Source organism: Tiliqua scincoides, chromosome 2, assembly GCF_035046505.1.
Source record: "Tiliqua scincoides isolate rTilSci1 chromosome 2, rTilSci1.hap2, whole genome shotgun sequence".
In the NCBI taxonomy this organism is placed as follows: Eukaryota; Metazoa; Chordata; class Lepidosauria; order Squamata; family Scincidae; genus Tiliqua; species Tiliqua scincoides.
Window position 1 is genome coordinate 23,768,370 of NC_089822.1, and position 72,089 is coordinate 23,840,458.

Here is a 72,089-nt window from a genome sequence, read left to right on the forward strand (position 1 = left end):
CCAATTAACACTAATCAAGTCCGCTCACACAGGAAATGCATATACATTTCAGGGAGTGCCTAGAACTATTTCCTGAGCCAATTTCAGGCTCTGGGAAGGAAGCACTCCCATTTTCTTCATTACACCCTTCCCACCCATCTCCTGCACACAAATGTGTTATGCATAGGCTGTCCCAGAGATCTTATAGCTAATGAACGGGGACATGGTGTTCGTGCCATAGTTTCCATAGTAGTTGACCACATTTCACAGCAAGAATGTTCTTGGGTCAGATGTTTACACCGCTTTCACAGCAACCTCATGTATGTGGAAATCACCTCACCATGCCTGTTCAAATTAACAGCCAATATAATTCACAGCTCCTCTGAATCACAACAGGCTGGCACCCCCATTGGACATTTTGCTCCCTCTCAGGCTTCTGTGTACACATCCCAGCCTGTCCATTCATTCACAAATCCTGAAAATAAAATGCATGATATAAGAAAATTGCTCTATTCATAGAGGTGTTTGAAAATGCTGCTATTTCCTTTACTCAGAAGTGAGACTATTGTGTTCAGTAAGACTGAGAGCCCAATTCTATCTGATTTTCCAGCACTGATGCAGCTGAGCGAATGGGTCACACGCAATCCTAACCAACTTTCCAGCACTGGCATAGCTGTGCTAGTGGGGCATGTGCTGCATCCTGCAGTTGGGGGGCAATCATGGAGGCCTCCTCAAGGTAAGGCAATGTTTGTTCCTTTACCTCCAAGTTGCATTACCCATATGACATTGCTGGAAAGTGGGTTAGGATTGTGCCCTGAGTAAGATAGGATTACAGCCTAAAGGCCCAATCCTATTCAATTTTCCAGTGATGATGCAGCTGCAATGCAGCTCCAAGGTAGGGGAACAAATGCTGGAAACAAGCACCTCTACTTATTGCCCTATCTTCACTCTGATTCTAAAACAGTGATTTTCAACCTTTTCTGTCTCACAGCACACTGACAAGGCACTAAAATTGTCAAGGCACACGATCAGTTTTTTGACAATTAACAAGGCACACCATGTTGTTGGTAGGGGGCTTACATCCCCCAATGGCCCTACTAGTAAATGACCCTCCCCCAAACTCCAACTGCACACCTGCAGACCATTTGTGGCACACCAGTGCATCTGTACCGATGCATACGGGGCGACAATGGAGGTGCAAGAAACCTGGAAGTGGGTCTTCAAAGCTATTTTCCACTGATTTGCAGCCCAATCCTATCCACACTTTCATGGGAGTAGGTGCCATTGACTCTAATGGGACTTACTTCTGAGTAGACATGCATAGGATTGGGCTGTTGGTGTCCACTGATTTATTTTTTAAATTCACTGGGGATTCCGGAATGGAACTTGAACTGTTTCCCCTTCCCAATGATTATGAAGTGGTAGGGCAGTGTAGGAGTACACTAAGTTGGACACAGAATCTGAATTGACACTGTTTGTGTTCTGTTCGCTCATGTTTTATTCCCTTTCTCTGATTTCTGTGCTCTTCATAAGAAAATGTCATACACAATACTGAACAGCCCAGAGGCTGCAATGCAAATTTGTATAGATATAAAGATAAGAGTTTTCCAGTGCTTAATTTCAAACAGCTAATAAAACTAAGCAGGGAAGTACTGTAGGCCTATGGATAACAAGTCTCTAGTATATTTAAATCAAACAGGCTTTAATATTTGTTATATAAGGAATAAGGTTATGTAAGGAAAATCATAGGGTCAAACTAAATGTGATGCAGGAGATGGCTGAATGTAGCTCTTGACATCTTTTTCTTTTGCTAAAGCAGTTGTGCAGGTATATGTGTGTGTGTGAACGTATGACATGGCCTGAAGCTATGACACCAAGAGAGAAAGGGTCTAACATTTCTCCCTTGCACCATGGCACTGATCCAATTGCCACCATTATGTGGCTATTAGTTGCGGTAGTGAGAACATAAGGCAGTCTTATCGTGCCTGTTTTCTCGTCCATGGCTAAAAGCAGCTTCAGGGGTTTGATTTGGATTGAGGCTACAATGCAAGGAAAGTGTTAGGCCCTCTCTCCCAGTCCTGAGATCCTGATCCAAACTGACCATGCTTTTTCACAAAAGAAAAAGATGTTAAGAAACACATTCACATCTTCTGTGGCCCATTTAGTGTGACCTATAATGACTAAAAAAAATGACTGTGGTCCCAATTACACAAAAAGTCCCTTCACTCAAAACCTTCTATCCCTCACTCAATGCTAAGAGCTCATCTGAAAAAAAAACTCCTGAGGGTCCTGTCACCATCTGGTGCCATGGGTGCCAACTAGAACCTTATCAACTGTGACCTGGTACCTCAAGCAGACCATCTCAAGCAGAGAGACTTGCCTCTACAGTTCAACTTCAGTGTTTGGAAGGATAGTGAAAAGCATCCTATTTAGTAGTGATTAGTGACTTTTCCCATTCAGGCTGGGTTGTCTTGGAAAATAAAACTAGTGGCGAACCCCTTCCCCATTAGTTTCGCTTATTTACCATATCAATCTGGTTTTGAACATCACCTGCCCGCCCCCCTCCCAATTCCCCTGCTTCCCCTATTTGCTTACCCTTTCCCTTTATGTGACACTCACCCAGTTGGAGAAGCACCAACAACAGCATTCCAGCAGCAGGAAATGGGAAGGCAGGAGATGATATCTTGAATTGTTAACACCTATGAATTATTGATTTTTTTTCTTCTTCTCTGTTGTTCTAAAGCTCTTAGTGCTCACTGTAATGGCAGATTGCAGGAGACCTGTGTATTTGAAGGAGTTCGTGGTCTGCCAAACTTCTTCCTATTGGTCAGTCTGTTCTGCCAAGATTGGGTTAAAATAGCAGCGTCACACTTTGTTAACTTCACACCTGTTAGTGAGGATGCCTCCCTTGCATTATAGCTGGAGATGTTCTGGGCACCAAGCCAAGGTCACATGCCTGGATGAAGCCACATCTTAGGGAACTGCATCTCTATACCCCTCCCCCATGAACTTGTATAAAAGGGGGCTTGGAAATACCATTAGACATGCATCTGGCTTTGGTTTTGTGCTACACACAAAACTGCCCACAAGAGGAGGTGCCATTTCTATTTGGAGGAATGTAAGAACATTGTACAGTATTTCATTCTGTTTATCTGGGGATTCTTGCTTGTGCAAGGCTAATAAATTCAGTTTCTTTCTTTCACTGGCCTCCTCCATTGCTTCCATATCTGAAAAGAACTTTGCCCTTCTGGTAAGACACTCATTTAGATGAGTTTTTCTTGTACTGTTCATGTGTTTTTTCTCACTTGGGGAGCATTCCCAAGCAGTGGAATTCAGATCACTAAACATCTGTGCCACTGGTTCTCAAACTTTTAGCACCGGGACCCACTTTTCAGAATGAAAATCTGTCAGGACCCACCAGAAACGATGTCATGACCAGAAGTGACATCATCAAGCAGGAAAATTTTTAACCATCTGCAATCCTACCCATACCTAGCTAGGAGTAAGTCCCATTTACTATAATTGTTAAAAGCATATACAGAGTAGCCTGTTAAAAGTACAGATGTGTATCATTTCCCCAGTGCAGTCAAATGCCATCGTAGCATCGTCTAATATATTAAAAATAAAATATTGAAATGAATGGTGACCCACCTGAAATTGGCTCACGACCCACCTAGTGGGTGCTGACCCAGTTTGAGAAACACTGATCTAATAGGTAACAGATGGGGATCCCAGATTGTTACAGAGGATCCCATGGTTTTGCTGTGTCTCCCCTCCTAACATGCTATGCTAGAGATCTCACTTGAAGTTTTATTTAATTGAGAATGTAGCTTGTTGGGTGGCACTGGCTAGAAGGACAGGACCTCAAGAGTACTGCTGTGCTTGTAGAGCTCAAAACATGAGTTTGACCAATGTCACCGTTTTAAATTTATTCAAAAATGAACAGGTAGCATTCAAAACCTTGTTACAAGAAGAACACCTGTTGCTTCAGACTCTAAAACTTCTGATTGATTTGCAGATTGTGCCTCGTTATCCACTGGAGTTCTGTGTGCATGAGCATGTCTTCTCCTTCCCATTTAGTGTACTGCCCTACCGCTGCATCATTGTTGGGAGGGGAAATATTTGAAGTAATGTTTAAATTGCATGGTGTGTTATGCCCAACCATGAGATTATGCAGTAGTGGGACGGCACACCAAATGGAGGGAGATAAGGGAGCATCTTCTCCTCTCCACGTGATTTGTTGGGCTGCTTTGATCTGCAGAGGCCCAGTGGTGAAGGTTACTCAGCACACTGGCTCAACACCCGCATAAATATACTGACCTTCACAGAGATGATCACTTAAGAATACAATAATTGCGTGTTGACTCAAGCCAGTGGTCTATCTGCCTTGATATCCTGTCAGCTGACAGTTGCCAGACATGTTAATGGAGGCAGGAATCAAGCAGGACCGGATTATGCAGAGTAGGGCAAAAGTTGACTCATTATGACATAATGAGAATGGCATAATCAGCTGGGAGTTCTCTTGTTAAAAAACATGCCCATTCTGCGCCTCATAATGCAGGGCCAACCTTCCCATGAAGAAAACTCATCAGAACATAAGCAGAGCCCTGCTGGACCCATCTAGTCCAGCTTCCTGTATCTCATAGCAGCTCACCAGCTGTCTCTAGGAGCACACAAGACCACAAGATACCTGCATCTCGCTGCCACTTCCCTGCTTATCTTGCAGCCACTTGCTGCCACTCAAAGGCTTAGATTGAATGGCAAGTTGTGGGGGGAGCAAACCAACAAGGGGCAGTGGCATAGCTATGCCAAGGGGCAGTGGCATAGTTACCATCTAGGCACAACATTTCTAACGAACCCCTGCCTCAGAAAGCCTTAGAAATGCACTTCCGTTTTTTTTGGCAGACATGCCTTTCTAAGGCCTTCAGGAGGCCCTCTGATGCCCGGGGAGGCCATGCACCTCAGAAGACCACTTTTTCACCTTGGGTTTGCCTCTGGGGTGCAGATTGGCACCCCTCAAGATGTGATACCGAGGACAATTGCCCCCCCTTTAGCTATGCCAGGAAGAAGAAGAGGGAAATAAGGGGGAAATAGGCCCTTGCCACAGCTACCCCTCCCTCTCCATCTCTCTGCCCACCCAGCTCCTTAGAAAGCAACCAATTGGGCTGGGAGGTAGAGAGACCTTCTCTTTCCTACTGCTGCATATCAGCCTTTTTCAAATGAAGAGGAAAAGCAGAGCATGCCAAGAGCCCAACATGCTTTTGAAACAGGACTGATATGGTGGAAGGAGGCTGTGATAAGAGCAGCACAAAATCCAGGAAGGGAAAGAAAAAAGTGTCCTTAGCCACACAAGGGGAGCAAGTGTGCATGTGCGAGAGAGATTTGAAAGGGTGAGGGTGGCAATTCTGAGCTGGCTTGGGCAGTGCCTGAGCCCTGACCAGAACTGTCATAATGGGAACCCAAACATAACCTGCATCTCAGAACATAATCGCTTTCCACTTTACAACAGAGATGGAAAGAAGAGCCAAAAACACATCATGGAATGAACAATGACAAATGCACTAGCCTGGCCAGGGTTTCAGGACCAAAGAGAGGTGGTAGCATACAAGCTTCCCTCAGTAAGTCTTTGTTCTGAAACAGTGGCATAGCTGGAGGGGGGGCAAGAGCGCCCAGCCTGGCAGGGACCCTCAGCGAGGCGGGCAAGTGGCCCCTCCCTTTGCAGCCATTCCTGGTGGGAGGAGCAAAACAGAGTTGTATGGCTCCGCTTTGCTCCCCCCGCCAGGAATGGCTCCAAAGGGAGAGGCCGTTTGCCCGCCCCACTGAGGGACTCCGCCAGGCTGGGTGCTCCACCTCCCCTCCAGCTACACCACCGCTTTGAAGGTCTTTTCCCTAACCACAAATGATTGGGATTTCCAAATCCCAAATGTATGTTGTTGGCTGAGACTTCTCAATGGTGAAGGAAATACACTCTGGAAATGTGCAATGCTGCACATGCATATTAAAAAATATATATCCTGTCAAATCTGACCATTGATTCATCTAAGTTAGTACTGTCCAGTCTCCCCCTCAATGACTCTCCAAAGCTGCAGGAAGAGATAATTCTCAGCATAACTACCTAGGATTCTGTTAGCTAAATGTGCCGGGGACTGAACCTGGGATCTTCCAAAGGCAAAGTATGTGCTTTATTACCAAGTTATGGTTTTCCCCTTGAACAGAACTCTTACCATTCCCTAAGGCTGGACTGTCACTTTTTGAAACTGAAATTGGAGGAAGATGCTATGATAGGTACTCATCCCATCCCACAGTAGGAGCTTCAGCAAAGACTACTGCCTTGAACAACAAGAAACTGGATAAGCAGCTCCTGCTAATCCTCAAAGATAACTGCAGGAGGAGTCTAAGCAGCAGCTCAGAAAATGGTGACATATTCAATACAAGTTGAGTCACCATAACAAATCTTCCCTAGTCATTGAATAAGAGCTAATCTAGACATCATAATTACCCTATGATCTTCATGTCCATAAGGTGATGTCTAGTCGAGTTTAGAATACCTTCCATATGTAGGATGTGTGGGTAGTTTTCTCCCTTCCACCTCTGGAATCCTCGTGTTTGAACTGGTGATGTTTTCCCTGTAAGGGCTTCTTCCATGATGACTTGTTGGTTTACCTTAAGATCATGTGTGTAATTGTCTGAATGAGTGGATGTCAGCATTCTCCCTGAGTATTATGCGGCTAACCTGGATTTCTTGTAGAGGCTATCTAGGATGTTATTTTCTATGGAAGAGGACATGATGACGTTGTAGGCACAAAGGTTATGTTTATTGGAGGCACAGGCAACTGGATTTATAGGGCAACTTCTGGAAAACTAGAAACGGATCCATGGATAAGTATGGATGAGACAGATAACAAAGGATAAGGTGGATAACAAAAGGGAAGGGCCATAGCTCAAGTCCCCAGTTCAATCCCTGGTATCTCTAGATAGGGCTGGGAAATGGCCATCTGAACCCTGGACACCTACCGCCAGTTAGAGTTGATATTACAAAGCTAGATGGACCAATGAATCTTGACTCAGTGGGTCAGCTTCCTCTTGTAACCTATGAATCGATGGACAGACGATAGAATCTATTTCTTTACTCAGCATATAGTTAGTCTGTAGAACTCCTTGCCACAGGATGTGGCATCTGGCCTAGATGCCTTTAAAAGGGGATTGTACAAATTCCTGGAGGAAAAGTCCATCATAGGTTACAAGTCACGTGTATGTGCAACCTCCTGATTTTAGAAGTGGGTTACCTCAGAACGCCAGATGCAAGGGATGGCACCAGGATCCAGGTCTCTTGTTGTCTTGTGTGCTCCCTGGGGCATTTAGTGGGCCACTGTGAGATACAGGAAGCTGGATTAGATGGGCCTATGGCCTGCTCCAGCAGGGCTGTTGTAAAGCCCTTCATACACTATATCGATCAAGCTCCATAGAACCATCACATCATGCATCAAATGAAAGCATTTAAAAGGAGATCTATCCATCTTATTTTACATAAGTGTGAAAATATCTATGGTGAATGTAACACCTTCATTAGCTCTAATCAGGGCACTATGGATGGGGGTTTCCGAACAGTCCACTCACCTGTGTGTGCTTCTTCATCACTCTGTCAGTGATCTATAAGGTAGGAAATTTACATCCATGAATATGGCTACCTGCAGTGAAGGATGCAACACATATGAACATATGAAGGTGAATTACAAAGAGTCTGACCACTGGTCCATCGAGTTCAGGGGTGTCCATAGTTTTTGGCAGGAGGGCCACATCGTCTCTCTGACACTGTGTCAGGGGCTGGGGAAGATAATAATTAATTTACATTTAAAATTTGAATAAATTTACAAGAGTATACATAAACGAATATATTAAAGATGAACTTATATGAATGAACGGTCTTGCAATAGCTCATGGCCTATAAAAGGCCTTGCACAAAGCAAGGCTGGCCTTTCCTTTGCTGCTGCTACTGCATCACAGATGTGAAACAATAAGCAGTGGAGGGAGCCCTCATCCCACAGCTCATGTGAGAGGTCAAACAGTCACCCTCACACTGAGAGCAGTTGTGTTGGGCCAGTGTGGGCTCCAACAAATTTCCGGAGGGCTAGAGGCTCACTGGAGACTGGGGGCTCCCTGAGGGCCGCATTGAGAGGTCTTGAGGGCCGCAAGTGGCCCCAGGGCCGGGGTTTGGGCACCCCTGATCTAGTTGGTACCATTTATTCCAGTGGGTAGCGACTGTCCAAGATTGTCTTCCTCCTAAGCCTAGGGGTGCTGTTTGCGTGGGAAAGACCCATGTGATAACCCCCACTAATGTGGTTGGAGTCTTCACACAAAGGCACATGCATGCACTCATATACAAGCACACACAGACAGAGTGTGGTATTGTCTCACTGGGTTACAGTTGCCGCACCATTGCATGTGTGCAAAAGGAGGCATGGTATATTTTGATTCTGCAATTAAGTATGTCACTCACAACTAGCACTTTGGCTTTAAAAACCATTCAGAGAGAGGATCAAATAGTTGTTAAAGCAGATCTTTGCCTTTCCTTCCAGGACTAAGCCTGCTTTCTAGCAAGGAGTGAAAAGCTGGTTGTGTTTGTAAACGGATGTATTTTCATATTTTTGATGTTTATGATAATGTGGCTTTGGCAGCTCAAGTGTCTCACATTAAATCTATAAGTATTCTTTATCTGCTGGACAGGCCTATGCATCAAGCCTGCAAATTTCTTGCTTCACTACTGAAAAATCAGGCAAGGTGGTTCCCTTGGGTTTTAATTTTATTTTGTACACGTTGCCATAGAAACAGCAGATCTGGATTTTAAAGGCAAATAAAAATCTCCAATTACCTACTCTTCTACAGTAAGCTTTTGAGCCTGCTCCTGCCACAGATCTCATCACTCCACGATAGTTTGTCAATGTCATGAATGGCCACATGGAGATCTCTAGCTACAAGTCTCTTAAAAGCACTCCATTTTGCTCCCACCACCCATAATTGCTCTGAAGGGGAGGGGCCACTTGCACAGTATGGTGAGGCTCCCTGCAAAACTTAGTGCTTCGCACCCACTCTAGCTACGCTACTGGTGCAGAGCTACTTCATGCATTCTGTCATCAGGTGTTGGGTATGTTCCCAGGATTGTGCTGCTCATCTTCCTCCTCTGGGCCAGACTGTACAGATTGGGTTGTTGCGTGTCTTAATGTGGGTCTCCTTATTTTAGAGCTCTTGAAGAGACACCTCCACCCTGTTTCTGGGCGTGTGTCATATAAACTTCTCCTACAGACTACAAGAAGGAAAGCTCTATTCCTTCCTAGTATAGGATCAGCAATATGTTTTGCAGTCTCTGTGTCCATTCTTTCCACCTTGTGCCTACAGTACAACCTGCATGTCTTTCAAATTGTAGGAACACTGACAGGGCTTCAGCAGCCACTTTAGAACTAGAGAAGCCACACTGAACAGTTTATATCTCTTCTGCTGCATAAAGCCACATCATTCTTTTTTTTTTTTTTGTCATTACTGGGTTTCTATCTCTTGTCACACCCGCAACATACACGTTTGTTCAGACACCTTTAGCCACTTCAAACACTTGCAGAACTCTCTGGAACACAGTGTTCAACTGACTACCTCATCCTTATTTCCTGTGTGAGAGAACATCCTTCCGTTAAAGCAACAGACAATGTTTTCTAGACCATATTTCTAATTGGGACTTGCATACTCTGTCATGGGATTTGGAGGCTGAAGGCCCAGCTCCTTTTAGGCCATAGCCAGAGACTGCATCAGGTTGCCAGGTAGCACCTGTGGCAGATCAAACTGAGCCTAAGATCTAGTTTTTAAGAAATGGATGGGGCAGGATGGGGCATAAGGAATTTGCATGGCTAACTAAGAGCAGTAAATTACTCTGATTGAAAGCTCTAAGGCCATACCTTCATAGCCCAAGGTAAAGAGGGACTGGCCTATGGCCTCTGAAAGTTACTCAATTAGAAGTTTGTCATCTTGCAACTTTTCCTATGGTGTTTTGTCTACCAAATACGCAGAGGAGGTACAGTCTCTGCACTGGAGAGATGGCACAGGAGGTAAAGCACTGAATATTGACTGTTGTGCCTGAGTCCTCGTCTGAGATGCATCCCATCATCTCAGTTGCTCAACAAGAGCACCATCATCTTCTCCATCGGTTAATAAATGGTACCTTTCTTATGAATGAACACTTCCTCACATCTCTTTTTTTTTTTCTTTTCTTCCATGACATATTCTCTCATGGGTATGATTGCCAATGTACCCAAAATCATGCTTTTTCATCTGGTTCTTTGATGTAGTCAACCTGGTTTAAAATGGTCTAATGGTTTAAAAAAAACCTGATGTGTTTTTTGTCTTCATATCCTTGGCACTGAAGCAAACTGCTTTCTGCGGTTGGCACTTTTATTGTGAAAGGCTCTAAAAGGTTGAATGAACCACTGAATACATTTCATGCCAAGAAGTAAAACTTCAAGCAGGTCTACTGGTTGAGGTGCTCATAATTAACTATTAACTTTGGAAAACTCCGTGATAAATATTTGCTTTTACTGTGTTGTAATAACACTCTGCATGTCTCCTTTGACCTAAGAAGATTTCAACAAAGTACTAAGCAATTAAGGTGAACTATGGGTGAGTTAACCACAGCCAAAACACCTTTCCTCTTGGTTGGAAAATAGCATCTAACACAGAATAGTCTAACTGTGGCTGGTGAGTCATATGCAACACCGCAACCACTGAAGAAAGTTAATAGAATATGGAAATAAAAGAAGCTACTTGGTATATATGTACATTATCAGTAGTAGGGTCTGGCATTCAATCCTTGATGGATGAATGCCCAGAACAACAAATGGAAGACTTGATTATATCCCCTAGGAGATTTTCTGGAGAGGCTCTATTCCAGTTCCACTACCATAAGATACACTGACACATCCCAAGGCCTTTTCTGTGGCTCTGCCCAACCTATGGAATTCTCTCCATAGGCAGATATGCAGTATTGTTCCTCATTTGTGATATTTCATTGTCAGGTTGAGACCTTCTACAAAGCTGTTTCATGTATCTTTTGTTGCATATCTGTTGTTAGGGCTCCGTTGCTAGCATGGACTGAACATCATATGTATTTTGACCCTTAGATTAAAAACCTGAGGGCAAGGCCTCCTCTTTTCTTCCATTTTATATACATTGCTATAAGTACTCTAGAAAATAGTTTGTTAATTAAAACTGTAGACCTAAACTCACTTACCAGAGATTAAATCCCAGTGAATTTGGGACGACCTGAGTAAATATGCATAGGATTGCGTCCTATGCACACTTTCCTAGAAGTAAGTCCCATTGAGTTCAATGGGACTTACTTCCAGGTAAGTGTGCATAGAATTGCAGTCGTGCAGCACAATCCTATGCACTTGTGAGTAGACAGGCATAGGATTGCACCATAAAAGAAGGCATTTAACTATGCTTTCTGTTGGAGGAAATTAAAAATAGTTTCCTCTTTGGGGGGGAAGCAGAGTAGCTTAAGCAGCAGACCCCCCCTTTTGGGTATCACCCCAGGGAACCTCCCTCACCCGGCTGACTGCTAATCAATAAAAAAGACAAAGAGGCAATGGCTTGTTAAAGTTGCAAAAAAGAAGTTATTTACTTACAGTTCCATTGAGTGTATATTTATAGCATCTGATTAGAATCAGAGGTTCAGCTAACACTTAGAGATAGCAAGGCCCAGAGCTGCCTCGCCCTGCATGCCTTGTGCTCAAGATGGCCTGGGCATCAGAGCCCTGGTGTGTGCATCTTAACAGGTCGGTGGTCAGAGGACAAGGAGGAAGTGCTCAGAGGAGAAGGGAAGGATAAAGGGTTAGGGCAACACCCCACAAGGATCACAGAGAGAACAGGTAGAAAGGTCAGAGTCACTGGGCCATAGCTTGACCCCTTCTGGACAGGATCCTGCCCCCTCTGGACAGCGGACAGAGTTGCACCAACTCCAACACTTTCCATAGTCAAAATTATTGGCAGAGGATCTAACATGAATGGGGGGGGGGAATACCTTTGGCATGAAAAGCTGCATGTTATATCTTCCCTCAGTGTATTAGCAAAGCTGAAGGTGCAGTAATGCCATGGCACCACAAGATTCCACTTATCAGAAATAATCCACCCTCCTCCATGCTTTCAACAAAAATAAACCAGACGTGAAACAGGAGGGGGCAACTTACTGTTTGAATTCTTGAAACACATCTCAACTGGTTTCCATAGCAATGGGGCTATTTGAGATACATTTAAGCACACACACAGCATCCACAAAGAGGAGGAGGAAAGGGAAGGAGGGTAAGAGAGAGAGAGAGAGAGAGAGAGAGGAAAAGTCCCCACTTTGCTTTAAGCATAACTCTATGTGAAACGGGATTTTGTAAAATCAGCACCTTGTTACTCAACTGTTAGGCTCCATTGGAAATTCTGAAATAAAATACAGGGTTCTCTTTTTTTGTTGCTGAAAAATCAGTTTCAGTTTGCAGAGTGATGGAATCGTGATTACTTCTCACATACTGTAATTTGGAAAAAAGAAACTGATATGCTCAATAATAATGCTGCTGTAAGATTCTGTTACTACTTTATGCAAATGGTTTATTCTGATTCTGGTAGTAAATCTGGTTTGGCCCTTGCTGCTTTCTCCTGACTCCTCCATGCTTTCCTTTTTCGATTTCTAGCATTAAACTTCTCTGAAATTAGCATCTTGCAAAGGAGACACTTGCATGATTACCCTTAGGGCATAACTGCATATTATCAGAAACCCAGGGGTGCTTCCATAAATGACTTCCCTGGGTCCTGTTCTTCCCTTCTCTCTCTGTTCACTGCAGGGACAGCCCAACCAGGTCCAATGCCTAATGCCACCCCAACCTGCTGCCACCACCATGCATCCCCCTCCAGAACACCCAGGAAAAAAGGAAGACACCTTACTCCAGGGGTGCTCACACTTTTTTGGCTCAAGAGCTACTTTGAAACCCAGCAAGGCCCGGAGATCTACCAGAGTTTTTTTTTACAATGTTCGCGCCATCATAACATATAACATTTATGTGTACAATGTATGTTGGTGTGCCTTGAGCCCCACTGAGTATAACAGGACTTACTCCTGAGTAGACATGCCTAGGATTAGGCTGTGAGGCTGCAATCCTAGCCACACTTACCTGGGAGTAAGCCCCATTGAGTACAATGGGCCTTACTCCCGGCATTTCCTCCCAGAGGCACCTGAAGGGGGGGGGGGGTTGGCACTCCGCGATCTACTCATTTTGCCTCGCGATCTACCGGTAGATCACGATCCACCTATTGAGCACCCCTGCCTTACTCCTTCCTAGGGAATCCTTTTCAACAAAACAAGAAGTGTGGGTCATGCTGGGAACTTCCACTGTGCCCCACACTTTCTGTTTTACGTACCACTGTTTTGTGGTTTTATTTTACCACAAAGAAGGAGAGAGGTGAGCAGGGAAGTAGACAGACCACACAGGCAGTGGCAATCCACTTCACTCACCTCACCCCCTCTTCATGTGGTCTCTTCCAGTAGGAATCATGCAAGGAAGGAGTGGGGTGATGGGACAGGAAAGTGGATTGCCTCTGCCTGCATATTTTGTGCCAGGGGGCGTAGCCCATGGCAGTCCCTATCCCTACCCTTTAAGTTTAAAGGCACCATGTGAGGAAGGAGTGTAGTGAGCACGTAGAGAAGCATATTGGTGCAGCTCTGTCTGCAATGGGTGGGAAGGAGTTGACGGCAGACTCCGGGTGTCACCTGCCACTCTGCATAAGCTGCATTGTTTGCATTATGGATGAGCAAGCCCTGGTTCACTCAATTTTCTGAGAGCATTATGGACTTTATTGATTACCAACATTTATATACCACCTTTCCACCAATGTTCTCAAGGAGGTTAAAATAACAGCACTCCATCTAATAGACAAGGCAGGACAGGAAACACGGGATGGGGAAGAAGAAAGAGGGAAATGTATGAAGCCAGGTACCAATTCCTAGATAAAGTTTGTTTGCTATTCATACTTTTAAGCCACTTTCCCACCCATTATGAACTATCATAGTGTCTGACAATTAAAGCACAAAAATGATAAAGATATTAGAATAGCAGAACCACTTGAAATAAATGAAGCAATCTAAAGACAGCAGGCACAGCAGTAAGGATCATAAGCTGATACACATGGCCAGGCAATCACACAACAAATCCAGATCAACAGTCTGGCAAAATAAAAAGGTCTCAATAATGCTACTAGGAAATCTGTGCAGCTATAATGCTATAGTTGCTATAATGACCACGTGGAATGGCCATTGATAATGGCCATTCATTATGCTGAATGAGTACTTGACGCTGCATGTGTGCACTTTAAATACTGAAATAGCAGTCACAAGAGATCATTAGGACTGGAACTGCAGCATGTAGGGAAGGTAGTTAACCCCTTATCCTCACACTGCAGTCCCTCTCCCAAAATGCACCTTCCCAGCCACTGTTAGCTCCAGGATGGAAGTTCCCACAGGCTCTAATGGGAGCTTTCTGGGACTAACAGAACCTGGGGGTAGGCAAATATCCATCTCAACTACAGTATGAGAGGAAAGGATTAAATTCTCCCTTCTCCTGCACCTTCATTCCCATCTGATCTATTCCACCACCACCACCCTCCAGTGCTATTTTAAGTTTCAAAAAACACATAGGGCCAAACTAGTCTATTAATGTAATGTGTGGTTTGACCCTGGAGGGAGGCAGTTCTGAGAAGTGAGGATACAGATGAGTTGGTTCTGAACAGACCAAAACAGTGGATCTTGCTGTCTCAGCCAGATCCAGTTGGATGGGATCATTGAACAATGTGTTTCCCAAATCCTGCCAGCAGCTGCCAGGGATTTAGAGAAGGAACAGGGAAAGACACAACGTAAAGACATGGGAAGAATGAATGCCCTTTTCCGCATCTGCCCTTTTCAGTGACAATCCCAGGTAGTTGTCCTCATGTACTTCGGTAACATGTAGTTCTGCCCATTGAGCTAGCAGCAAAAGCACTATCAGCTTAACCATGAGGTGAGGTGAACCGGATTGCATCAGTGACAGATTGTGCTGGGTCCAAGGGAGCAGAAGATTCAGGGTGCACTTCAGTCCAAGTCTGCCGCTGTCTCCCTCAGTCTGCCACTGACTCAAGCTGCAATGATCCACTTCCTGTTTGTTTGAGTGAGAAGCAGATCTTCCCACTCCTTACCTACTCCCCATAAAGTTTCCTTAAAGCTGGAAGTGCTGGACTTCTGGCTTTATTTACAGGTTAGTGCATGCCATCCCTTTAGATATAACAGGAACCACGCAAGAAGCATGGTAAGGAGCTTCTATGTTTTCTGCAGCACTGTGGCAAAGGCAGTTGCTGCAGGGTCAGCATGGGGCTGCCAAGAGATGTAACAAGGGCAGAGCCTGAGGGACACCTGCCCTGGGTGCTACATTCCTCCACCAGCACCTCTTCCTCTGTGACTTTTGAGTTCTCCCGAGAAGGAGGAGGTGCTGGCAGTGACTGCTTTGTGATGTGGCTGTTGCCCTGGTCCGTTCTCAAGTAGAGGCTCCCACTTGAAGGGCGTGCCCCTTCAGGAGAAGAAATGGGGCAGCTGCCAGATCACAAAGAGGCCTGTGCCAGCACCTCCTCCTCCTCTGGGTGAACTAGAAAGTGAGGTACAACATCACATGATGATGTGCTGGGACCGTTAACTATGCCTATGGGGCTGCTGCAGGTTGCACTGTTACTGAAAACAAATATGTTATCTCTTCTTTTCTGGCCATCATCACACTTCTCCTACTACTGATTAGGTACACCACCCTTCATTATTAGAGCCAATGTGGGTGCATTTGTCATTAGAGAGTTGTCCTTTGATCCCTGAACAGCAATGAAATTATCGTGTGACTCAGGACAAATCACTCTCACTCAACCTAACCTATACCAGGAGTGTCAAACTTGTTTCATACAGCGGGCCGAATAGCATTCATGGTGACTGCTGAGGGCTGGAGGTGATGTCATTAGGCAGGAACTGATGTCTTTAAACAGGTCATAACTGAAATAAGCACTTTTTTCTTACTTAGGAACTCATTAGCTGCAAATGACAGAAGAGAAAATATGCAAATTTTGATCATATTTCAAGGTATAGGAAAGCCCAATTATCATGCTGGCCATCCTTTCAGCAATGCCACCTCTGCTGAGAGCTCAAGGGCCAGATAAAAATCTTCAGCAGGTCACATCTGGCTCTCGGGCCTTATGTTTGACACCCCTGACCTAGACATTTGCAAGCATTCTGTGAACTTCAAAACATGCTGCTCAGAGCTCCTTGAATACAAATACTGTGCATAGTATGAAATCTGGTCTCACGTTCACTTTCTTTTTTTTCTCACGCACCTATTTGTTTTGCAATCCTGTACAAAGATATATTTTCTTAGTTCCCCCCTTGACTTTTTTTCCTCCCTCCACAAATTTGGTGTAGATCTGCACTGTGTCAAGTGTGTGGTGAAGCAATCAAGTAATTGGGTAATCTATAACTCAACCTATATTTACGATGCTACTACTAAGCTGCTAAAACTGGTTAAGATTGGGAAGACTGCAAAACAAACAAACAAAAGAAGAGGACGTTTGGTCACACTGCCTGTAAATGAAAAGCATGCAATGTCTGACATGTTAAATTGTGAACCAAACCAATTTGTTTCCGCATTTTCTGGACGCACCAGGGGCCAGATAAAATTGCTTTGTTGGCCTGATCTGTCACTAGCTGGCCACCCTGATCTAAAAGTGCTGAAGAACACTTAGCCTTGTTCAACAGAATGATAGAGGAGACATCCATTTCAACCACGCTTCTTCACTAATATTGGCTTCACTGAAAAAGACAATATTGTTACAGTGAAGAATCACCACTTCCTAGAAAGACAGGTGGCTGGCCTCCTCACAAAATCCGTAGTGCTGTTCAGATGTCGGTGGGGGGTTCTTTTTAGCTCAGAGAACTTTTATTTATCAACCATAAGGTAAAAAATAAAAAAAATTGAATCTCTTGGCTCAGAGAGCTCCACCTGAGTGCACATAGCTACAGATTTGCTTACAAACTGAGGACTTGCAGAATATTTTTTGTTGTTTAACTGGAACAATAGCCAACGAATTAATAATACCCTCTAAGGTTATTAAAATAGCCTCTATTTATGAAATGAAACTTTACAGAGCAGAACAGAATAAGCTGGCTGCCATTCCCCCTCAGCGTGCAGTCACACCAGCACACTATTACGACTGGGTAGCTAATAGTTCTGTCATTAAATGCACCCTCCCCACTTCCGCAGGGGCTGCATTTCCTCTGCCATGCCTCAATGTGAAATCTGTTCCCTGCCCTCATCTAAACACTTAGGAGAGGTAAGGTGCAGCTGATGCAGCTGAATTGGTGTTTTGCATGTGTAGGTAACATGGATTCAGGACTCAGTGCCACACAGCCCAATCCTACATAAATCACTGTGTAGTAATGCAACACAGCCAGCTATGTAGCATTCTGCATAGGATTTTTGTTGGTGGAGGTCTCCACAGGGTAAGGGGACACTTGTGCCAGTGATATAGCTTGTGCAAGTCCATGTTGATCCATGAGGTGGATCAGGGAAAGGGCTCAGGATCTGGCATGCAAATCACAATCTCTAAGGGAAAAAAGTCCACTAATTAGGAAGCAGTAATTGGAGATGGCAGTAGTTGATCTTGTCCTGCTGCTTCTTTTCTCTTCTCCTTCAGCTCACAGTTGGAACACCATATGCCATTTTGCAGCTCAACACATATTTAGGATGCCATCACAAAGGTTTGGAACGTGGCTGGAAATAGGAGGACTGTTAACAAGTGGGGTTTAATGTAGAACAGGAGACCTCCATACAGAGCCTGTTCAGGTTATTCCCACAAGTCGCACACATCCAAAAACAGACATACTTATGGTGCATGTATGTTCTTCTGACCCTCCTCTCTCTCCCAGGTGAGGTCGCTGACTGGGGGAGTAGGCAATTAGTCCAAAGGGTTCTTCTGTAAGCAGTTGGAATATGACTTTAATGTCACATTTGGAGGTCATGTTCATGTGAATTGCCCTCCCCACTGCAATTAAGTGGCAGCACCCAATTGAGAAGAGAGGGGGCAGGATGTATGTGCACCATGTGGGAAATGATCACCAGCAGCCAGCCATTGTAGGTCTAAATATGGGTGTTTCTGGATTTCCTCTTAAAAATTCCCTTATGGCCATCACCACTGTTGCCAGCATCTGTGCTTTACACTGCCAAGCTTCTTTGTTGAAGGCTGTAAGTGGCTGACAGCTAATTATCTGAAAATCTATACTGTAAGCACAGAAGTGGAATACCCTTCACTTTCTCTTCCTCCAAGCTCTGCTTCAGAAAGTGAAGGCAGGTCCTTCTCGAGCAATCATCTAACTGCCAGTGCATTCGGTCATTTTTGTACAATTTTGTACGGTTAGTACCAACCATGGCTTGGCATGATGTTTGTATTGACCGTTTGTTTGGAAGAGTAATAATCTACTAAAAGGCTGGAGCACAAAGGACTTCAGAAGACTCCTACTGCTGCATCCAGAGTGGGCTATGCTCCCCTTTGCAAAGTGATTCGTTAAGCAGCTCCACCAGCTTCCCCTGCGTCATTCCTAAAGCCTGTTTCCTGATCACCTTGGCCTCTCTGTAGCAACTTGGCTCAGCTCTTATGTGTATATTTGCTTGGGTCTCATTACCACTTCCTCTTATCCTCCACACCCACACTTTCGTCTAACAAATGTGCGAAGGTGACCCTTGTTTTACCCTCTAAATAGCATGAACAAAAGATCTAACACTCGACCCATGAATTTATTGCTCTACTTTTTTCCTAGTAACTTGCTGAGTTCAGCCTTTGCCCTGTTTAACTCTTTTGTATGCTATGCCATATAAAGCACTTTACTTACCCCTCCAGTTTAGCAATTTCCTGTAGCGACCTATCTGGCAGTCCTTCTTTTGAAAAATCCTGGTCTATGCATATGATTAACAGTATATGATATTGTTTAGTAGTACATCAAAACATGCATTTATTCAAAGAGTGAGTTCTGGACTGTTGTAGAGAAGTGGTTCTCAAACTAGTGGGTCATGATCCACCCGTATGGGAAGCCTGGCCTGATCCCTGGCCTTTTAAGGGGTGGGGAAGGAGGGAAAGCAGCTACATGATCCCCAGGAACATGTTGCTGCTTTGATCCAAAGGGCTTTTTTCAACTTACCCCTTTCTGTGCTGGCCTCTAGGGGGTGTGGGGATCCCCATGGAGCCTTCTACAGGTCTCCTTGTACCCAAAACAATGAAAAAATAAGACTGCGACCCACTTCCAGAAGAAGTCTTCTTTCTTGAAGAAAGGGTCTTCTTTCAGTTCTACTGGAATCAAAAGGGTCATGGTAGTCTGGAGGGGCAGAGTTGGATGGGGAAATCAGATTGCTAAATAGCCTGAGAAACTGCTCAGATTTTATTTTTCTAATCATTGAACAGGAATGATTATGTGTCAGGAATGGAAGGAAATCAAATATCTGTAGACAGAATAATAAACCTGTTACTGAGCATCAGATGGATCAAACAATACCCTGGGATAGCATATTGCGACTTCCATGATTGAACAGCTGTAGGCAAAGCATTCAGTCTCCAAAGAAATAATTTAAGTAAATGCAAGAAATTGACTGAGATACCAGCAAAGGTATTATGGTTAATGAGTCTAAACAAACAAATTAACTTGCATATATAATTTGCTGTGAATATGCATTGGAATTTGTAAGTTTTCAGAGCTTTTAAGAAGATGAAAAACCAAGCTTCAAATGTGAGAGCAAGAGGAAAACGTTCTCCATAGGAACACCATATTCAAACTTAATGGCACCATTTGCTGAGCAGGATCTTATGGAAAAGAGAGGCTTGCCAAAATATAAACTTTTGTAACTGCAAGGGTGATTAGAAATGTGGATTCCCCCTCCACCCATCCCATAACACAGAATCAGTGTTGGCTTGGCTTGGCATGGCTGTAGTCCAGCGGTCTCTAAACTTTTCAGCCGAAGGGCCGCATCAAATATCCGGCACAGTGTCAAGGGCCAGAAAAAATAATTAAATATAAAATTTAAATATAAATACATTAGAGATGAAACTTAGATGAATGAAAAAATGAATGGACTCAAATGTCCAGGACTTCTCCAAGCATGAACACAGACCAAGAAATAAAGCACACACTTAAACAGACCCCCATTCCCCCACCCCACAAGCACAACTCTGGTTGTGTTTGGTCAACTGGGCCAGAGACTCTCAGGGGATCAGAGGTTGGCCACGGGCCGGATAGAGGCTCACCGCAGGCCACATCTGGCCCCTGGGCCAGGGTTTGGAGACCCCTGCTATAGACCATCCAATTCCCACTACAAACGATGCCCAGTCACACTTTAGCTTCAGTTCACATTGTTGTTTAAATTTTCCAATTTCTAGTGCTTGACAAACTACCTCTGGAGATTCAGATCAATAATTATATTAGAGAATGCTTGTTAGAGAAATGCTTGGAAAAAAAATTGCCCAGGAAGGATAGGCCATTTTTGCCCCCCTCCCGACTAGGGCTGATCTACCCCCGCCCCTCTCTCTCATGCTCTGTTACATCCCTCCACCAGCCCACAGAAACCTCAGTTTCTCCAGCGAGCACAAGCCATTGACTGGTGTTAGTAGGATGGCATAAGCCTTTGTACTGGCACCACGAGCTGCCACAATGTTTCTTATGGCACATTTTCAAGAGCATCGTTGTGTGCCTTGCTGGCAGAGGCCAGCATAGGATTGCACCATAGTATTGAAATCAGAAACACAACAGTAATGTTCATCTGTTATCTTTATTTTCTTTGTTTTAGCTGATTGTGATGAAAACTTTTCACCTACAATTTAAGGGTTATTTTTTAGAAAGCAAAAAAAAAGAATATTTATGCTAGCCTGCAGAAAGCTGGCATGTTTGCCACCAGCACAGGTGTTGTTCTCGCTTGGCCTCAATAGTGGATGATGAACAATCTAAAATGTGCATACTAACCATAAATATGCATATGTACATACATATGCAAATGAGAACTGCCCAGGGGCTTATAGGCTGGTGTTTTTCTTTCGCACTTAGAAACCTCCTAGTTCCAGGTCTGATGTAAGACTCTTCGATGGAATCAGAATTTCTCAAGATGGGACACACTGGAGACACATAACACCTTTAAGGAAGAATCTTCCATTCTTAGAGGTTATTTTCAACTTTCATTATTTTGCACCATGTGACACCATGCCACATTGCAATGCTCAACAAATTTAGAGGTCTGGCTGGAGCTGGAGGAAGCAGCTCAAAAACACTTTTAACTGAAAGTGTGAATATGCCCAAAGGGTGGTTACACACATTCTGTAGAGGCAAGCAGGGAACAGCTGTCAATCACACCTCCCTGAAAAATGTAGCTGTATAATGCAACTGTTTGCAAATATGTGTTCATCACATTCCTGTAGCCATTGTGTTGACTTAGAATATCTTGAGGCATACACCTAAAAATGATAAGACCAATTCTCCTTTCCAAGGAGAAACTGAAAGGAGCATTTGTTCACTATTCTTCATATAATGAGTTCTGGAATAAGGTGACATGTCTTCAACAAACCTTCCTACAAATAATGTTGTAGTACTATTGAAATGTTAGTCCAGACATGCATTAAAGGAAGGAGTGGTATTGTGCCCCCCAGGGTGCTGACCCCTGTCTGCCCCCTACCCACATTCAGTGTAGTACCTGAAAGAGCCGATATGCACACAGCTGTCTATATGTAGATGGAACAGATGGGGACCTTCTATATGCTTGTTCAAAGGTTCCCTGATTTTACACACACACACACGCACACAAACACACACAGCTTGCATTCACATGTGTCAAACATGTATGGTTAGTGGTGCAGGAGCAATTCCACTCCCCCCCCATGCATGTTACAACTATCATCTGTATAATATGAGCAAAGGTATTTATTCCTTTATCTTCCAGTCTGAACAGTAACACATATCAAGTGGCAATAGAATCAGACGAATCCTTTTTGAGCATTTAGTAAGAACTGATCAATAGTTTTTGTGACCCCAAACTTGCTTGATCAAATGTCATCATGATAACTTCATGGAGATGCTCTAAGAGGATTTCCTGCCTAAGGCAGGGGGTTGGACTAGATGACCTATGAGGTCCCTTCCAACTCTATGATTCTATGAACATACTTAGTGTTGCCAAACTGGGGTGCATGAACCCTCTGTCTTTAACAGAGCCATTGATTCAGTACTTTGATACTTCAATATAGGAACCACATAGGTAATACCAAGCTCTGTGGTAGGCACATCACCAGTGTGTGATTGTAAACCCCAGTGTCACAGCAACCTATGTGGGCAGAAGACTTTTGTTCCCAGTGTGGGAGCAACCATTGGTAAAATATCTAAAAGCCCAAACCTATCCAACTTCCCAGCTCTGGTATAGCCACAATGCAGCCCTGTGGTAAGGGAAGACATGTTCCCATACCTTGAGAAGGCCCTCTACCACAGAATGCAGCACACACCCCACTGACACAGCTGCAGCAGCACAGGAAAATTGGATAGTTTTGGACCCTAAGGTGCTAAGCTGAAAGTTTCAAGAAAAAAGTTGTTTTTTAGGATGAGCTGGAAAGACGTCACCACATCGACCCTTGTTTCCGTCACTGTCTGCAAAATCCTGGCCCAAATGTTCCAAAAGCCATCTTGGTAAGCATTAATGGCAGCCTAGTCACAAACAGTATCAATGCCCATTGGGCTATTCACATATTGATTTATTTATTTAATAAATTTTATCCCAACTTTCCCCCACTGCCTTTCAGCAGGTGGCTTTCATCGATACAAAAACAATCCAGCAATAAAATGGCCAAAAAATGTCAGAAGTAGAAGCACAAAAGACCTAAAAGCATCAGCAATAGATAAAAAATATAAAATATAGAGACATAAAAATGTAGCAGCACAGAAAAACAAAAGCAGGAATAAATGATAATAAAACAATAAAATGCAGCCATCAAAGGTGGCAATAAAAGTAGACATGAAACATTAAACAACATAGGGCACAATCCTAACCCCTTATGTCAGTACTTTCCAGCACTGGCATAGAAGTGCCAATGGGACGTATGCTGCGTCCTGCAGTTGGGTGTCACTCACGGAGGCCTCCTCAAAGGGATGTTTGTTCCCTTACCTCAGAGCTGCATTGCCCTTATGTCAGTGCTGGAAAGCACTGACATAAAGGGTTAGGATTGTGCCCATAGACATACTGCAATACCAAAATCCCCACCACTAACTAGCACTACACAAAAACTAAGGGCGCAGTCATAACCCCATTTCCAGCACTGACATAAGGGCAATGCAGTTCCAAGGTAAGGGGACAAACATTCCCTTACACTGAGGAGGCCTCCATGAGTGCCACCCAACTGCAGGATGCAGCACATGGCCCTCTGGCACTGCTCTGCCAGTGCTAGAACGTTGGTTAGGATTTGGGCATAATCCATATAAAGATGTTTTTAGCCCCTGCCAGAATGATTCAAAGAAGGGAGCAGTTCATCACTCTTTATGAGGGGAGCTCCATAACTGTGGTGCCACAGCTGAGAAGGCCCTACTCCTCCCTCCATCACCCTCAGTTCTGATGGAGGTTTCATACACAAGAAGACCCTCTCTGACAGTCTTTTTATGATGATCTATTCTGTTGGATGTGCGTGGTGTCTGTACATGTGTTTACCCTTGCACCTCCGAAATGAGCACGGCAGACAAAGGCTTGGGATAAAGGGTCACTTTATTAATACAATCAGGAAATCTGCAGCAGGGCATAAACAATCTAAAACATCCCCCACATGCTGGGGGGGGGGTAGCTGTCTACCTCCCCCGGGCTACACAGGCATTACATCCTGGCTCTAAGCTCCCTCAGTCACTGCCCGAAAGAGCTTATGAAAACCAACCCCTTGGGGTCGAGGCAGTTGGACGAACAGATACCCCAGAGGCCACACCAACTGTTGTCCTCTGGCCAATTCAGCCTGGAGACTTGCCCACCAGCCTCAGCAATTGTGCCTACTGCTGCGTGTGTACTGTAATGTGTGAATAACTGTATACACAGGCAGATTCTTGTATTGTCGGCAACCTTCAGTCTCGAAAGACTATGGTATCGCGCTCTGAATGGTGGTTCTGGAACAGCGTCTAGTGTGGCTGAAAAGGCCGATTCGGGAGTGACAATCCCTTCCACACTGGGAGCAAGTGCAGTCTGTCCCTGGCCTGTCTCCTTGGCTATGGGCCTTCCTTCTTTGCCTCTTTGCCTCAGACTGTTGGCCAAGTGTCTCTTCAAACTGGGAAAGGCCATGTTGCACAGCCTGCCTCCAAGCGGGCCGCTCAGAGGCCAGGGTTTCCCACTTGTTGAGGTCCACTCCTAAGGCCTTCAGATCCCTCTTGAAGATGTCCTTGTATCGCAGCTGTGGTCTACCTGTAGGGCACTTTCCTTGCACGAGTTCTCCATAGAGGAGATCCTTTGGGATCCGGCCATCATCCATTCTCACGACATGACCGAGCCAACGCAGGCGTCTCTGTTTCAGTAGTGCAATGTAATGTGTGAACAGCCCTAAAAACAGGTGTGGGTATGTGAGGAGAACTTCTCCTGCTTCCTGTACTAGGATCAATGCAGTCACACTCAGCAGTTGTAAGTTCTTATTTTTTCATGGCTAACCACGATAGACTGATTCATACTCAACACAAACAGAGCTTTCCTTAAGGCTTTTGTGTGCAAGGATTCTTTTTGTAAGCAGGATCAATGTATGAAAGAGGAGCCAAAATAAATATAAATTTTCATATCTGGCAGCTAAGCAAGTTTTCTTCAGCAGATTCCTGCCAGGAACATCTGCCCTGAGCCAGCATTGAGATGGCTAAGATTATTGTCACCCTTTCTAACGGGATTCTTGTTTCCTTTCCTTTCACACACAACTGTGGGGCAACTTATCAGGCCATCTAGAAGAACACAAGAGCTGTGTGGAGGGAAGTCAGGGGAAGCCTTGTCACTCAGCATGTCCCTCACTCTGAGAAGGGAGGAAATTCATTTCCATGTGCTGTGAAAAAGCATTGAAACTGAACAATAGCCACCCCACAGCTGGCTTTTAGAGCTATGATGTCAACAAGACCTCAGGCATACTTTTTTAAGTCAGGCAAGATTAAGCAAAACAGAGTGCGCTGGGTTAAAAACGTCTGTCAAATAACAGAATCGGTCAATAATTGAAGTGAGAAGCAACAGAGACCAACACTCAGGGTCAGCCCATGACCTCGTTAGGTCAGAGGTGTGAGGTAGTTGTGAAACCTGGTGATGCACCAACCTCTGCTCCTCCCACATCCAGGACAGGAGAAAGAAGGGGGCAGCAAAGGGAGTGTCATGCAGAGACAGTCCTGGCTTTCCCCCATCCAGGGGCACCTCTGCTGCCCCCCCTGCCCCTGACCTGGAAGTCATTGCAGTGACATCATTATCACCGCAATTCCTTCTGCGCAGCTGCCTCCTTCATTGAAACAAAGGGAGAAGGAAGGAGGCAGCCTAGGCTCCAACAGAGCCTTTTGCGCCGCTTCTAAGTGGCACGAAAGGCTCCATCAGAGCGCTTTGGGAGCACTGGAAGCGGCACCCTGGACAGAGGTGAGCTCTGCTTCCAGGAGGCGGGTGGTGCTCTCCTCCTGGGCGACACTTCCAGCAGCCCCAAAGTGCTCTGATGGAGCCATAAAAATGATACATGTGTCCTGAAAAATCAGAGGAGGCGCATGCCGCTTCCCGCTGCTCTGAGTGCCACCCCTCCCCTCCCCTTTCTTTAAAAGGAAGGAGAAGGGGTGGACTCAGATGTGACCAGGAACCACAGCGAGAATGATTGCAGGAGCGGTTCCCTGCTGATTGGAGGACCGCCCCCTCTTTAAAGAAAGGAGAGGGGAGGAGTGACGCTCTGAGCGGCCCTCAGAGCAATGTGGAATCATGCCAACAGCGGCTGTGCTCCTGCAGCCACTCTTGACGCAGTTCTTGGTGTACCCTGGGGGCAAGGGGAGTGGATTGCAGCACCGCCCCTCCCAGTGCAGCACCCAGGGTATTTGCACCCCTTGCACCCCTGGGTATGCCACTGGTGTCGTGGTCATGAGAGTGGTGGGCTAGACTAGAGCACTGGAGACTTTCCTTTCCTCCACACAACCTCTTTTGCTCCACCCTTCCACTGCCATTTTTTTCAATCCAAGGAATGAGAGGAGGAACAGTGAAGGGAAATAGGCAGATAGAGATAAATCCCCCTCCAATCTGCTGCCTGAGCCAACTGCCTCAGTTGGCCTCATGGATGGGCTGGCCCTGCCAAGGTTTCTGCCTTTTTTTTTTCAGGGTCAGCCCTAACATGGAGGCAACTAGGCCAGTACAAAAGAGAAATGGAGGCCGGTCAAGCAGAGGAAGAATGTATTTTAGGGCGCAATCCAAAAGCACCCTTGGGCCAGTGCAAGTTTCTTGCATTGGCCAGTTGTCATTGCAAAAGTACTTGTAAAGCACTCAAGGAAATGCACTGGCCTCCCTGTGCCGATGTAGGCCCTGGGCTCTGTAAGTTTGTGCCACACGTTCCAGGTTGGCGTGGGGGGTCTGAGAGTGTGTGGGAAGGGTGGGAAGGAGGCATTTGAAGGAGTGGGGAGGTCAGGCAGGACCATGGGCAGGTGGCGGGTAGGAGGCGGGGCCAGGATCTGGCACTTTTGCTGGATCCTGGTCCCATTTCCGGGCAGCCCAGGACAGCTCTGGGTTGCTTGGATTTGCACCACCGATTTAGCTGGCGCAGATCTGTGTAGACCCATTGGGGCTGCTGCGGCCCTACCTGGGGTAAGGGGAATTTTTCCCTTTGCCTCGAGCTGAGCCACAGCCAGCCCCAAACTTGCATTGGATAGAGCACAGGCCCGCTGGCCTGCCTGTTCCAGCACAAGTTAGGATTGTGCTGCCCTTTTACATGTACTTAGGGCGCAATCCAGAGGCGCCCTTGGGCTGACGCAAGGCAGCAAAATACCTGTGCTTGGCCCAGTCTTCTTTTGACATGTATTATTCAAGAACATAGCTCATTAACAAATAACAGATACCTATATACATTGTAAATGGCACCTGTTGTTGTCTCCTTTCAAATAGCATTATGTGCATCATGAATTTTTCAGAAACTTCTTTAATCTTGTCCTCACAGTGTGCCTTTTTGTTCTAGCGTTAACTGCCTCCAGACGCCATTACCCTTAGTAGAAAAGATTGTTGATCTTTTGCTGTTTTTCCAAGAGAAATACACCAGTCCATGTGTTTCCTTTATATCACCTTAACTTTTCCCCAATAATGCCTTTCAATGCTTTGGAGTTGTTCTGAAGTATGTGTGAGAATCATTCAAAAAAAGATCAAGCTTGCTTTTCAGCAGTTAACATGATTGAGCTGCAATCTTCCTGTGTTCTTTAGCCCCAAGCCACATTTCTTTGTCTTATGTAAGATGCCCAGATGGTAGAAATCAAGAATGGTCCATGTCTCTAATAGTCTAAAATAGAAGATGTCACTCTCTCCGGAAGAGAACCTCTGGATGGTGAGACATAATTAGACTGTCATTCAGTGATGTTATACGTATTACACAGGCCTACACACATTTTGTTGACGTAAAAGTTAGACCTATTCTTGGTTATATGTGGGGTGCTGAATCCAAAAATGGCATCAGGTTTGCCTGATTGGCTCTAGTTTTGGGGATACAGCATATCCACCGTATATGCCAATTCAAGCAGCCTCCTTGCGAGGAAGCCATGGTATCCTCATGAGGAAGCTGCTTGAATCAGCATATTTGGTGGTTATGCTGTGGCCCCAAAACTAGAGCCAATTGGAGTAAGACTGATGCCATTTTTGGATTCAGAACCCCCAAAATATCTTAAATTAATTCAAACATCCTTGGGAACTAAAACAAATATTGTGTCTGTGTCTGTGTGTAAGGCCAGGCAGTACCAAAGGATTTCTTGTTCTTCGGAGAGAACATGGGAGGCTTAAGGGGTCTTTGTAATTTATCTTGTATTTATAAAGCAGACCACAGTAGAACCTATTAGACTCTTACAGCTGGTAACACAACCCTTGGTCCTGCATCAGATTCCTGAACCAAATGGGTGAGAGAACCCAAAGACTAGCTTCTAGTCTAGCTGAATGTACAACTCAAAGTTCTTCTCTCTGTTTTCCAATGCTGTGACGCATGGATACTATTTGTTTGGACACAATTTGATGTCTTTTGCCATCAGGAAAAAGCTGGATTATATCGAAACTACTACAAAATTCAAAAAGTAACCTCTCCATTCCTGCCATTCCTCCTTTCCAGACATCGAATTTATGGAATTGGCTGCTTTGGGGACCAAATGCTGCTGCTGGGTAGGGTAGGAGATATTCACTTACAAACAACGGAGGGAGCCCCCTCCAGCAGCACACTGTGCTCCTGTGCCAAATTGGGGGTGGAGGGAGCTCACTGCCATTTGGCAATTTCAAAGTACTACTTCCGACTTGAAACCGCTCAGTTAAAAACAATTATATAGTTTGGTTCTAAGCTGAAGTTCATTTTGGGAGAACTTAAAACCATTACAGAAGAGGTGTTCATGCACCTACATTCATACACTCAATGAATGCACGATGGGAAAGTGAGCTTGCATGTGTTGATCATGTCTCTTGATGGTGTCGAATCCCCCTAGTTGCACCCCTGGGGGCTATATATTTCAGCTTATGTGAGAAAAAAAAAAAGTCTTGTGAAAGCAATGAGAAAGCAGACATGTGTGTTTTATTTTTATTTGTGTTCAAAAAACAGAGGTAAAGGCTACTTTCACATTTCTGTAATGCAACTGTTAAAGAAGCAATAGAGAAATCTGACCTGGAAGTCTTGCTGTGATTTCTTAAGTCTCTTTTAGCATGTACTGGAAGCTGTACTTGTCCAACAGACTGATGCTATATTAAAAGCAGCAGGGTATAATCCAAAGGATAAAGTGAAAATGAGAGAAAATTAGAAACAATTAGGTTTCAGCTGATCGCCTTCCCTCTGGGAAATTAACAATAAGTCCTTCCACTGGGATCTTGTTGAAGTTTTATTCTCTAGCAATAAGCTTCTTCCTTGCTCTTCAACGCCACAGCACAGAACATTTCATTCTGGCTTAAGACAAAGAGTTTCCAAACAAGCCCTTACATGTTTAAGAGGATGCCCACAATGTTTTCATTCAGGACCTTCAGCTGATTCATTTTTCACTGGAAATGCAATGAATTCTTCCCTTAGTGTTTTTCTTGTGGGTGCTTTTTTATTTATTTTTGAGTGAATGTTTGCAACTTGCTGCTTATAACAACAGCCCACTTTCTAGACCTGGTGGTTCATTCATTAACATCATAATTTTGAATTATCTTTATTATGGTAGCATAGTTTTTAAAATACACACTTAGAGGCAAAGCAAGAGATAAGACGATTGAGACCTTTACACTGTTGTCAATGATTTCCAAGTCAATGATGAAATGAACTACAATACTCTTTCACGTAAATCAGTAACCAAAAGAACCATTTGAAAGGTACAATTGGAAACAAGTTTATGGGTGGAATACATCCGGACAGCCTACCATCCCACAGTGCATCAACAAACAGTATTTATTCAGGAGAGTTCAGGAGATCTGTTGCATTCCTGGAAGGCTCTGGTGGAGTTTTAAGGATGATCTCATCATGACAATGCACATTCCTATTTCCTAGTGCCAAAGTGGCTACTACATGTGCTGACATGCCCTTATCCAAATACACTGGAAGACCAAGATTCCGCCAAGCAGATACCCTGGGCGGCCCTCATAATGTTCCCACAGAAAACAGTCAATTGCACCTTATTTTGAATCCATACCAGTTTAGGTCACCTCAACTTGACCCTAAGCTTTGAAAAACATGAAATTTCCCCTATAATTCTCTATACTGCACGTAATATGGAATCAGAAAGATTCCAGAATACTCCAAGTTCTGTCATGATTCTAGGTTCCCTTGCCACATGTGGTAGTGGTAAAACAGGTACAATTGGGTCCCCTAGAGGACCTGAGATGATCCCTTGGCCACTTGATAGTCTATTTCTATCACTGCGTCCTCCACTTCCTCACCACTACCATCAGGCCTCACTGAAAGTAGTGGAAGGAAAGGCCTCTAAAAGGCTTCACTGTAAATATTTGGAATCGCAAGCTGTATCTATCAAAGTAGGATGGCAGAGAAGTAGTTCTCCTTAGTGATATGTGACCTTCTCTGTGTCCCAGTGACACAGAGAACTGTTTGGGGACCCATGGATTGAAGGGGAGCAACTTGTGTTATCAGCGTTGTACCATATATAGTGACTTGTGAGACAGAAAAGGCAGGTGATAGTGCTGGGGGCTGAGCCATACACGTTTCTAGATTGTGGGGGAGGGGTGCTATACAAGCCAACTACAACAGTATACAACTGGCATAATTTCAGCATTATGAATTACTCAGCTCTACATCTACACAAGACAACAGTTTTTCTTAAACATGATTTAACCTCTCTTTTTTTTTGTCCATGATCAAGTAAGCAACCAGTGCAACTTTATGTGCTCCTTGGTGATTCCAATCCACCTTAGTATCACTTTAGTTGTGAATACAGTATGACATTGCTAGAGGTGTGGCACAGGCTCTGTATGGGTGGCATTCTCTATGCAGGTGCACACATTTGGTGGCAAAGAAAGCAGAGTGGGATGGTAGGCATCCTTGCACTCCCCTTGCCTTTCCTTATATACACACTTGTAACACCCCAGTTCTCACAGTAACGCTCACTGCTGAAGCCAAACCACACAATTGCACTTTGCTGAAGGCTCTACACCAGCCATTTTCAAGCACTGTGGCGTGGCACACTGGTGCGCCATGAGTAGTCCACAGGTGTGCTAAAGGAAATTGGGAGGTCATTTATTAGTAGGGCCAATGGGGAATCTGAGCCCCCCACTGGCAGCATGGTGTGCCTTGTCAATTGCCAAAAACCTGATGGTGTGCCTTGACAATTTTTGTGCCTTGTCAGTGTGCCATGAGATGAAAATCGCTGCTCTACACAGTTGGCTATATGCTGCATTCAGCTGTGTTCCTGGGGCTTGTGCCCCCAAGGCAATCCCTTGAACTGCTGCCTCTTGACCTGGAAGTAATTGCGGTGATGTGATATCATCACCGCAATTGCATCCTGAACACTCCAAGCGGCTGTGGTCGCTCAGGAGAACCTGTCCCCCTTGCAGCCACTCAGTGCGGTTGTACATCACTCGGCGTGGCCGCCTGAATAGCTGTGGCAGGAGGGCATTGGATGGCAGCACCACCCCAAAAACGTGCCACTGACCCCCTCTAGGTACACTAGTGGCTGCTTTTGTAAACTATGCAATAGCACAGTTTACAATGAATGAAAAGCCTAAATGGGATGTTTGTTCTTTTGACTAAAGCTGTACTTGAAAAACATTCACTGCCTGCAATATGTTATTGACTGTCCAAAAGATCCCACAGCAGCTGTTGAATGTGAAATGATTGGCTGTGGGCTGCATGGTGCCTTTTTGTGTTATTCATTTATTGACACAATTTCTAGGCCACTTTTCATCAGATAGCCAAAGCGGCTTAGAACCTTTAGTAATAAATGATAAATAGAGCACAGCAGCCCCCCTGTACTGCCTTCCCACCTGTCATGAGATGTTATCGTGATCAGATGATAGGGATGGGGATTTTCAGCTGCTCTTGAACTACAACAAAGTTCAGAAAGGAGGAAAATGGGTTTTGTCAGACCTTCAGAATTTCGTTTACAAAGAAAAGTACTTGACAAAAATTCCTGAAACCACACCTTCAGCTGCCACAATTTTCAAAACTACTAAAACACCATCCCATTTTTCGGATGTGAACATAAATGTTTTCCAAAGTGCCTCCCGTCAACGTTTACCTGGCAAAGTGTGATCAGGTTACCTCATAACAAGCCTTGATCCAGAAAGTGTACTTTGTTCTTTATTATCGCAGTGGGACTTTCCCACTCGCCGCAGGAGCAATGGAATCTCAAGGGTTGTCTGTTTATTGATTTTTGAGGTAGCACACATAATTTCAGAATGAACTAACAAATGCTTCAGCCATCTACATGCAAGAAAAGGCTGTCTGTATAGATCAAAGCTTTTCATGCATTTTCTGCCATTCTGTCTAATAACTGATTTCCAGATGAAAGATATTAAAGGACTCTGACATATCTATGCAAGCATCTTATAACCATTTTCTTCTGCTCTTATTGTTGAAGAAACCATATTAATGGCCCAATCCTAGGAGTCCATTGCACTGGCATACCACCAGCGTATGGTGATGCCATACCACCAGGTCTACCAGTGCAACAAGGAACCCACTGGCATAGCAGCCTCTCTGCCTGTCCACACAGCACTGCCACCAGTGCAGCAACTGGGAAGTAACATGCTGCCAACAGAGTGGTGCGAAATGACTTGCAGCAAGGTTTTTTGGGGGGAGGGCTGGGGATCAGGGAAGATCTCAGGGTGTTGTGCAGAGAGGCGGTTGCATCAATGGGGCCCTCATTGTGTTGGTATTCCTGGCAGTATGCCACCACAACAGGCCTAAAGGATTGGGCTGGAAGTGCCTTCCTTCTTACTTCTCTTGCCTAACCTCTCCCCTGGGATGGTGCACTAGATTCAGCAGTCACCATGCCGGTGGCCCTGCATCCCTTGCACTTGCCCCAGATAGGATTGGGCCATGCTAATGACATTTAGCAATTCAGGCCATGCTAACTGTATTATTCAAAAAAGAAAAGGAACCCAATCCTGTGTATGTGTGCCCAGAAGTCCTAGTGTCTTCAGTAGGCCTTCTTTCCAATACGTATGGACCACTTCACATAGGATGCTGAGAGCTTCAGCCCTTGTCACATTTATTTGGGATTAATTCCTATTGAACGCAATAGGACTGACTTCCAAGTAAATGTGCTTAGGGCTCTGCTGTACATTTCACTGATCTAGCCACTGGAATAGAAGTAGCCCAACAGTGTCTAGGACTGCAGCTTTAATTATTTTGTACAACACGACTTTGGTGATGTCATAACAGTAGTGTAACTAAAGGGAGCAGCGTGGTAAGTAACGCAGGCGCCACAATGTGCAATGTGCATTGCCCCTCCCACTTGCCATTGGAGCCATTCTGGGCAGTGACAGCAGTGTGCTCCTGTGCAATGACATCGCTGCCCAAAATGGTTCTGATGGTGAGTGGGAGGGGATGCTTACACGAGTGTTGCAGCACTTTCAGTACTTACTACAGCACCCCCATAGCTATGCCACTGGGAGAACTCATATATATGTGGCGCACAGATCAATGCTATTTCTGAATAAGTTCCCCACTTTCTCTTGTAAAACAAAGAGATAACATAATTTGAGAGATCAAAACTTGGTGCCCTCTTTCCCTACAGCCCTCTGGGGCAAGAAGGAGAAGACCTATTGATTTTTTTCTTTCCATTTTCTCCCTTATTGTCCTTTTGTCCTTATTGATTTAGCCCTGTATTGATCGTGCCCTTCCACTTCATCCTTCCTTGGCTTATGACTAGGTTGTTAAAATAAGTCGTTACAATTTCTACAGGCTCTATGTTTCATAAATCTTTGGATTCTCATTATGACCATTCCTTCCATTGAGAGAACATTCCAGCTTCCAAATAATTAGTACATTAGATCCAGAACTGGCCTATCAGTTTTTTACCTCTGAACACTCAACTCTGCTCCAAAAGTTTACATCGGTGTCAGTTTATCTACCTACAGGTGCACCTGGCTGCAACATTAGTGTGTATTGGTGTGTTCCATAATTTCAGGCAGAGAAAGAATTGCACTATAATGGCCCAGTCCCATTTAGATGCCATGCTAACATCCTATAGAAGCTGGCACAACACATTCATATCCTAAGCCTGCCCTGGCAATGCCATGCTGATGGAGCACCAATGCTGGTACATCAAGGGCCAAATGCCAAGCCTGTCCTGGCAAATCAATGCAGGGATGGCCATTCCCAATAACACCTCCAGCATCCATGGAAACACTAACATAACCTGTTATCCATGGAGCGGCATCCCATTGGCAGCATTGCTCTGATAGTGGTGTGTCATCACTGTCACATTGGGGCATCATCCATGTAATATTGGTGTGCCATATCCATGAAGTCAGCATATCACCTGTGTGACATCCATGTGCCATTGCTGTGAAGATAACACATAATAATAATAATAATAATAATAACTAGGTATTTATATACCACCTTTCTGGTCATCAGATTATTCAAGGCGGTTTACATAGGCAGGCGTTTCTAAATCCCTCAAGGGGATTTTTACAATCATAGAGGTTCTCCCTTTCAAGAACCAACATTTCAGAATGGATCTTCCTGATTTGGTCTCACTTCTGGCCTCCAGTTCTCCCAGCAGGCTGACAAGCAGCTCCATCTCTCACATGGAGGGCAGCCAAGATGCTTCTTGCTCACACCAAGAGCAGGCGGAATCACTCAGCTCGGCTTGTCAGCTGCTTCAAGGTCTCATCGTTCTCAGTTCAGGGAACTGCTGGTGTCCTCAAACTGGTGACCTTCTGATGTTATCTTCCGGCTAATGGAGGCTCTACCCTCTAGACCAGACCTCCTGACCTGACATCATCTGATTGTCATTGGTGTGAAGTCCAAAGAGCTGATCACTGCATCCATCCAATCAGCACCAACACAAGCAGGCAGAGAAGTACTGCAAGGGTGAAGTGAGCAGGGGGCAGGGTTCACCATCTTTCATGGAGTCTGCAAAGCCACAGGAATGAGTAGATCAGCAACCTCACTAAGCAACAGCTGGGCTCACACCAGTCACTTCAAGCAGGCTGAAAGCTTATCTTGGGATCTACATGGTGTCATCACCTGTGAGATAGCTGCCTGTGGGGACCAAGGTGAAACACAGAGGGCGTAACAGGGACTTGACAGCAGCATCAGCCACATCTGTTTTATGGCTTAAGATGCATACTTGGTGTTTGTGAGGGAAACTGGTGCCACCAGGGTGTACATGTACATGAAGTACATTTTGGCATTTGTCAAAAGACAGCAGACACTCTTTGCTCTCAGCTGCTGCAAAGGGAAGGGACACTCAGGCAACACAGTTCATAGCAGAGACACATGATAATCATCAGTGGGCAGGAGGTGGGGAGTAGAGATATGAGACACAGATGCAGCATCAATACATTGCAGTATGGAATCCCCCCTCCCCCATTTGCTCACCTGTGTGGAGTGCATTGTGCTAACTTCCCCTATTGGGGTGGTAAGACAGAGGTTCCAGCTGGGGGTTTGTGTGTGGAGTTCTCCTGGAGCAGAAAATGTGCAATTAGAATTCTGAGGAGACAAGTATCAAACTATCTTGCCACATACAATGTCAGGGACAAGAAGTTGATTGTGCCAAGTGACTTTTCACTACGGTTCCCATCACCAAGTAAAGCGCATGCCATGTGTCTTTTCAGAGTTGTAGTTTCTCTGGCAGGGGCTTCCATACTAGTATTGGTGTGCTGTGATTGGTCTGTATCCTAAGCTCTGTCATAGGAGAGTAGGCGGGACAGGGGTAGAATTTTCTAGTGTTTTCCCCTTCCCCATTGTACTTTATGGGGCTACTCCTACATACAGCTGCTCTGTCATTGGTGAAGTGTTTTTCTGGAATCAGGGGCATGTCTCTTTATGAAGGGGATTAGGATTTGGTGTACATCAACTCCACCTTGTCCCTTCCACATGACTCCTATGCCCCAATGTTTTGATCCCTCCACTGGCTGAGTAGTGCTGGAGTCCAAGCGACATCAGGACAGTGTTGTTCCAAGATTGCATTGGCATATGTGATGTGTCCACCTGCAGGCAGGCTGCTACACTGTTGGGGATGTTGTTGTGTGCTGGCATATGTGGAGATACACTGTCGTGTTTCAAGGAGAGAATTGGGCCTTGTCCCCATCCCCCCCAATAACCTTGAGGGTCTGCCAAGGAACTCAGAGCTGTATATGTGGAGATCTCAGGCAGTCTCTCAGGCCTATTTCATTTCAGAGATTAAGCCAGATCAGGTGACTTGAGACCATTCCCAGAACTTATTTTTGTTCCCACATCATCATCCTTCTGTCTTGTTCGTGCAACACCTACGCAACATCCTCCATGCTTAAGCCACCAGAGAAACATACACTAATTAGATTTCACAACTAGAGCTGGATAAAAATATTTTATATGCTAAGGAAATGGGTTTCTGTTTTTTTAATGTGGGCATGAAGCTGATGCCTGAGGAGCAAGACCCAAGTGACTAGCCAACTGCTATTATCCAACTCCACAATCCCAGGAGAACTTCTTGAAGAGGTTCATGGAACAGAAGCAGCTGGTCAAAGTTGTGGAGTACATCCAACCACGTGGGGCCTGTAGAATGGCATTCTGCCTGCAAATACTATGCAGAAATGCAGTTTTGCTCCAACTTCACTTCTGATTGTGGTTTGAAAATATGTCCTGTTTCACAAACAGGTATACTTTATGAAAAGCAATATTTCATTCTCTGAGACTAACACACAGCATTGATTTTCTACCCCTAAGCGCTAGATATACAAATAAAGCATTCAATTGAATTCTGTGTCTTCCAGAGAATTTCCAACTGAATATTGAAAGCACTATTTCAGATGTAAGCAGATTCCATTAGCACTGTGATCACTGACCTGGGCTTGCCCCCCAAAAGAAAAATGTAGGTCAACCATGTGTCATGTGGTGAAAAAGTACTCAGAGCAACCTATTTCTCAGATACCCTTGAAGCGACAGTTTATAGATTATACAAAAAGCCAATATTAAATTGTCCTCTCAATGTACTACAAACAATTCAGCCAGACAACAATTCTGGAGAGCAGTGCAACACACACACACCCCAAGATCAATTATTGCCATGGATGCAAGATGCAGTGTGTTTAAACACAGCTGCCATTTGTATTGCTTTGTACTTGACATAAGGATAAATAGAGCAGAATGGCTGATCTGGGCAACCAAAGGATTTGCTCCGTATGCATTCAGTGCATAGCCATTTAAGCTACACATGAGGGATGTACTGCTACTGTTATTAACCCAGACCTATTTAATTCTGAGTTTGGCAATATTCTGGTAGCAAGCAATGGAAATGTCTTTTTAAAAAATGTTGAGTTACTATTAGTAGTCAGTGCTAAGGAGACAATGATTTTTGGTGTTTCTATTTTTAATTGTTTTTTGTGACATCTGAAGTTTGGAAAAAGAGAGGAAGATAAATTCAATGGTTCACCTTCCTCCAAGCTTATTATGAGCTGAGCTCATAACTCCAGTTTATACCAGTTTGTAATAGGTTCATTACTCGTCAGATCGTCCTGCTAGAGCATTGCCCTTTCTTAAGCAAGTTTGTCTTCACAAAAGTCTGGGGAAACTGATAACAAGGTGACTGATTGGTAACAGCAGAATCCTTGTAGCCCTCATTCCTAAAGATGTTCTTAAGCTTGTATTTTCTCTGGGATGAATGGGAAGTGTAGTTTCCAATGCTTCCCCAGTCAGTTTATTCCCAAATTAGCATGGGAAAAGGGTAGAAGAGCAGGAGGGGAGGCTATGTGGTCTTATGGCACAAAACTATCCTTCAACAGTGCCAGCGGACAGCATGCTCTGCTGTCACAGGCTGTCACAAATGTGCCATAAAGCAGGTTGCAACATTGCAAAAGTTAGTAGCGGAGGCAGGAAGGCCTGTGCCACAGTGCAGGTGCAGGGCAGGCCTCAACACATGCTGGAGCAGGAGCTCACCCCAACATCCCACCTGGACGTGAAGGCATACCCTTAACAATGTTCTGTCCACCACTCTGCTTGCCGTCCCAGCCCTGGACAGGGCTTAAGATGTTTGTGGGGTTGACTGGTTGGTTGGCAACCTTCAGTCTCGAAAGACTATGGTATAAGCCTACAGCAGCCGGTATTCCCAGGTGGTCTCCCATCCAAGTACTAACCAGGTCTGACCCTGCTTAGCTTACAAGATCAGACAAGATCAAGCATCTGCAGGGCAATTCTCTAGCTACATCTTCAGAGCTCCTCCAATTTACTGCTGTGCTTTCTGCATGTGAAGATGGGGGCCACATGGAGCTGCTATTGCCCTGGAAACACTTCCAGTGCAGCTATGGTTATATTCAGTCGGGCAGTGTGATATGCAGAACCTTGAGAGCCCGTTGCAACAGAGCCTCAGCAATAAGGTTAAGGAATGATCTCTAGTTTGGGAGCCCACAGAATTCCAGAGCCAACCCTTATCAGAAGAAAAGAATTCTTCAAATAAGAGCCATCTGGATGGCCATATTACTAGAAAAGACTCATAGAAGAGAATGCCACGTAACGGGCAGTTTGAGAGGAGTAGGAGTCCTTTTCAGAGTTTGAAGGGGAAAGAACACTAGGTGCTTGCTAGAGAAAAATCAGTAATAACCTGCATACAATGCCATGGATGCCTGGCTGAAGGGTTAAATCCCTGCAGGTTCTCATTTGGAGCCTCTCTCAGAAACAAGGCAACCTGCTGATTTTATCTTTGGCACTGCCTCTTTTAAGACTCTCTCTGTGAAAAGCTCTTGTAATACAACAGATGGATAAGCACCAAGGAAGCAGAGCTATTATTAGTCAAGTAGTCATCACAAAATTACTAACCACATTCCTGTGAATTTCTAAAATGTGGAGAAAATAACTTGCTGCACCCACCGGTACATTCAAGGCCCATCACAATGGGCTAACTTCCATCTCTCACACTGAAAAAAAAGAGCTGGATACTGGGATTTTGTCTTCTCCTGGCTGAGCAGGCAGGGGATCCATTGTGAATCTTTTGGACATCACATTGGTGCTGTGCCCCTATGTGGCAAGTTGTGCCCAGGAATACATTTGGCCATCTGCACCTAGTTAGATGGTTACAACCTCTCCTAGGAACGAGGGCTTAGAAACAGTCATTCGTGTTTTTAGAACCTCAAAGATCAACTGTCATAATGCATTCCAGAAGGGCTGTCCTTGAAAAGCAGTCAGAAAGTTCATTTTGTGCAGAATGCAGCGGCCCAGGGCCATTGAGAGGAATTTCATCAGGGGGTACAAAAGTTTCTTTTGGGCCCCTTCCCAAAGGGGGAGGGGGCAATGGGGGAAGGCAGAATGGGGAGCAAAATAGGGCAGGGGGAGGGTGCTGACAGCCAGAATAGTCTTCGGAGCCCAGGGTTCTGGATGTGGAGCCCAGGTCTACCCAATTATGCAGCACTGGCAGCTAGATAAAGTAACATGGAAAACCAAACACATAAGAACATAAGAACAGCCCCACTGGATCAGGCCATAGGCCCATCTAGTCCAGCTTCCTGTATCTCACAGTGGCCCACCAAATGCCCCAGGGAGCACACCAGATAACAAGAGACCTCATCCTGGTGCCCTCCCCTACATCTGGCATTCTGACTTAACCCCTTTCTAAAATCAGGAGGTTGCACATACACATCATGGCTTGTACCCCATAATGGATTTTTCCTCCAGAAACTTGTCCAATCCCCTTTTAAAGGCATCTAGGCTAGGTGCCAGCACCACATCCTGTGGCAAGGAGTTCCACAGACCGACCACACTCTGAGTAAAGAAATATTTTCTTTTGTCTGTCCTAACCCGCCCAACACTCAATTTTAGTGGATGTCCCCTGGTTCTGGTATTATGTGAGAGTGTAAAGAGCATCTCCCTATCCACTCTGTCCATTCCCTGCATAATTTTGTATGTCTCAATCATGTCCCCCCTCAAGCGCCTCTTTTCTAGGCTGAAGAGGCCCAAACGCCGTAGGCTTTCCTCATAAGGAAGGTGCCCCAGCCCCATAATCATCTTAGTCGCTCTCTTTTGCACCTTTTCCATTTCCACTATGTCTTTTTTGAGATGCGGCGACCAGAACTGGACACAATACTCCAGGTGTGGCCTTACCATAGATTTGTACAACGGCATTATAATACTAGCCGTTTTGTTCTCAATACCCTTCCTAATGATCCCAAGCATAGAATTGGCCTTCTTCACTGCCACCGCACATTGGGTCGACACTTTCATCGACCTGTCCACCACCACCCCAAGATCTCTCTCCTGATCTGTCACAAACAGCTCAGAACCCATCAGCCTATATGTGAAGTTTTGATTTTTTGCCCCAATGTGCATGACTTTACACTTACTGACATTGAAGCGCATCTGCCATTTTGCTGCCCATTCTGCCAGTCTGGAGAGATCCTTCTGGAGCTCCTCACAATCACTTCTGGTCTTCACGACTCGGAAAGGTTTGGTGTCGTCTGCAAACTTAGCCACCTCACTGCTCACCCCTTGTCTCCAGGTCATTTATGAAGAGGTTGAAAAGCACCGGTCCCAGGACAGATCCTTGGGGCACACCGCTTTTCACCTCTCTTCATTGTGAAAATTGCCCATTGACACCCACTCTCTGCTTCCTGGCCTCCAACCAGTTCTCAATCCAGGAGAGGACCTGTCCTCTAATTCCCTGACTGTGGAGTTTTTTCAGTAGCCTTTGGTGAGGGACCGTGTCAAACGCCTTCTGAAAGTCCAGATATATAATGTCCACGGGTTCTCCCGCATCCACATGCCTGTTGACCTTTTCAAAGAATTCTATAAGGTTCGTGAGGCAAGACTTACCCTTACAGAAGCCATGCTGACTCTCCCTCAGCAAGGCCTGTTCATCTATGTGTTTTGAGATCCTATCTTTGATGAGGCATTCCACCATCTTAACCGGTATGGATGTTAGGCTGACCGGCCTATAGTTTCCCGGGTCCCCCCTCTTTCCCTTTTTAAAAATAGGCGTGACATTTGCTATCCTCCAATCTTCTGGCACCATGGCCGTTTTGAGGGACAAGTTGCATACCTTAGTCAAGAGATCTGCAACTTCATTCTTCAATTCCTTAATAACCCTTGAGTGGATGCCATCAGGGCCCGGTGACTTATTCATCTTTAATTTATCAACACACTCCTAAATCTCTTTAAAATCTTTGAAATTTAGAAAATCTTTGCTGAAAATTAGCATCAGTGTATTTAGGCTCACTCTGTAGCCTTGCAGCTGTGCCCCTATACACTCCTTCATGGTTATCAGATCCACAAGCCAAAGAGCTACTGTAGCAGGCCAGTTTACTCCCTGATTTGACACTGTGTTAAGGAGGGTCATGGATGCATTTCTGGGCCCAGTGTGTATGGCTTGCACCAGCAGTTGCCACTGAATGCCCATGGTTGTGCTCCCAGCATCATGCACAGGCAGTGAGCTTGGGTGGGATAGGAAAATGTAAGATCCCAGGAACTTTCCTTTGACTCCTGGGCCCCCTTTCTGACCCTGGGCCTGAGTACAAATTACCCCCTTTACCCCCCTCTCCTAGGCCCTGCAGCAGCCCACTGACTACTAGAATTAGCGAGTGCATTTATTACATGAAACCCGTCCTAACTCAACTGCATTTGCTGCCTGCTAGCTTCCAAGCAGAAATCAAGGTGCTGGAATTGGCCCAGAACTGCCCAATCCTAACTAATGTTCAAGTGCTAATGCAACCATGCCAATGGGACATGCATTTCCATCCTGCAGTGGGGGGGGGGGGCATCACAGAGGCCTCGTCAAGGTAAGGGGGTTCAAGGCTGCATTGGCACTGGAAAGTTGGTTCGGATTGGGCTGTAAGTCGCTTGACAGCCTAGGGCTTTCATAATTTATGGCCCAATCCAACCCTGGGCCAGCACCGATCTCTGAGCACTGAGCCACAAGCCGCCTGGGAGACACCTGTCGCAAAAGTGCTGTAAGGTCAACATAAACGTTTGTTTGAATCCCCTCCAGCCACTTAGAAAGGACTATGTATGTCCTGTACACGTACACACTCCTCTGGAGTGTACATCACAACCCCCAGCTATTTGCTCCATCACACCTAAAACTGAAGGGGTGCAAGAATTATATAAAGAAGTCATATGACCATGGAAGGTGCCACCCCGGTAATATGCAAAAGTGCAAGAGCAATGGACCTGCCTGGTGACATACTCTTTACCTCAATTACTCCTGATGGATTGCACATCCTTCTACTTCAGCAGGGAAAGCCTGAAGCATGGGAGAAGGCACTGTGTACTTCCTCTTCAACTCCACCTCCTCCTGCATGGAGGTAGGTAGGTCAGCTTCCTTTCCCAGAGGCTGGGGAACTTTTCCCAAAGCTGGGCAGTTTCCTTGTGGATGTCCCTTTTGGCCTTGCTCAAAGACCTCACAAAACACTGAAACATTGCCCATAAAACTGACCCACAGCAGCCTCAAAAATGTTTGGGATGTTATTTATTTATTTTATTTATGTGCATAAGTTGTCCTAACAATTCAATGAAAACTCAAATTTTGTCAAAAATTTGATGGTGGAGGGAGAAGAAAAATAAAGCTGCCACAACAACAACAACAACAACAACAACAGTATTTATATACCGCTTTTCAACAAAAAGTTCACAAAGCGGTTTACAGAAAAAATCAAATATCTAATGGCCACAGCTTCTCCCTGCTCTTCCAGGGCTTATGAAGCAACAAGTAGGCAAGAAGAACAGATCCGGAGCACTGGCATGCCTGGGAGGGAGTAAGGGTTGCAAATGCCCCAGGTAGCACACTGGAGGGGGTGGCGCATACACTCCCATGCCCCCCAGCAGTGCCTATCTTTTCTGCCTATTTTTTTAAGAGATAGCAGTAGAACAGTGGGTGACTGCTTTGAGCATCATCTGTCTCTATCCTAAAAAAAAAAAAAAAAAAAGAGCTCCCCTTTGTGGCAAGACTTCTCTACTCCACGATCCCCTCTTTTCCTCTTCCTCTCTGACTGCCAAGGAAGGGGTTGGCAGCAACAGGAGGTGGAGGGGGGAGGGGAGAGGGCACCCGGTGCTTCACTTGCTCCCCAGCAGAGCAGAATAGGAGGAGAAGCTGCTGCTGCCACTGCTGCTGCTGCTTTTGAGGGCTCCCAGGAAGCATTGGGAAGAAGGGGGCGGCCCTAGATTGGTAGGGAATGGGGAGACGGCATTTCATGCCATGGCCCAGGGCAGCCAGTCCCGCAAGTGATCCAGAGTTTACTCCTTCCCCTTCCCTTACTGGAACGCCATCTGAGGCCTTTCACCCTCCTCCATGCCATTTCCCAGAATGTGCCATTCCTGTTCATTTTGAACAGAAGGGGTATAGGCCACCACTGTGTGTGTACACACACACACACACACACACACTCCCCAGAATTGGCTACCTAGTTTTTTCTCAACTGGATTAAAATTCAATAAGAAAAAAACTCCAAATGTTGCTGACCTGGAATCATACTATCTTCTGGTCACTGTAAGAAGCAGTGTTTGCACTGGCCAAAAACATACTATTTATTTTAATGTGTTTCCATTTCCTCCTCTGATGGTTGAATATTTTTGAGTAGTTTCGGTATTTTGTGATAAACAGGTCACAGATTCAAAACAATTAGTCATTTACTCTGCCTATATCATGTTCAGTCCTTTCTGTTAATTGCAGACTGCTCTTTGCATCTAAAAAAAATAAGCTACTAGCCATAAGTTATTGCAGAACCTGGCTGACCTTCGTATGTTTTTTTTTCCTTGAATGAAGTAAGTATGAGGTCACGACCATTTTTGGAAAGCTTTTTCCTGACACAATTGCCTAGAATGGAAACAAATACAAATTTGAAAAGATTGCAACATTAGAGGAGGTGTGCAATACCCAGAGATTATATTTTCACACCCTTCACAGGTGGAAATCTGGTTTAGTTCTTGCAAAGGGCGGATGAGGTATCACATCAGGCTGTAACCTTTCCAGCCTCATCTGTTGTTCACGAGAACCAGGAGAGAAACATATTTCTTTATTACATTTATACCTCACCTTCACTCCATGGTGGAACTCAATGGAGTTCCAACAACAACAACAACAACAGTATTTATATACCGCTTTTCAACAAAAAGTTCACAAAGCGGTTTACAAAAAAAGTCAAATATCTAATGGCTCCCTGTCCCAAAAGGGCTCACAATCTAAAAAGATGCAAAAAGAACACCAGCAGACAGCCACTAGAAAAGACAGTGCTGGGGTGAGGTGGGCCAGTTGCTCTCCCCCTGCTAAATAAAAGAGGAGCACCCACTTGAAAAAGTGCCTCTTAACCAGTTAGCAGGGGTTCCACTCATTGGAGTTCTACTCAAGTAGACATCAGACTGCCGGACAGTCACCCATCCAGTCACTGACTATAATTCAACCTGTGTACTATCCACAAGGTGCCTGCAACTTGTTGTATCTTGTGCCATGAGACCATATCCTGGGAGAACAAGTACATAAGTGCATATACCTTATTTTCACTCCCTGTCCTGCACTGGTTTTTGAGCCAAGTATGAAGATCAGACCACATGTTCTTTTAGTCCTGAGGGATTTTTGCCCAACAAGTTCTCCCCCCCCCCCCAAATAAAGTACTCATAGGAATCTGGAAATGTAATTAGAGGATCACAGAAGAGTTGTTTAACCCTTTGCCTCACAACTGTTCACTCAAAATTGCAATGCTACCCCAAAAGCTTTTTTCCCTGTAGGGGAAAAAAAAAAAACAGGGCAGAACTGTACAAGGATTGAAGTCCTGGCCTGTACCCACCCATATCTCAAAGTCTCTCTCTGACAAAGTTGCTGACCAGGGATTTGTAATCGTGAATTTATGAATGGAAGGAAGGACTGTGCTAATCTAACTTGGTTCAAGTATATTAAGATACTATGGGCCATTTTGGATGACACTTTATCACACAAACCAGTTCCATAGGTTAATTGCTGTGCATGCTTTCTGAGAGCTCATGGTCCTTTACACTGGGGGAACTAGGGGCTTTTCCCATAAATTTATCCAAACCATTTATAAATTTGGATGGATAACCACCCCTCCACATGTCCTAATAGATTGGAAGTGTGCACAAAGGGGTGGTTAAGAAAAGCTTCCAATTCTCCCAGGCGCACGCGGAGGGGCCAGGAGCATGTGTACCCCATGAGCACACACAGCAATTACCATGTGGGACTGGTTTCAATGATAAAGTATCGCTCCAACCCACCCCATGTAAGATACATGCATATGCTTTTTAATTATTATGCTACTGTTTTTCTAAATGTTCATCCCTCGGTCTCTCACTCGGTGATTTATTTTGTTAGTGTGTTTTAGGAAATTATATTTCACCTTTCTATCTCAGAAGGAACACACAAGATTACGCACTCCACTTTTAAAGCGCTAACAGCACAATCTTATACATGTTCTCTCAGAAATAAGTTCCACTGTGTTCAGTGGGGCTTACTCCCCAGGTAAGTATGTTCAGGATTGCAGCCTTAAGGGTAAATATAATATAAGGCATATTATACACAAAGCAACTACAAAGAGCTGAAAATATTCAGCAACAATAAAGTCACAAATAAAAGCCAGCAATGTGTGTTCCTATATGTTAAAAACCTTTTTGAATTTTTTTTTTTTAAAGTTTTGCACACACACCCTTCCCTGGCTAAGAGCCATTAGCATGGGAGTCAAATGGGCCACTAAAGGAAGTGACAGTGGGTTCCAGGGTTCTCTCCTGGTCCAAGCCAAATGTACTGACGAGACACAGAAAAGCTTCCCTCACAAATCTTAGCAGGTAGACAGGCTAATATGGGAGAATATTGTCCAAGTAACGTGATCCCAAGTCACGTATGGTTTTAATATTAGAAACGGTATTTTGAGTTGTGCCCTGAAGCGAAATGGCAGCCAGTTTGCAATAGCAAAGTGACGTGGTCCCACAAGGCAGCCCCCAGTAGCAACTGGGCTGCCAAAGCATCCAAAGACTTTTTGAAGCAGGGCACTTTTTGAGAATCCAAATGTGATCCAAGTCCAAACTTGATCAGAACATTCTTGCACGTGTCACCGCTGGTTGTCAATTCAATGTTAGCAACTGTGCAAGAATTTCAAATCCATAAGGATGGAATTAAGCAGATTGATGAGGATTAGCCCAATTCCAAGCGAACAGGTCAACCATGTTCGCTGCACCCACTGAGTCTACACTAACGAGGTTGTCACAGAGGATTAAGCACATTTCACAATTAAGTTTATATTAATAATACACCAAAGTATAAAAAAATCAGTCGGAAAAAACAAATCAAATACTTAAGGTCTTCTTATTTCCAATCCTATTCCTATTCTATTCCCTACCACTGATAAATCTGGGGACATACATATCCAAAGATCCAAAGGTTGGCAGCAAAATTTCATACAAAGTAACATGCATTTCAGGGTTCTTTCCCAGTTGGAACAGCTGAGAATTTTCAGTAGAAACCAAATGAGTTTCTACATATGTGAAACTTCACAAGGGATTTCTGCACATCCCTACAATGAGGCAGTTATAGATTGACAGAATGATTTAGGGCCTGATTCAGAGCCCTGTACACCAGCGGCTGACCACCAGCGCGCACTGACACAACCATGCCATAAGGCATGCTTGTAAGCCCTTACTGCACGCCCAGCACTGGAGCTAGCCTACTGTGAGCCCACACTGGACCAGCTCCTGTGCTGAGCCTGTGTTCCACCGCCCAGCAGTCACCCAGACTGCCTGGCAGCAGAGAAGTGAGTGGGGGTATAGGCGGGCGGAAAGGAGGTGTTCTGAGGCGGGGAGAGGGCGGGGAGGAGGTGTGGGGGGGCAGGGAGAGAAGGGTTCAGGACCAGTGGCAGCGGGACCAGTGGAGTTCTGCTTCACCAGATCCTGAGTCTCATGTGGAGACGCGTGGTCTGACAAGGGACTCCAATTCTACGGCAGCTCCAGAGCTGCAATAGAATTGAGTAGCCCCATTGCAGGGCTGCTTCCCTTTCTTGGGGGAAAGGGATGAAAGTCCTCTTTCCCCGAGGAGTTGCTGGCAGCTGCCTGGTTGCACACTGGATATTGTGGAAGCCATTTTGGCACCGCAGCAGCCCCGCACGCCAGCCAGCTCAAGATTGGGTTGTTTTTCTCGTTGATGCATTCATTTGATTTTTGCTTGTTTTTCTCATTTGACTTGTTGTGAAACTCTTTGAGAGCGTATGTGGGGGAAAGCAGTATACAGATACAGTGACTGTGCCAACCACAAGATAGGAATAAAAATATGGAATCATGCATTTTTGCAAAAGTTACTTAGACAGTGTCCACAACTGGAAAGTGGGGAGATACTCTACATGAGTCATCACAGGGTTGCAAGAGCAGAAATGTACACCAGAATTCAGGACATCATGCACAGAAATGTATCACGTGTACATGCTGAATGGGCTACATTTACAATAGCAAAAATTTCCTTGGAGGGCTGTTTTCATATGAAAATGATCACCCTGTACATTTACCAAACAAAAGCTAAAGAAGGAAGGGAACCATTCACACTAGGGAAGAATATGTTCTGGGAATTCCCCAACCAGACCACTTTTATGGTAATAAGAATGTGGTGTTGCAGGGACATGTTGCTAATATTTTCAAAAGGAACTGGCACAAACATTTCCAAAAGACATGGGTGGCTGAAGGCAGCTTTGTTTGCGGAGAAGCAAAATGAAGAGCTGGATGTACTTGCGTTCTTTCAAATGGAACTCACGAGTTAATCAAATGAAATCCAAAGTAACTGAACTAAGAATGCAGTATTATCATATATAGCTATCAAACGTTCATTTGCTGCTGGTAGACTGAACATATTTTCTCATTTGCAGAAATGGAAGAAAATAACAAATTGTGATACTGAGAAAAAGGTCTCTGAGCCTGTGTGCCATGGTGTGGTTGAGCAAGCATGCAATAGCAAAGCATGACTACACAAATTAATGGCGGATAGGTCCATCTGTGGCTTTTAGCCTTGCTAAGTCAGAATTGACCTCCCCTGTTTGGAGGGAGTTTACCTGATTACCAGTTGCTGGGGACCAGAGCCATCTATCTGCCCCATCATGTCCTGCTTGCTCTCGGGGCATCTGAGTAGTCACAGTTGAAGTCAGAGTACCAAAATAGATGGAATTTGCTGAAATCAGTAAGGAATTTCTTGGGTTGTTATGAAAGGCCTAGAACAAAGAGCAATAGCTTCTCCCCAATGGGATGAGGAAGGAAGCAGAATGAGGAGGATGGAAATCTCACACTACTGAGTGATGTTCCCATCCTGATGTGGCCCAACCATTAAGCAAGGTTATGCAGGATGTGCATTAGAAGCAGATTGGGAAGGGGCAAGATTACAGTGGCTTTGGGGTATGCCACCACCCTGAGTCTGCTGCTGCCACTGCGAGGACCTACCTCCGGCCTGCTACAGATGCAACCTGCACTGATCTGCTTTCTGCCTGCTAAAAGCAAGTGGAAAGTGGACCACTCCCTCCTTACCTTGTTTCTGGTGCAATTTCTTCCAATGCAGAAGACACCATGTAAACAAAGGAGCCCCTTCATTTGCATGGTCCCTTTCAGTCAAACTGAAAGTCCAGGACTTTTGCAACTGAAGCAATCATACGAAAAGTGTGGTGAATGGCTAGTATTATTTTTTAATGCTGCAGAGACAACCCAGGCAGCGATCTGAGTCACACAGCCCCTGTCCCTGCCTACATGGACTTTATTGCAACAGTAAAAGAAAATCTGATATAATTCTGGAAAGAAAGTCAGGGTAGAGAAGAGCAAGAAAAAGTTGCTTTTTAAGCCTTGGGGATAAGGTATCTCTGACAGGGATGACTGAACTGTTTCCAACGATGGATGAATGCCATCCACAGTCAGGAAATTCCCTTATCCTTCCCTTCATTATGGGAAGGAATTTTAATAAGGGTTCCCCGGCTCCCTGCTCCTATCTCCCCCATCATATGCAGAAGTCACTTCTTTGGATGCAAAGCATGTTTCTTCAGAGCTTCTGGGAGATATATTAGCCATTAGCCTTTCCTATTTGGAGATAACAGCTGGGAGAGTTCTGGTCATGTTCACAGGCACTTAGTTTTCTTCGACCTGCATGTGGATTAGGTGTCCAGTAACATTCCTTTAGTGAAGACAGTGTGGATGAATTTTGCTTGATGTTCCGAGTCTGACAGCCTGATCCTATCAAAGATTGGGCTGCCTGCCAGAGTGCTTTACAGCAGCGGAAGGCAATTCTGCTGTCACAAAATGGCTGCCAACAGTGTGCAGAGCACTCCATTGGTGGCCATTTTATGTGCACTGCTGCAACAGGCAGTAGTGTTGCAATGCCACCACCATTTGCCACCACACCTGCCACAGCAGGTAAGGCAGCATTGGGGGCAGGAAGGGGGGAAAACTGGGCAGAGAGGGGGAGGACTGGGGGTGGAGAGGTGGGGTGGGGGTGGATCTGGTGGCGATGGTGCATGCCTTATCCTATCCCCACTTTTGCAAGCATCCCTGCCCCCTTTGTCTCTTTGGACTTCTGCCAGCTATAGCGCTGGCACAGGACCAAGGAGACTCATTGTGGAGCGGAAGGCTTGCAAAGGGGTAAGAGGAAATAATTTCACCTTCCCCCAAGCCTCCCAGTCCCGTCCCGTCCCATCCTGTCCCGTCCCCCCACTGGATATAATGCATGCCTTTTTGGTGCAGTTGCATTGTCAGGGAGGAAGGATAGAATTGGGTTATAACTGACATACAGAATTAGAGGAAGAATTTTCCTTCAAGTCAGGTTGGGTACTTTGGAGACTGAAGGAGAAGGCACCTTGTTATGTAGAACAGGGTATGATTCACTTACTTGAGGTAAATGGAGTTGGTCTTCAGATAATGTACCACCCACTTTCTTTCTCCTGCTTTACTTGTGACATACTGCAATTTCACAAGTTGATAAATGAGGAAGGTAGGATTAGGCATGTTGACCTTCCTCCAACTCTGTGATTCAGTGAGATGATTAAATATCTACATCATATAACATCTTAAGACCTTTAGAAGAGCCAACTAACTCTTGGAGTTACATTTGGCCAATACCCATCTGGCAGAGATAATGACTGGCATGGTATCAACATTGTAGGCCTTTCAGTAAGCTAATATAAATGATCTATTGTGATAAGAAGACGCATGAATGAGGTATGTTCTCTTTTATTGGATTTTAAAATAAATCTGTTCCAAAAAGCTATAGTCCATAGATTTTAGCAGAAAGTCTAGATATGGTTTGCTTAATTTGTGACCAGCCAAAAAAAAACCCCAATGACTATATATTGTGGATCAGAAGGAGCTCAGGAGACCTCTTAGTTTTGCTGACTAGCTGGGTATACAAAAATGGGGAGGGGGGTGTCAAGCCCCTGTAACACCATGTGACTGGTGGCCTGCATTCAGCTTGGTGGATCACAATTTGCACAGACCTTGACTGTGATCCAAAGGAGACATTTAAATGCAACTGGGAAATACAGATACTTACAGTTTAACCCTATCTATGCATGTCTGCTCAACGCTAAGTCCCACGCATTCAGTGGGGCTTACTCCCAGGAAACTGTCTTTGGGGTTGTAGCCCTAGCTCTTTGAAGAAGAGGAGACACTGCTTTAAAAAACAACCATGAACTGAGCATAACTGTTTGGAAGTTAAATCTGCCATGGTCTAAATTTTAAAAAAGAAAGAAAAAAAAAGAAAAGCTCAAGCTACATTCCCAAGAAAACAACCTATAGGCATTTATCTATAGATTGCATGGATCGGATTCCTATACTACTTTGCTTACCAAGGCTATTAAAACTTTCACACAATGTTACGCCAAGGATAAAAATACCCTTTGGATATACGTATGTTACAGAGCAGTTTCCAAAAACACGTTTCAAAAAATGTGGCAAAGTAAGCACTTGTGCTGTTTTCAAATGCGGCCATGTTCATAGAAGTGTTGGGTTTTTTCCCAACATGAAATTAGCTCCAAGTAGAAAGAAATGTTCCTTGTAGACCAACCCTGTAATGAGGTGGATTTTACATGCCAACATAATTTATTTTTATGTGTTCTTGTCAGGTGCTTTGTGGAAATTCTCCCAGCAGGGGCCTGGGGATTGGTAGTTGGGTAGGATTCATAGACTCAGTAACAGGCTCCAGCATTCCAACAACAGAGAAAAGAAATGGCAAGAGAACAATAGGTCCATGCAAAGGCAACTGAGGACAAGAATGAGACTCGCTGAAAAATAGGTCAGGTAGATTATGGTAGCACAGCCTGGCATACCGGCTAGAGTCACTGACAGAATGTCTCAAACTTGTTTTAATCTGGACCTGGTTCTCAGAATCAGCAGATGACACAGTAAACTTTTGACAAGACTTGACCCCTTCAGATTACAGATGATACAGATAGAACAGTCTCGCTCTTGAAAAAAAGAAATTCTTAGAACCCAATCCTATGTTCCCCCTCAGTGGTGTAGCTAATGATCGTGTAGCCCACTGCCAAGCTCAAAATGTTGCCCCAGAAGTGATATCACAACAGGAAGTGATGTCATGCCTGGGCTTTTTAAAAAGTGAAAATTGGGAGGAACCCACCTCTTCTCTCCAGCAGCTTGCCACTGCCTACTTGCTCTGCTGCCTCTTCCCCCCCAGTCAGTGGCATAGCTAAGGCATCTATCTGCTATCTGGGTCAAAGAAGATTTGTAGCCCCCTCAGACAAAATCAAATTAATTAAGTATATAAATAAAAAGTGTGCCCCTGATTGGTTTGAGACACTGTGCTGGGGTGAAGAGGGACAATTCTCTCCCTGCTAAATATAAGAGGGGTACCACTTGAAAAATGCCTTTTTACCCAGTTAGCAGAGGTAACTGGATTATGATACATGGAAATAAGAGCTGACTCCTATTAACACCTTATCAGTTTCATGATGTATCATGATAGCATGTCATTGCAACATGTCAATAACATAATAACATATCATTGGCTCTCACAACAATCAGTCTCATAGGTCGGTTTTGAGTTAAGAAAATCCACTTTTTGTTCCGTAGGGCAGTTGTGTTTTCATTTTCTGGTTAATTGGCCATACCTTTTGATAGAATACAGATATTCCAATGTTGTTTGTTTCATTGCATTCTGCATCAAATTACCTTTCCAATGATATATAACATGATGATATTATTCATACATACCAAGATTCTCACAATTTTGGTCAGAGGTGTCAAGCTCAGCTTGTTGCCCCTCTAAAGCTTGATGGCCAGGGAAAATGCTACCCCCTGAACCTCGTTAGGTACACCATTGTTCCACCTGTCCTCACCAGTGCAGCTGTGCCAAAAAGACATGCGCTGCATCCTGGGGAGGGCGGATCAGGAGGCTTGGGAAATTTAAGGAAAAGTATTTTCCCTCACCTCTGGGTAAGCCTTCCAGTTGCTAATGGGTCTCTTCTCCTAGAAGAGAAAGGGGTGTATCAGGAGGCAAGGAGGGAGATAGAACACTGGTGTAGGTCATGCATGCCAGAATGCACCCTCCTCTACCTCTGTCATGCTCCCCTCTTTCCCCCCTTTCTGCCTTTCCCCTGTCCACACTGCTACCTTATCTGTTACAACGGGCATGGCAGGGTCTGTTTGAGGAGTTTCAGTGCTGCTCCCTGTTGTGTCAGTACTCGCAAAATGGGTGCAGATGGAGCTCTGTGCGTCCTGACAGCAGTAATTTTATGACTGTGGAAGTGTCTTCCACTGTCATACAAATCAGCCCAAGCCTGTATAGAAAATGAGGTACGTCTAAAGTCCCCTCTCTCTGATGTGTGACCTGTTTAACTTTGATTACTGAATCACACAGGTGTTTGCACAATAACAGGTTTCCTAAATAAGGATGTATACAGTTTGGGTTGTTCTAAACGGCAGTGCACAGTTGATTTACTATCCCTGAATATAGCACACCACTCAGTTTTCAATGGGTGCAGGAAATTTTTTTATTATTATTTATGAGAAAACATTCTGGCCTGTGTGTCCCACAAGGTCCAATCCAGACAGAGCTTTACCACCTCATCTGCTAGTTGTGAAAACTTGGTTCTGAGCAGAAAGGGCTCCCTGCCAATCAGAGCCTACAACCAGCAGATAAAGTTGGCAAATGGTCAATATGTATCCTATCTTCCAAACTTGCCAACTGATAGATGATGATGGTGATGATTTTTCATCACAGTCTATGCTGGGCTGGTTATAGTCTGCAATTCAGGATCTAGTCAAGATTCAGGGAATCACAGAAATAACTTCTTAGAATTCTTGTTGTTTCAAGCAATATTGTTTTCTGCAGCTGAGCTGGTGTAATTTGTTCAAACCCAAGAATGTCATTTCTTCAAACTTGTAGGCACTGCTCCAAGGGCTCCAATGACCAATTGGCACAAAATTGACCTTCTTCTCCCGGAGATGCCCAAGTTCTGTTCTCAGGTCTTGTGATCTTCTCATGTTTTTATCTTCAATCCTACTGTTATCAGGGATTGCAATATCAATAATCTAAACTCAATTTTTTTGTCAACTACTGTTATATCTGGTGTATTATGTTCTAGATGTTTATCTGTCTATAATCTGAAGTTCCCAAAGGAGCTTTGCTTGGTTGTTCTTAGTGATTTTATCAGGTTTATGATGCCAGGAATTTTGGTGTGAAGGTAAATTGTACTGTTTGTGAAGATTCCAGTGACCTATAGCTGCAACTCTGTCATTACTTTCTTTGTAGTCAATTTGGGCAATCTTACTACAGGCACTGACTAGATGCAAGACTGTTTCATCTTACAACATCAACATTTGCTGTCGTCACCGGTCTTTTCTTTGATATTATTTGTTGCAAGTGATGAGGGTGATGGTGATGATGGTGAATTCTACTGCTTTCCCAGGAAAATGCATGATGTGGTCAAACTACATGCTCCATTAGTTTGACTCTATGTACTTTTAAAAAATGAAATAGCAGGTGTGAGCATGATCAGAATTAGGAGCAAAGCACACGGAAAGAGGGGATTTAGTCCTTGTCTGCCATGCTATAGTCCAAATCATACCTGTGAAGCTGCATGTTAGACAGAGAAGGGAAGCTGTTATGAGTGTCAGTGGAAGTTTCCTTTCTGGAGCTTTGAGGGGCTTTGAGGGCAGCGATTTTGATGGAATCATGAGGCAGCAAGAAAGGGTTAAATACCCTCTCCCTATGTGCCACAGTCTTGCTCCTGATCTCCCCATGTAGTCATGGGAGTCTCCTTGTCACCTCACAGCGGGAAGCTCCACCTCAAAGGGGTTGTGGAGCAACATACTGGAAGGAGGGAGAACGGGAATATCAAACAGTCCAGAAACAGGGTGTGCTGCTCTGACTGCCCTTATCACGATGCCTAATAAGAACAGGGCAGAGTTTCCAGCCCTGGGAGTTTCTTCACCTTTGATCCTGTTCCTTCTTGGCTGGCTCTGGAAGACATTAGCCTTTGTGAAGGCACTTTATTCCAGTTGGACTAGAGGCCTATGGAGATACAAGAATGCCCAACCTACCTGCCACTCTATAATCCCTTGTTATAATTGCCACTTTTGAATGATCACATCACCGCCGAATGTCCAGATTGCCAGGAGGAGGCCCACACAGAGCTGGGCATGGAACCCAGTTTGCCACATTCCACAGGGAATGGTGAAGCTGCCTGCCTGGACTTGTGGAGTCCCCGTGCCACACAGCAGGGCAGGAGACTCTATGAGCCTGGACAGATGACTCTGCCATTTCCCATGCAGTGCGTGGTGACTAGGACAGGAAGCTTTGTCTCCCAAGTCAAGCCCTGCACAGGCTTGACTTTGGCTGGCAGGCCAGATCCAGCCCAGAGGCCACAGGTTGCTGGTCCTTGCTCTAAAAATATCAGGATAAGCATCTGTTTCAGCTCCTTGGATCACTATGTTTAAATATTCAGTAGTGCCAGCCCACCATTAATGAGTTTAGCCATACAGTTTGTCAGCCAACACTAATAGCTCCAACCATGTTTCATGAAGAAATGATTCCAGACACTGCTTTAGTGCTCCACTGAAAGTGCCTTAAAATCATTTCCCCTTGGAATCAGCCATCTCCAGAAAATAACAAAGCATCTCATTTCAATCTTCCAAGCAAAGTAATAGCCTGCATAGCATTCTAATCTTACTTAACCCAGCCTCTGGGTGAGTTTTTACAAATGCTATCGAACATTCTGCCTTTGTTATTACTCCACATAAATCAATGCAACAGTTCAAAATGACAACTTGGAACTTCCCCCTCCCGCAACAACAACAACAAAGAGAAACCTAAAGGGTGTAAAGTATGTGTGACGCATTTCCCACTAAAGTAAAACCTTTAGCTTTGTAACAATTCCGAAGGGTTCTATCAGATCAGACTCAGAAGCAATCTTTGAGAACTCACAACCCAAAGCCACAGAGTTCCCCTTTCTAGGAAAGTTTTTTAAAGGGAATTTCAACTCCGTTTGTTAAGGTTAGTGACGTAGCTGGGAAGATAGCAGCTGGGGGACTTGATGGAACAGTATCTTCTAGCCCGATCACACAAGACCCAGAGTAAATGACATTTAGTACCCCTGCGAAATGCTTCCTTCTGCTGGCTGTTCTGTTCATTTATTTATTTATTGCAATATTTATATACCACTATTATCATAGACAGGCTGATCATAAACCCCATTTTTTCAATGAGTCTCTCTCATAGAAACAGCCTGGAAGTTGGACTATCGCCTTGCCCCAAAAAACCAAGCTAAGTCTTAGATGGGAGATGAACAGGAGACCAGAAGCCAAAGTCTGAAGTCGCTTTTTCTGCAGAGGAGTCAGCTGGCAAGATAACACTTGAGGCTTCATTTGCAACTGTTTGTAAGTGCAAACAGCTGGCAAGCTAGAATGATGACTGCATTATGAAGGGAAACATCTAAAGAAATGGATGGTATAGCAAAAGCTTGAAGGGAATTTCAAGGAGATACATCCGAGAATGTTCAAGGGAAGCCAAACAACTTTCAGTGAGATAAGAGAAATTCCTCTGGAACCTTCTGCACATTGCTAAATGGCCAGCTCAGATTTTAGGAACTCCAGAGCATCTTCCTCTCCCTCCTCCTCCTCCTCCTCCTGAGGCACTCCACCAAATGGTGCCCCCTCTCCTGGCAGTATCCCGGTTACTGCCTCCCCCACTGCTCCTCTTCTGGTTTCTCCTTGAAAGGAAGAGGGGAACAGAATGAGAGTCCCCTTCTTTTTCAAGGAGGAGCAGGAGGAGGAAGAGCAACAGAAGGGGCACCTTTGTCAGTCTAAGGCAGTGGTATTCAAACTGGGGCGTCGTGATGCCCCAGCCTGTGGGTCCTGGCCTCTGCCCCCTTAAGGGGGCAGGGGCAGCCAGGAGACAGGGGCAAGGCAGCAGCGCGGAGGTGCGGGGAGTCCTGCGCAACCTTCGGCAGGGTTCCCCAGGTCAGGGAAAGGGAGAGTGGGGCGATCTGCTCTGCCTCCGCAAAAGTGGAAGCGGAGCACGATTGCCCCACTCTCCCTTTCCGTGACGTGGGGTGCCCTGCAGGCGCTCGCGCAGGGCTCCCCGCACACAGGGATGGCTGCTGCAGGGACTGGAGCTGCCTCCCCCCTGCCCCTGCTGCCTCCCCCCTGCCCCCGCAAAGACTTACTGCGGGTTTCAAACTCCCGGAGAGTTTGAAAACCGCAGGTCTAAGGTGATAGCCTCAGTCAGCTTTGTGTGTGGGCAAGCCCAGTGGGGACTCCCTTGAACATCACACTGACTCAAAACATCCAAGCTTCACATACCATCATGCAGGTGACAAGTGAATTCATGCCTTACCTGCTGGGGAATGCCAGCTGCTGTAGCATAGCTGCTCCCAATCCACTCTGGCAAAGTTTAAGGAATTGGAATGTGGGTGAGGCCAGCACTGTGCTTGCTTCTCGCTCTGGCATCCCTCCTGCTTGAAGACCAGCATTTTCCAAGTAGCAATCCAAGAACAGGCAGAATCCCCATTTAATAGCATGGATAGCTGAACATTAGCAGCTGCTTCAGCACTAGCCCAAGACCTGAAGTACTGTGCTAAATGCTGCTGCCCCTTCCCTGGTGATGTGCCAGCCATTGCTCCCTTCTTTCACTCTCTGGTTAGGTCATGGTCTAGTGCACCACTCTTCTCTCTGCCACACTTTCTATTCCACTCTACCCTCTTCTTTGCTTTCCATTCCAAGGAGTGAGGGGAAAAGAAAAAGGCTCAGTGAAGCAAGTGGATAGATGGTGGTGGCCCCCCTACCTACTTAGCGTCTGAGAAACTTGCAAACCTATGCACACTTTCCTGGGGGTAAGCCCCACTGATCATAATGAGACTTACTTCTGAGTAGACAGGCATAGGCTGGTGCTCTAACAGCCCAATCCTATCCAACTATCCAGCAACTTTTGCAGCCATGCCAACAGGGTGCATGCAGCATCCTATGTTGGGGGGAGGGGGACAGTCACGAAGGCCTCCTTAATGTATGGGAACATTTGTTCATTGCATAGAGTTCATTGCAAAACCTTTGTTCTGTTTTTGTGAGTCTTTTAAATTAGACCCATATCATGTCTAAAAGACTTCAGGCAAAAATTCTTCACTTCCCTGAGCAGTGCTTTATTTCTAGCTATGCTGGTAATACATAATAATGAATGTTTCGCAAAGGGCAACATAAGCAACCGTTGACATAGAGGTCATCTTTGTATTCTGCAGTTGGTGGTTTGTTCCCTTATTACCAGCAAGCTTGTGGCTAAGAGGAAAGAGGAGCTTGTCATCCCTTGACATTAAAGAGTATCCCCCCCCATTGCACTTAAGCTGGAACACTGGGCTTCAGCCAGTGCATTGGGACCCACTACTGAGACTCAGTTCTATCTAAACTGGGTTATGCTGACTCGGAGCAGGGTGTGGCGGGCGTACCTTACGGCATATTTGCGACACCCAGCACTTGCGCTGGAGGTCAGTGCTGGTGCTGACCCAGCTCAGGATTGGGCCCTGAATCCTGAATGTCTTTTTTCTTAATCAGTACATTTGAAGGCACCTAAATGGATTAATATATTACATATGCTTACTGACATGATATGAACGTATGATGGTGCCATTGTGTTGAGCCAGGCCATTGGTCCAACTCGCTGACTATTGTCTCCATATGGCCTGGCAGCAGCTTTCTGGGGTTTCAGAGAAGGGTATTTCCCTTTATAAGCCATTACCTTAAATTCTGCAGAGCACTGAAAAGCAGGAACACCCATATACCCCTCCCCCAAGGAAAAAAAAAGCTGTGCTGTATATATATATAAAATCAGGAAGAAGCAGGGTTTTATGTTCCAGAATACTAACATCTTTGTGTATATTACCATCTGTGTAGCATCCCCATTAAATTGCAAGACAAAAAAGACTTTTGTGTCACATTGTGAAAACGAATCTGGTAGGATAGTTCTTCCTTTGCCCAAAGGTCTGTTTTAAGCTAACAACAACAAAACAAAAAAAAATTAAGCAAGAAATTCAAAGATTGGTGCCCTTAGAGAGATAGTATATTTCAGATATATCTATACCAGCCATTTTCAACTTTTTTTCAGCGCACGGCACACCGACAAGGCACTAAAATTGTCAAGGCACACTACCAGTTTTTTATTTACATTAAATCACTACATTACAATTAATTGTTAATATAATTAATATAATTATATTATTACATGGCAAAGAAACTCACAAGAAGCTTGGAGAGGAAAGGATATGTGATTGTGAAAAGGATGAAAAACAACTACAGGATTCAGCTGGAGTGGGGGGAAGAGAGAACTTGAAGCAAGTGATTCTGAACCTTTGGAAAGTGTGGAGGAGTGAAGGGAGGGACAGTAAGAGAGGTGCTGACTACAATTATGAGATTTGGGGGCCAATGTGCCTGTGGGAGCAAGTGGGGTGGGGAGAAGTGCCAATTGCCTGCTACTGTATTTAAGGGGGGGGGGGGAAGTGTGACCATAAGCAATCCTAGGCATGTCTACTCAGAAGTAAGTCCCATTATAGTCAATGGGGCTTACCCCCAGGTAAGTATGGAGAGGATTGGGGCCCAATGCCCTTCCCCTAAAAGGCAAAAGACAATGCAGGAAGGGTCGCTTTGGGGAGTTGCAGGCAAACTGTGGCAAAGAAAAGGGACTATCCAGGACCCTTTGAGCCAGCCAGTTCTTAGGCTGGTGGCCTCAGCAGACTCACTCACTTCATACCTGCTTGGCTGCTCCTGACTCCCTTGTTCTCACTCACTCCACCATCAGGACCTCCTCCAAGCTTCTCTGGTCGTCCAATCAGCACGCAGAGGAGGCAAGGACTTAATACCCAATCCTAAGCATGTCTACTCAGAAGTAAGCCCCATAATAGTCAATGGGGCTTGCTCCCAGGGAAATCAGGATCGGGTTGCAGCCTCCGTCTCAGCAGGAGGGACTAGCCCCTTCGCTAGCTGGCTGCCTGCTCCTTTTCCTTCTGCTGTGCCTAAGGCTCAAAGCAGCCGCTTCCCCCTGCGTGCGTGGCTGCTGCCTGTCTGCTCTCGGGGCACACCTGAGGCAGCCTCATGGCACACTAGTGTGATGCGGCACAGCTATTGAAAAACGCTGGTCTATACCATTAAGAAGGGCTTCAGCATGAAGAGCCTACATTATAACCATGAAAGGAAACTAGCAATTACTGAAACAGTTGCGACTTTGCTAGGACAGTGTAAAACAGGCGTGTCAAACATATGACCTGGGGGCTGGATGTGGCCCGCAGAAGCTTTTTAAATGACCCTCAGGCTTTCAGCTGCTGAGGAGTTACCGCTGAAAGGGCAGCCCACATGAAAATTGGGCTTTCCCGCATCTTGAAATATGATCAAGATTCGTATATTTTCTCTTTTGTTATTTGCAGCTAATGAGTTCCTAAGTGAGAAAAAAAGTGTTTATTTTTGGTTATGACCTGTTTAATGACATCACTTCTTGCCTAATGACATCACTTCTGGCCCTCAGCAGCCTTCATGAATGCTACGTGTGCCTCCGTATGAAATGATTTTGACACCCCTGGTGTAATACGTCTATTAACTGAAGGCAGAACTATCCTAGGACTGAAGTGAAATCAAGGGGGCATGTTTTGCAAACATTTTTCCCCCATATGAAATGTGCCCCTTTTTGGTGATTTGGGGGAGTGGGGACTGTAAATTAACAGTGGCAAAAATATTCACAGAGCAACAGCCACATGCATTCAGAATGAGATACAGGAAGTTGTGTAATGTCCTCACTCTGAATTGGTGCACAAGGCCACATAGCCATATCTAACTGGTTACATTGCATCAGCTGACATCACTCTATTATGTATGTAGAAATTAAAATCTAAGGTGTCAGATCCTATGACTACTTACCAAAAGTGAAAGATTGGGATTTTTAAAATGTTTTCTTTTAAAATGTAGCACCTATGGCATCAATTGCCATTTCAAACAGTGAAAATATAATAAATATATGACATTCTCTCAAGTACAACCACGGCAAGACTTTGGCAGCATTGCTTGATTTTTGTAAAAGTTAAGGGCAAACTGATCACACAGTCTTCTCAGAGAGAGTCAGGGTAGAGTGCATCAAAGGAAGCAACAGAATCAGGACCAAAGTATTTATTTCCTGTTTCATTTAGTCCTTGGCAGGTTCCGTCTCTCCTCTCTTGTATTGATTTATAATGAGTTATTTTTGTTGTTTTATTGCTTTTATTGATTTTTTTTTAAACCTGTGAGCCACTTCAAGTCCTTCAGGAGTGAGGCAGGATATAAATCTTTTAAAACAAACACATGAAATAAAAATAAAGTTGAGATTATGGGTGCAGCCAGATAGAATTTTGTGCTTTTATTACCAGCTTTTGGGCTAAGCCAGAGTTGTTGCAACACTTGCAAGCAATGAACAAAGGGGGCATATTGAGAAAAGACCTCTTTTGGCAGACTTATCATAGAAGATACTTGGCAGCCAAAGCACTTCAATGCCCTGTTCCCTTTCATCTTCTCAGCCTCCTACCAAAGCGTGCATGATTCATACCTTGTTGGCACATGGGACGAATTTCCTACTTAGCACTCCTTAAATTGGCAGGGCAGGTTCCCCACCCCAAAGGGGTGCTTCCACTCTTCCCTCCTAGCCACTGACTTCTCATTTACATCTGTGAGTTATAGACTGGGAGCTTTAAATAATAATCACCTGAAAGCCCCAACCAGACTTCCTGTTAAACTTCTGGGCCTTATTGAAGGCTATTGTGGAGTTTGTCATCAAGCATGGAGATGAGGTCCCTTTTCATTCATCAGCCTTGGCTGGGTCAGTTCAAGTGTGATGACAATGATGGCCCTTCCTTCTGGCAATATGGGTATGAAGCAAGTAACTGCATCTTCTGCTTTAATGTTGCAGCCTCGGGAGCAGTTCTTCCACAGTACAGATATCTTGAAGAGGTGTGGCTTGCACAGGTGATGTCATTGGGTCAGTTTGGAGGATATATTCGCTGGTCCACCATAATCATGTGGGGGAGAAATATGGATGCATAACCTCCCTTTCCCCCATATGCTGTTCTGTTGTGTAATCAAGTGGGGAAAGTTTATCCAAACTGCTCCTCAATGTGTGGATGAAATACTCTTTCCATTTGCATACTGAGGAGTGTTCAAATAAACCCTGCCCCCGCATGCAATCAGGTAGTTGAACAGCATATCAAGTTGGGGGCTTCAATGGATGTACTGGGCAAATCAGCCTCTTGTAGCTTACATGTGGTTTCCACTATTTCATATAGACCTCTGTAGCATAATAGTTATGGAAGTTATTTCGACATCTCAACCACCCTATAAGATAAGTTGGTATGAGGGTTTGACATGACAGTGGCAGATCTCTGTCAGGATCACCATCAAATCCTAAAAGGTGGAGTTTTGGTGAGGAAATGGCACCCTTTATGTTCCCAGTAAATAGCTTTTCTGTCTGTTAGATTTTTATCCCCTCCTTCAAATAACTCAGAGTAGCATACGTAATGGTTTCCACCTTTAATCCAGATGAGGTGAGTTAACCTGAAAAGTGGCGATTGGTTAAAGATAACTCAGCTTTGTGGCTAAATGGGAATTTGAGTCCAGGTCTCTTTGGTTTACATTTGTTGGCAACCTTCAGTCTCGAAAGACTATGGTATCGCGCTCTGAATGGTGGACCTCTCCAGTGCGCGAGGCCTGGGTAAAGTGGGTATGGAGGATACAGCAAATCCCCCCTCTCCACATCACTGGAATGGTCCAATGGAAAGGCAGAAGCCAATAATAATAATAATAATAATAATAATAATAATAATAAAACTTTATTTTTATCCCGCCCTTCTCCCAAAAAGGGACCCAGGGTGGCTAACAACATATAAAACAGATTAAAACATAATTTCACAAACAGATAAAAACATATTAAAAACACATTAGCAAAACCCATAAAAACAGTAGTCAGAAGAGTCAGAATAAAGAGCATAAAACAGCAGTTCTTAGAGGAATCGGGCCTGTAAAAAAGCAACTAAAAGATATATAAAAGATGTTAAAAAGGCCATAACGTCAGAAGGCTTGGTTAAACAACAAGGTCTTCAGGCCTCGCCGAAAGGTCTCAAGAGAGGGAGCCATTCTCAAGTCAAGGGGAAGGGAGTTCCACAACGTTGGTGCCACTATTGAGAAGGCCCTATTTCTTGCCGCCGCCCCACGTACCTCCTTAGGCGGCGGCACTTGTAAAAAGGCCTTCTCTGATGACCTGAGAGGATGAGCTGGATTGTACGGGAGTAGGCGATTTCTAAGATAACCTGGCCCAGAGCAGTATAGGGCTTTAAAGGTCAAAACCAGCATCTTGAATTGGGCCCGGAAACGAATGGGCAGCCAATGTAGCCCCCGGAGAAGCGGGCTGACAGAGTAAAACTGCCTAGCTCCAGTGACCACACGGGCCGCCACATTCTGCACTAATTGCAGTTTCTGAACCATCTTCAGGGGCAGCCCCACATAAAGCGCATTACAATAATCTAACCTCAATGTCACCGTAGCATGGATCACCGTGGCCAGGTCTGCATGATCCAAGTACGGACGCAGCTGGCGCACCAGCCGAAGCTGAGCAAAGGCCCCCCTAGCCACAGCTGCCACCTGGGAATCCAGGAGCAGCTGCGAGTCCAGGTGGACCCCCAAGCTGCGGACCTGCTCCTTACAGTACGGTTTGTTCCAGCGGCATCGCCAGAGCGTGACTGTGTACAGCCGCGAACTGCCTGCACAATCCTTACAACACAATGCTAACTACAAAAAAAGAAAAAGAAACACAGAACACCCCACTGACACAGCCGTACCAATGGATCATGCACAGCAGTCACAGAAGTATCCTCGAGGTAAGTTCCTTTACCCTGGGAGAAGCCCCTGCTGCCCCAGGGGGGGTCTCCTCAGATCTGTGCCAGCATATTTTGCTGATGAGGAACCAAAGAGTAAGGAAAAGGGGCAGGTCTCACCCCAGGAGTGGTGAGGTCCAATGCGGGGCTCTCATATGGGCCCCCCTACCCATGGCCCTCTCATTCACCACAGTGAGCCAGAAACTTTTGGCGCTTCACATGAAGCGCGGCACCCAGAAATTGACGGCAGTGACGTGATGAACAGCTTCCGGGAGGCCCTTTTCAGGTTGAACACTCCCAGGAATGGGCATGTAAGCCCACAGAAGCCAATGCTCTGCTCACTGCACCGCTCTCTCAGGTACTGAGATGCCAGCTGCTGCAGCAGGCAAGTCACCCACCACCCCAGTAAGGTGTCACCCAAAGAGTGGGCCCAAATTTAAAAACATGGGGCAAATCACCCTAAGGCCGGTCATGGAGAAGGAGCAGGGGAAGGAATGGTGTTATAGATGTGAAGGTATACTTCACATATAGTTTAATGGGTTCTGAGCTGTCTGTGACAGATCAGGAGAGATCTTGGGGTGGTGGTGGACAGGTCGATGAAAGTGTCGACCCAGTGTGCGGCAGCAGTGAAGAAGGCCAATTCTATGCTTGGGATCATTAGAAAAGGTATTGAGAACAAAATGGCTAATGTTATAATGCCTTTGTATAAATCGATGGTAAGACCACACCTGGAGTATTGTGTCCAGTTCTGGTCGCCGCATCTCAAAAAAGACATAGTGGAAATGGAAAAGGTGCAGTGACTAAGATGATTACTGGGCTGGGGCACCTTCCTTATGAGGAAAGGCTATGGTGTTTCAGCCTAGAAAAGAGACGCCTGAGGGGGGAAATGATTGAGACATACAAAATTATGCACGGGAAGGATAAAGTGGATAGAGAGATGCTCTTTACACTCTCACATAACACCAGAATCAGGGGACATCCACTAAAATTGAGTGTTGGGAGAGTTAGGACAGACAAAAGAAAATATTACTTTACTAAGCATGTGGTTGGTCTGTGGAACTCCTTGCCACAGGGTGTCGTGATGGCATCTGGCTGGGACACCTTTAAAAGGGGATTGGACATGTTTCTGGAGGAAAAATCCATTACGGGTTACAAGCCATGAAGTGTAAGTGCAACCTCCTGATTTTAGAAATTGGCTATGTCAGAATGCCAGATGCAAGGGAGGGGACCAGGATGCAGGTCTCTTGTTATCAGGTGTGCTCCCTGGGGCATTTGGTGGGCTGCTGTGAGATACAGGAAGCTGGACTAGATGGGCCTATGGCCTGATCCAGTGGGGCTGTTCTTATGTTTTTATGAATGGGGGTAGGATCCTGGCAACAATAGTGCTGCCAGGATCCACCCCCTCCCTCCTTGCCCATTCTGCCTCCCCCTGCCCCCTTCTCTCCAGACACTCCTATTCCTTCACCATCCCACCCTGTTCCACTCCCCCCAACTGCCAACTTACTGGCATGGGTGTCTGTTGGCATGTGCATGCAGCCACTAGACATATGCGCTGGTCGCCTTGTCGCAAGCGCTGTCACAGCAGCATTTCCACTGGTGCAATATGTGTTCCACCAGCAGAGCCTTTGGTTTGCATTGGACACCTAATTAGTATGGACCACTGTCTAGAAGAGCTGGATCAGAATTCAACTTCCCCCTTCCAACTGCTCCTACTGAATTTTTAATTCCCCTCCCCACAGCAGTTGCAGACCTCCCCAGCCTTGCACCTTGGGCCAAAGGTCCAAGATGGTGCCCCCCCATGCAAATCTGCCTCCCCACTCACCTGAGGCTCATGGAGCTTCATGCGACTACAGGCTGCATTGGGGATGCTTCCCAAGTCTTCTCCGAGGCTTTAAACTGTGCTTCTGTTTTTCCGGAAGCAGTTTCTGACCCTGTCGGGAGCCTCAGAAAGACTTCCGCAGGGTCCTAAAGGCTCACGCTGGGGCATTCGCCCCATCGTACATAATGGGAGGTACACCACTGTCCCATGCACACTCATATTTCCTTGCTTTACAGGGATTTGATGCATCCCTAATTGAGTGTTCCTTTATAACATCTAGTGTTGTTCTAACGCCACACACTGAGCTTCCTGGCTGAGCAGGATTCAAAGCTAGTTGACTCACATCTGAGTTTTCAAAATTCTAGCTTCTACGCTACACTCTCCTCCTTGAGGAGACCTGGCCTTCCTATCTCTGAATTTTGAAACCTCTTCATTGAGCTGCATTGAGCTGCACACAGGGCCAAACAGCATCAGTGACTACATACGGTTTGACTAAGCTTACAGAGAAACACGCAAGAATTCTTGCAACACAATAGGAGGCCTTCAGAGCCTGAGATTTGGAGACCACATAAAGAGCAGCAAAGACCTCTGTTGATTGAACTGCTTAATAAAGCTGGCACAGTTCAGATATTTTAATTTGTGTCTGGACTTGCCTCCGATGGAGTGAGAATAATATCTAAGCAATGCAGCCCTTAATTGAGGCATGTGGGTGCAGATTTCCCTCTGTGGCAATGAATGCTCTGTGTTGTGTGTTGCATACTTCAGTGTGCTCTCACCCTGACCTGAACTTTTAAGTACAGCCCAGAAAATACCGTTTCAGGATCAGCAAAATAGAATCCCCAGCCTATGCATTTTGACATGAAGGGCGACAGAACAAGGGCAGCAATACATTTGGCCCTGGGCCCTTTGGGGAAGTTCTCAGAATACTTTCATTGATAGATTAATCTGCTGCACCAAGACTCCAATGGTGGAATTGCAGCTTCATAAATGAGAAGTTGTTCACAATGCCCAAATAATGGCTCCATATGTGTACAACATGTTGTGCAACAGTGAGGAGGAGGGCACACACCTAAGAGAGTACTGGCTCCATTTAAACATGAGAAACTGTGTCTGTGTTCTGGGCACAGACCCAATGTTTTTGCTGATCAGTAATGAAAACACTCCTTTGTTATTAGGAGAAACTAAGAAGGGAACCTTACCCAGCACTGATGCTTTTAGCTCAGAATAAACACCAATTACCCTACTATCCCCTTCAGCTCAAACAGTTCTTTCCTGAAGCTCACACTCGTCCTTCCATGTTCCATTGGCATTGCTACACCACAGTTTTCTTAGGCGGATTTTGAGAGAGGAGTGATGGGAGGAGTCCTTGCCCTGCCAGTCCTTTTTCCTGTTCTACTCTCCTTCCTCCAAGCTGCTACCCCTCATGGGGTTCTTGATGAACATTTACACTTGTAATAATCCATTTCGAACTCTACTGGGGGAATGCAGCTGAGGTGGGAGATCTGGCATGGAAAACAGATAGTAGAGAATGGATTTAGTATTTTCTTCCATGTTTCAAATCTGCCCCCTCCAAAGCTATTTTAGATTTTTTTTTTTTTTAAGCTGTCAGGGTTTCATTAAATATAAACACACTCGTAACATATAGTTTGCCCCTGACTGGAACAGCTGTTGTCTTCACTGTCTCTCAATTTCCTTCAATTCCATTGATCAATATCAGATCTGGGAGTAGTAAATGTCTCTAACTCTAAGATCCACTGGTAGTATAGTAGTAGACTAGAAAGTTTAGTAGTAACTTGTGAAATTAGACTGTGCAGGCCAATAACAATATTGTTATTCGCCAACTGAGCTGGGCAATAGCCGCATGTGTCAAAACATTGTAAAGAAGGTCATCTGTTGTTGTTGTTGTTGTTGTTATTTATTAACAGTATTTATATACCGCTTTTCAACTAAAAGTTCACAAAGCGGTTTACAGAGAAAAATCAAATAACTAAATGGCTCCCTGTCCCAAAAGGGCTCACCATCTAAAAAGATGCAAAGGAATACCAGCAGACAGCCACTTGTTCAGACAGTGCTGGGGTGAGATGGGCCAGTTACTCTCCCCCTGCTAAAAAAAAGGAGCACCCACTTGAAAAAGTGCCTCTTACCCAATTAGCAGGGGTTAATCTGTTATTATTAAACACACAAATACAGTTACCAGAAGAAGAGAGTTTACAGTTTAAAGAAGTTTAAAGAAGAGAGTTATCAGTTCCTTGTTGACTGATCAACTGTACTTCAAATATCCAGCCTAGTCTCATAAAGGCAGAATTACCAACTCATTTCGTTCATCACGATAAACACTGTGATGGTTTCTCCGCTAAAACTTAAAATCACAGAAACCCAGACTATCTAACTCATAAATAATAATAATAATAAAACTTTATTTCTATCCCGCCCTTCTCCCCAAAGGGACCCAGGGCGGCTAACAACATATAAAACAGATTAAAACATAATTTCACAAACAGATAAAAACACATTAAAAAACACATTAGCAGACCCCATAAAAACAGTAGTCAGAGAAAAGAGCATAAAACAGCAGTACTTAGAGGAATCAAGCCTGTAAAAAGCAACTAAAAGATGTATAAAAGATGTTAAAAAGGCCATGAAGTCAGAAGGCTTGATTAAACAACAAGGTCTTCAGGCCTCGCCGAAAAGTCTCCAGAGAGGGAGCCATTCTCAAGTCAAGGGGAAGGGAGTTCCATAACGTTGGTGCCACTACTGAGAAGGCCCTATTTCTTGCCGCCGCCCCACGTACCTCCTTAGGCAGCAGCACTTGTAAAAAGGCCTTCTCTGATGACCTGAGAGAACGAGCCGGATTGTACGGGAGTAGGCGATCTCTAAGATAGCCTGGCCCAGAGCAGTATAGGGCTTTAAATGTCAAAACCAGCACCTTGAATTGGGCCCGGAAACGAATGGGCAGCCAATGTAGCCCCCGGCGAAGCGGACTGACAGAGTCAAACCGCCTGGCTCCAGTGACCACACGGGCCGCCGCATTCTGCACTAATTGCAGTTTCCGAACCGTCTTCAGGGGCAGCCCCACATAAAGCGCGTTACAATAATCTAACCTCGATGTCACCGTAGCATGGATCACCGTGGCCAGGTCTGCACGATCCAAGTATGGACGCAGCTGGCGCACCAGCTGAAGCTGAGCGAAGGCCCCCCTAGCCACAGCTGCCACCTGGGAATCCAGGAGCAGCTGCGAGTCCAGGTGGACCCCCAAGCTAGTAGAAACCCAAGTCTAGTATTTTGGAGGAGAAGGGATTTTAGCATAGCCTTCTTGCAGACATGGTGAATTTACCACACATTTTCCACATGGAAAACTAGGAGAGAGTGCTTCCCCTGCAATCTGAAGTGGTGCAGTCCAGAGAGATCTGTGCCACATATGAGTTTTGCACATTGAAATCCTCCCTATATTTGCCTGGGAGGCCATATCCTACAGTCTACAATCAAGTAAAGCAAAGTGATTTCTATCTGACAATGGATCTCGCAATACAAGCTGTTACTTTAGGTGTCTGCTGTGTCTCTATAATCTGCCTGTAGCATTTACTGCAGTGTGCAGCATCCTAGAGTTTATCTAATCTGTGCTTTGCTGTGTAAACCAGCAGAACAAGTTTGCTTATAAGGTTTGCCCCTCCATTTTTAGCATAATACACAGATTAGATATTGGCTGCACTATTGTAAAGAGTCATTGGAAAAACACTGTGGAAAAAAAACAGCCTACAACAAGGTGGACCTGGGAACCTTGACGTTAGAAGCAGTGGTTTGCACTACCCAGTATGGGAGGCCAGTATGTCACCCCCATGATGGACCTCCTCCCATGCAGTTTGCAGGGCAATGTCCCAGGCGGTGGGTGTGGTGAAGCACTATTGCCCCACTCTTGCTGGGTTTTTGGCTATAACTTTTGATAGAATAGATATTTCAACGCATTTTATTTCATTGCGTTCTGCATGACATTATGCGTCAAATGATATATAACATGATGGCATTATTCAAAAATACTAAGATTTTAACAATTTTGGCTAGTAGTGGTGTCAGCCCCCTCGTGCTTGTCACCTGATGTGGCCCACACCCCCAGTCCCCCTAGCAATGCCACTGATTAGAAGCAAATGGCTATCCCAGCGGTTCTCAAACTCCCAGGGAGTTAGACCCCCTCTGTAAGTCCTTGTGGGGGAGGGGGGAGGAAACAACACAATCGCCAGGATCGCATCGTTTGGAGGGGCGCAGGGGCTCGCTGAGACTTAGCACAGCCTGCAGCAGCCTCCCAGGGATGCGGGGAGCCCCGCACCAGACCCCGCAGGGCTCCCCAACATGCAGAGACAGGCAAAATAACCATCACGACCCACTTCTGGTTTTGCGACTACAAACCAGAAGTGGGTCACAATCGTTATTTTGTCTGTCTCTGCATGTTGGGGAGCCTTGTAGGGGCTGGTGCAGGGCTCCCCACACTCCCAGGAGGCTACTGCAGGATGTGGTAAGTCTCCGCATGCCCAGCACCCCTCCAAATCGACGTGATCCTGGCAATTTTGTCACTGCCTCCCTCCTACCTTTGAGGGGTAGAAGCCAGGGCTGTCTGGCTAGGGCGTCATATTGCCCCAGTTTGAGAACCACTGGGCTATCCCATGATTTGTTCACAAGTATCAGCTTACGTAAGTCCTGCCATGAACATGAAGCACTTTGGGAACAGGTACTTCTAGAGCCTTCTAGGATATTCAGAAGGAGTGTCACACAAACAATCCAAAATACCTCTGCCTCAAATGATCCTGGATGGGAAGGGCACTAGAACATGTGGTGCTAGAGACGAGCATGTCTAGTGGAAGGTTTCAGAGGTTAACCACAGACAGAACTCGACACAGGCAGCTTGTTTGGCTGGCACTGTGGGAAAGGCACCACTTCAGATTTTAATAATTGTGCAATGTAAACTGGGCCTAGCCTACATGTAAAGTGTAGAGCAGAAACCAGCACAGCCTTCTAGCTGGAACATACTTTATTAACAAACTCTGCCCCTTCCACAGCTTACCTCATCTCCTACAGGGCAGGAGATTAACCATTCAGTTACCACATCCTTCCCCCCACCCCAGACTCCCCCTAAGGGTTTGTTGCAATTAGCTACACTCAGTAGTAAGGTCATGGCTCCTCAGTTACATTCTGCTGCTGACAATGTTTTCAGGTTGTCCAGCTCTTGCGTTTGTTGTTTCTTAAGCTACTCATTTACTGCCCAGGGCCAGCCCAAAACATGCAGCGATGCCTATACAGCAGGGGTTTCATGTTATGGGCTGGCCAGTGACCAAACAGCTGGGAGAGGTAAGCAAAGAAAAACCTCTTCCTAGGCTGTCTGATCCCCAATGGGTCTCCTGATACCTGTGCCAGTTCTTTTGCTGGCATAAGTCTGATGAGCCTCTGGGGGCAGGTCTGGGCTAGGAAGGGGGGATAAGATCTGGCTGCTTCTGCCAAGTTTCACACCCCTACCACACTCTCGTCTGCAGATTTGGCTCATCTTGTTGACTGGTCTGTGGATGGAGTGTGGAGATCCATGCTGTCTACCCTCATCTGCCTCATCCTGCAATTATCACCCTGTGATCTATGCTCTTCTGGCATAGTCTAGCAGTGACTCTTGTCTTTGGATCTACTTATCTATGGATGGGGGAAAAGGTAGAAATTTAAGCTCCTTTTTTATCCTCCCAATTGATTTATAAACTGAAAAGTATGGTGTGTTTTCTGTATCCTCCCTTCTATCTAAACAGAAAACCCTCAACGGTTTATAATACGGTTTATAATACTCGTATATCAAATCAAGTAAGTGCAAATAATATAAATATACAACAAAATCACAGTAAAAAACACACAGTGTAAAAACAACTCCCCACAATACACACCATGTCCAGTGCTTTCAGCTCTGAGGGGAAAGCAGAAGAGGAGATGCCCAAGTCAGGGAGTTTGTGCCATCCTCACCTGAAGACATCTCCAATGGTTTCAGACAAGTCTGTAGTTTTATTATTTTGTAACCTACTTGTTTTAACATTGCATTGTAAAAATCCCTTGAATGCCTTGGCAGAAATATCGTATAGAAAGACAGTAGGAATGCAACTAAGGCCCAAATCCTAACCCACTTTCCAGCACTGGCATAACTGGGCCAATGGGACGTATACTGCATCCTGCTGTTGGGTGGCACTCACGGAGACCTCCTCAAAGTAAGGGAATGTTTGTTCCCTTACCTCAAAGCTGCATTGCCCTTATGTCTGTGTTGAAAATTGGGTTAGGATTGCACCCTAAATTTTTGTGTACTGCCTTTTTAAGAAGCAGGCCTCAGGATGAGAGAGGCCATGTGAGAGGACTGGAGGAATAGTTTTGGTTTCACAGTCAAAGCCTGCGTGAATGTCGGGAGTGTTCTGACTAGCCCTAGACTGCTAGCTGGAGATAGTCCACATAAAAGTTTAAATTAGTACCGTATTTTTGGTGATTAGAGGGAGACCAACATGAACTAGCAGCAATTTGGGGATTTGGGACAAAATCTGTTGGGGGGGGGTGACTTGGAAAAAGTATTCTGAATATCCTCAGAATTTTGGGCAATCTGTACATCATGTGCAGTTAAGGAAGGCCTTATGGAGGGTCTCCTGTGTCAATTGCTTGTAACCTTGCCCCCTTTCCCCAGTAAGGTTGCTCTTCCTTAGAATGGGGGGGGGGGGTGTTGGTAAGATTTAAGCTAATGGGCTTTTTGAGCATTCAGCAGAAATGCTACAAAAGTCCAATTAAATTTCTCTGTAAGTCAAAGGGGGCTCACATATCCCCCATCAAAAAGATGAGAAAACACTGCAAACTTTGGTATTGCAAAAAAGGTCATGATGTACATGCCAGTAGAGACAGTTCCAGAGCTTAGAAGCCAACACAAAAAGATGCTTCATCATGTGCTTTTTCATTGGGGGGGAAAAAGTCATTTACAGATGGGTTTTTGTTTGTTTTGTTTTGTTTTGCATTTATTGCAACTGGTCAGAGAACTTCTCTGTGAAGCAGCATATAAATTTAATAAGTGA